This window comes from Ictalurus punctatus, chromosome 24, assembly GCF_001660625.3.
Source record: "Ictalurus punctatus breed USDA103 chromosome 24, Coco_2.0, whole genome shotgun sequence".
Lineage (NCBI taxonomy): Eukaryota > Metazoa > Chordata > Actinopteri > Siluriformes > Ictaluridae > Ictalurus > Ictalurus punctatus.
Window position 1 is genome coordinate 6,341,946 of NC_030439.2, and position 72,089 is coordinate 6,414,034.

Genomic DNA, 72,089 nt, shown 5'->3' on the forward strand with positions numbered 1-72,089 from the left:
AGGGATTTGACCAATTTTACCTGGCAGACTACAGGCTCCTCCTGTGGCCTGCTGGGAAATGGCTTGTATTTGAATGAGCCTGTCCAGGCGTGACCTGCTGTACAGGCCTGCTCTGAATATACACTGCAAGGAAAATGATAGATAGAACGACAAGCCTACTCAATCACAAGCAAAATGAACTGAAGGCTGTCTCCCTCCACCCATTTTGCTCTCCCAGTGCCTCGTTTGTCTATTTAATTCTATACATTTGTTTTTTTTCCTCTAAGAAACAAATGCAAACTCTGCTTTTTCATATTTGACCAGGCAAGATTTTTTTTTTGTCTCATGTATAAATCAAGTTGTAATGAGTCCAGTGATGCCGGCGCTCCCCTGGGTGTTCTGGCTTTTTAAAATTGAGAACCCAGCATCAATCCCTCATCTAAATGGGTTTCTCCGAATCAGTTCTCACCTCACAAGCGCGTGGGTTTCATTGCTGGATTTAAACTAACAATGACTGGGAGATCAGTGATGTGAGTTGGCTTATGGACTGGGCTGCGTGTGTGTGTGTGTGTGGTGTGCGTGTGTGCGCACGTGCAGGTCCGAGGAAAAGGTGGCGCTGTCAGCAAGCTGATGGAGAGCATGGCTGCTGATGAGGACTTCGAGCCTAACCAGGACAGCAGCTTCTCAGAGGACGAGAACCCCCGTCTGAGCACTGAAAGACCCTGTACCCCTGGTGAGCACACACACACACACATGCGCTTAAAGCCCCTGTTCACAGATTAACATCTGTCTCGGGTCACTGGATCACCACTGGGCTTCGCTAAATTCAGGCCTGTAAAGGGGTAAAATCACTCAAACCACATTCGGAGATGATCTGCAGTGCATGTGGCCTCATTACATTTGCAGTGTGTCGCTGACATTCATTAAAAGACCACCCAGTCATCGGTGTGGCCACATTCATGGTTTTCATGCAGAATCGTGCTACCATCCAGACACACTGTTGATGCATGGGTTCATTTATCTGTCGGTGTTTTGCATACATAATACTCATTAAACCTATATTTGAAATGTGCACTACCAGCCAATTGAGATCTCCTCTTTTATATCTGTGCTGCTTCTTACCATTCTCAACATAAGCTCTGCTCATTACTAGATAAATGTATTCTATTTGTGTCACTGCATCGGACTCACAGCTATTCTTTATTTAGGGCAATATACACTACCGGTCCAAAGTTCAGAGACACCTGACTGAAACGTTTCTCACGATCTTAAAGCCCTTTTGATCTGAAGGCGTGTGATTAAATGTGTGAAATCGGTGTTGTAGATGGAAATCTAATCGTGCCGACGTATTCGTTTCCTTCATTAGAAAACGAACATTTTATTCACCAAAACAATGTTTATTTTTGAAACGGACGACTCATTTCGGAGCGGAATATTCCGAAAAGCAGCCGATAAGAGTCCGGCGTCGGTGTGAACTCCTTTAATACTGTTTAAAAAGCATCTCGGTGGGAAATTCCTCAAGAAAACGCCAAGGATACATTTCTGGAAATTCTAGGTCGAAAAGGGCGTCGACTTTGAAGATGATAAAATATTAAATTATTTCGATTTATTTTGGGGGGGGTTTTTTTCCATCACAAAATAATTCCCATAGTTCCATTTGTGTTACTCCACAGTTTTGATGACTTTATTATTATTATTGTTATAAAATGTCGGGGGGGAAAAAAAATAAATATAAAGAATGAGTGTGTCTAAACTTTTGACCGGTAGTGTATATGTAATACATATATACATGTATGCATGTATATAATATAATACGAGACATTTTAAGATCATTCATGCTTTCTAAAGAAATATGGTGTGATTGTTACTTTTGAATACGACCACTGATTGTGCAATAATGGCTTTGATGTCAGGCTTTAAAATAAGGTATAGGGTTCAGAAGGGGTTGATTGAGTTTGGCAGTACACGGCTGCAGTTGAACATCAGACAGAGAACCATTATTGTACATTTGGATAATATTTGCTATGCAAAAGCGGTCAAGCAGAAATGGTCAAAAAAGCATGCGATTAAATCTCGAAGAGTGAGCCTGTCATTTGGACATGTTCTAGAAATACAGTGTGTGTGTGTGAATATACAGTCAAATTTATATTGTATATTTGATATTTCATAATATTTATGCTTTGTGGTGAGGGTACAAGTTTAGAGTTGCATTTCTGAGCTGCTGATATTGATAGTGTGCACTCTGGCACTCATCTAAATCTGTATGCAACTCCTGTTTTCTTTATAAAAGAATAAATAAATAAATTTCCGCCCGTCTGTTTTCATTTGTGTAATTTGTTTAAAAGCGATCGACATCTCGTTAGACGAGCGAAGGCTGCACAAAAACGCCACACGGCAAACTAATATGAGTCCTTTTTTTTTTTTTTTATCCGAGACCGCAATTATTTTACTTAAGAAACGACATCCGGCTTAACGTGAACACTTTGAGTTTTCGTTTGTGGTTTGCGGGTGTTTTTGCTTTTGGCAGCTATTAATGAAGTGCGATCACAAGTGGTCGGTGGCATGCATTCAAGAAAAGGAAAAAAAAAAAATCAAGAGTGCACCGTTATCGTTCTCTGCTGTCCACTTGTGATCGGGTCATCCGAGACGGATGTTAATGCTGAGCTCTTTGACTTACACGTCCTCCTTTTGAGCTGGGATGTTGAGACCTTCTCATCAGCACGCGCCTCTGTTTAATTGCCTTTCACGACTAAATCTCTGTGCGTTTTCTCGATCGCGCACGCTGGGATAAAGCGGACGGTTTTGAGTGACGGGAGGCAGGAGTCATTTCACGCCTTCGCTTGTTTTAATCCAGCGTTCAAATTGTAACACTTGACTTGATTGCATTTGTGGCATAATCGTTCATGGTCATGTGCATCAGTGAATGTTATTGCACCTGGACTTTAACTCGTGGGCTGCACTGGGGTGGGATGAGCGATTAATTCTTTGTACAGAGACACAGCTTTGCTTACTTGTTGTGTTTGTGTGTGTGTGCAGCTCCTCGTAACTGTGTCCTTAATAAGGATGAGCTTCAGGACGGATTGCGTGTCCTTATCCCTATGGATGACAAGCTGCTGTACGCCGGCCACGTCAACACCGTCCACTCACCCGACATGTAAGAGCTCACCTCGCCTCAACTCCTCTTTCCCTGTTTTTTTCTGTCTTTTCATCTCTTGTCCAATTTACTCTCTTTACCATGGTTCTGTCCTACAAGTGTTGGGTCACTGATGAATTAGCTTTGGAGGAAACTGCTTACTGAACCAGTTTGCACCAGCAAAATAAGCCTGAGTATACACAATTTAAGTAGCATATAGCGGTATTCAAACTTTTCCTCCATGGGCTTGCCCTTGTATCCCATGGCTATTTATTTATTTATTTATTTTACTCTTTCAGCCTGTCGTGCATATCGGTAAATAAGCTGCGGTCTATTGAGGAGTAAGACTTGCTCTCAATATCCTCCGTTTCGAGCCGATCATCTATAGAGACAAATACATTCATATGATTTTGGAAAGTCTGGTGGAAGGCGCTTTAATGACAGATGCTCTGTGCATTTTCCTTCTGGCAGTGTTTCCCTTCAAGTTTCATTAAAGCAGATGCTGTAATCATGTGGCAGGCAATCACTTCAGCCGTAAAGTCTATGCCGTTATGTCTCGTTTAATCGCCAATCAATGATTCTATTAATCAATAAGCTACTAGCACCTCGTGCACAGGCTTGGGGAGTGACGGAATACATGTAACGCGCACTGATTGGACTTTTATAAAAGGCTTGCAGCGACCATTGGCCGAATTTCTGCCTCTTAACCATTATCTTACTCTCGGCGAACACGTGAAGGTGAAGCGCTGTTGTGTACGGCGTCAGACGGTTGCTTGACAACATCAGCAAATGAAACCGTTCCGAGTCGAAACAATGCCCAAGGCCATATAAGGTCATTTTTAATTTCACGTTATCACACTGCTTCGTATTACACGGCCTTTCAAATGTCTGAACGATGGCAGAAGGTCCACTCGTGACAGCTTATGTTTTATTTTATTCCACACACGTCCAAAAGAAATTGATCTATATTTATGTGATGCTAATAGTGTGTCGTCTTCAGTGTATTAAAATCTGCATTCCTAGTAACACTGTTTTGAACGCTGTTTAAAAATGATAAATAACGGTGTCCTCTTTTTGGGGAAACCAGAATATGGTCACCCTAACTTTTTTTTTTTGACGTAATGTTACAGGGACAGTGATCATTTATTTATTTATTTATTTATTTTCTTAAGAACAAATCCAAACATCGAACGAGTATTTTAGATCATATTGCTGTTCTCTTGACTTTATTCACATATGTGGCCTTGAAGTAATCCAAAACGCATCAGATTACATTACTTTCATATTGTGATACTTGGATTCCGTTATTACAGTTTTTATGAAGTCATTTTGTAACTGAATACATTTTTTTTAAGTAACCCTCCCTGACCCTGTTTATAAGTAAGCTGTATGTAAGCTAGAGGCTCGGAGGGAGCGGGGTGCAGAGCATGGTGTGATTTAAAGGAGGAGGGCGCGGGTCAGTTTTTGGCTTGCATCGGTGCTTTAAAATCCGACGCAGGCAGCTACAGGAAGCCAGTGGAGGGAGCGTAGCAATGGGAGAAATTGTGTAAGTTGAAAACCAGCCATGCAGCTGCATTCTTGTCGGATGGCGCGTAGGGGCAGACCTGCCCGGAGCGAGTTGAAGTAGTCCAGTCCAGTCTGAGTCCAGTGCCACAGCACTTCTGAATTCTCGAATCTCATTCTAAGGTTATCGTTACTATGGTACTATAGCTAATTCACAGGTACTTCAATTGGTGGACAGAGTGTGCCTACAAAAACATAACAACATGACATATAGTAGTTGTTACGGTGAAGTTTTCGGTAAGGACATTTTTATTTAACATTTATGGAGGAGTCGTGGGTGTCAGCAGTTTGTAATAGTCAGTGTAAAAGCCACAGAAAAGTCTTTAGGTTAACCTTAACGTCAGGGTTTAGGTTTATTGCGCATATAGTACCGTGAGCTCTGTGAGCATTCCTCATTACTTCGGGAACGCGTTTGTAAGTATCTGATTTGTCGCGATGGCTCCCCGTAAATCTTCTCGACACATTAAATATGTCATTCTGTCACGTCAAACAGTTAGAAGTGTTAATGCCAAGTAATTGTTGGAGTGCAGCAAAGCAGCTCTTAAAGATGTGGAGTGATGGGAATGAGGGAGGAATGGGATGTTGGGTTCGAGTCATGTGTCGGAGGAGGCAGTTTATGAACGTATGTTTGGGAAAGGGCTATTCAGCTCGGTTGGTGTGTGCGTGCCACCCCCCCCCCCCCCCCCCCCCCCCCCCCCCCGCTGTCTCTCTCTCTCATCCACTGTCTCTCCCACTGTCTCTCACGGTCTCTCTCACTGTCTCTCTCTCTCTCACGGTCTCTCTCTCTCATCCACTGTCTCTCCCACTGTCTCTCACGGTCTCTCTCACTGTCTCTCTCTCTCTCACGGTCTCTCTCTCTCCCACTGTCTCTCTCTCTCCCACTGTCTCTCTCTCTCCCACTGTCTCTCTCTCTCCCACTGTCTCTCTCTCTCCCACTGTCTCTCACGGTCTCTCTCCCACTGTCTCTCACGGTCTCTCTCACTGTCTCTCTCTCTCTCACTGTCTCTCTCTCTCTCACGGTCTCTCTCTCTCCCACTGTCTCTCACGGTCTCTCTCACTGTCTCTCTCTCTCTCACGGTCTCTCTCTCTCATCCAATGTCTCTCTCTCTCCCACTGTCTCTCACGGTCTCTCTCACGGTCTCTCTCACTGTCTCTCTCTCTCTCACGGTCTCTCTCTCTCTCCCACTGTCTCTCACGGTCTCTCTCACTGTCTCTCTCTCTCACGGTCTCTCTCTCTCATCCACTGTCTCTCTCTCTCCCACTGTCTCTCACGGTCTCTCTCACTGTCTCTCTCTCATGGTCTCTCTCTCTCATCCACTGTCTCTCTCTCTCCCACTGTCTCTCACTGTCTCTCTTTCACGGTCTCTCTCACTGTCTCTCTCTCTCTCTCACGGTCTCTCTCTCCCACTGTCTCTCACGGTCTCTCTCACTGTGTCTCTCTCTCACGGTCTCTCTCTCTCATCCACTGTCTCTCTCTCTCCCACTGTCTCTCATGGTCTCTCTCACTGTCTCGCTCTCTCTCACGGTCTTTCTCACTGTCTCTCTCTCACGGTCTCTCTCTCACTATCTCTCTCGCGCTCTCTCTCTGTCTTTGTATGGTGCTAAATGATTCTCCTCTGTGTTTGAGGGAAAAGAGCTTTTGTGCAAGGCTGTGTTTGATTTTCAGGCTTTTAGCTGCACTCTTCAAGGAGCATGGTTTGTGCTACCATGAGGACTGGTAGTGGAAGATTTAATATCTGTTGAGAGAACGAGAGAGAGAGAGAGAGAGAGAACGAGGTGCTACTAAGAGATGGCTTGTCTGCTGCGCCGTTCCATGTGCTACACCACAACATTAATGCATCCAGAATTGTCACTCCATGCAGGCCCTGGAGGTGTTCGTACGGCTGTTATTTATATTCCTGTGCCCGTATTCGTTAACTCTATTCAATGTCAAGGTGCGAATAATCTGACCGTGTCTTCCCAGCTTCACTCTCTTTCTCAGTTTAGAGGTAGCGTGTGTGCAGACATCGCTATATCCGTAACCACACGCTGTTAAATTGCCGAGTCAGTAATTAATGCGGTCAGTGTTGAATTAGGACTGGAATCCAGGGGGAAGGAAGAAAAAGTAGCCTTGTCTCCCCTGCGTGTTAAGCACAGAAAAGACTGCTGACAGGTCCATTGTCATGCATGTGATGTGATGGCCGTGCTAATGGCTGCAGCCCGTTATTTATGGGTAATGGGAAACTAATTTGACATTTTCTGTCCATCCTTCAGTGACTTTCCATTTCTTTCCTCTTTTTTTTTTTCCCCTTATTTTTTTTCTTTATTTATGTGCTCAGTCTCCATTCTCTGGGCTGATGTGTGAAAAATAAGAATTATCTTAAAGAAAACGGGTTCTGGTTTTAATCAGAGACTCCTGAATTTGTGCAATTTACCAGTGCACATCTGTACTTTCCCTCAAAGGCATTTCCTTTCATTCTTATTCAGATGAATATTTTAATGCATAATCATTATGGTTTGCAGTGACGGCAGTAACGTATTCCGAAAAAAAAATTGGGGGGGGGGGGGGGGGGGGGGTGAACGTGTGAGCGAATAGAAATCCTCAGCAAGCAAACAAACAAACAAAAAAAAACTACTGAAGCTTTTTATTTTGAAACTCAAAAGTTTTCTTTTTTTTATTTTTCCATTTGGAATCATTAGCTTCGTCATCTATAGACAATCTTTCTGTAAATCCACGCCGGTTACCCTCTAAAGCATGAAGGAGTTCGTATTTGACTCTGCTTGTAGGGGCCTGAGCCCAATCATGCACCTTCTCCCGTCAGGGACCAGCTGGTGTGAATTTACCCTAAGCCTCCAGACACGAGCAATCAGTTGTTCCTAGCAGCATGCCTACCCCCTCAAGCTGGCTCTGGGGAGTGTGTGTGGGGAGGAAAGGGGGGCTACATATCCACACAGGCCCATGTCTCAGTAATAGGACTGCCACTCACTGACAGGCAGGTCTGACAGCTGGCTCTGGGTCATGCTGGAACTGCAAGTACCTTTATGCATCCAGATGAGAGTGGGTCTTGATTTGACGGTCAGATTTTTTAAACAGCACAGGCTGCTTCTAATCTAATCTTCTCCCTCGACCCGTCCTCCAAACGGAGCCATGTTCACCAAGTAGACTTTTGATTTATGGAGTGTGTGTACATGATGCATCTTCTATAGTTCATATTCACGCACAACCTTACAGGTTCATAAACTCTAAAATACTTGAAAATGAAAATCGCATGAAGTCCTACAGGTGCAATCAGAATTATTTAACCCCCAGTGCAAATCAGGTTTATTGTCAAAATGTACAGACGTTCAGCTGTTTGCAATGAACAAATCAAACAAAAGCAATTGAAATAGTTCAACACAACGAATGCTTCAAGTGGTTTCGCCAAATTCAACTGACAATGCAACTTATAATGAGTTCTCCAGTTTCAGAATTATTGAACCGACTGAATCGACTCTCTCACAACAGCACAAATATGCAAAACAGGTGTTGTCTCAAGCACACCTGATGCAACTAATCAAGGGCTTCATTAGTTGCACCAGGTGTTACACATGAAATACCTGAACTGGATAGAAAATACCTGGAATACCTGGACGGGGCAGAAAAAGGAATCTATGAACGGCTGCAAGCAGATTTCTGAGAAGGCAGGTTGTGAAAACCCCTCGAGTGACTACAAAAGACCTGCAGCAAGACTTGGTGGAAACAGACACTGAGGTTTCAGTGAGCACAGTAAGGCGTGAACTAAACACAGAAGGTTTTCTTGCCAGAACTGCAAGATGTACACCACTACTGACCCAAAAGCACAAGAAAGTTCGGCTCAAAATCACTTAAACAAGAGATGGAAGTTTTGGGATTCTGTTCTGTGGAGCGATGAAACACAACTGGAACTTTTCAGCACGATGGATCAGCGGTACGTCTGGAAGAAGAAGAATGAAGAAAGAACACTCTGTCCACAGTCGAGCATGGTGGTGTCTCGGTGTTGCTCTGGGGCTGCTTTGCATCCTCTGGCACTGGAAACCTGCAGCCTGTGGAAGGCAAGATGCATTCAGTGAAGAAATTCCAGGAGAAAACGTCATGCCGTCTGTGAGGAAGCTGAAGCTTGGGCATCACTGGACCTTCCAGCAGGACAATGATCCCAAGCATACCTCAAATTCCATCAAGGCTTGGTTGCAGAAGAAGTCCTGGAAGCTAGAAGGTTCTACAGGGCCATCACAGTCACCTGACTTGAACCCCATAGAAAATCTCTGGTGGGATTTGAAGAAGGCGGTTGCAGCACGCAGGCCCAAGAATATTACTGAACTGGAGGCCATTGCTCATGAGGAACGGGAGAAGATTCCTCAGGAACGCTGCCAGAAGCTACACATCTCATTTGCAGCAGGTCATAACATCAAAAGGATGCTCTACTGAGTACTAAAGATGCTTGTCATGAAGGGGCTGAACAATTCTGAAACTGGAGAAATCATCATAAGTTGCATTTTCAGTTGAATTTGGGGAAACCACTTGAAGCATTCGTTGTGTTGAACTATTTCACCTGCTTTTGTTTGATTTGTTCACTGCAAACAGCTGAAAGTCTGTACATTTGACAATAAACCTGATTTGCAATGGCGGTTGAATCATTTTGATTGCAACTGTATACACTGCAGTGAGGTCATCGGAGGACTGTGCACAATACCGATCAGTCATTAGTGCCCTGTAACAAGTAATATATCCCTAAGAGCTTGTATGTTTTGGCAGTAAAAACACAATAATATCTGCAGAACTGTTATGGAACATTGAGGGTTGCAAAATAAGCTCTAGTTTTGGGAAGACTTCTTGGTTTTTAAACCAAAAAATTTTTTTCCAAGGGTTAAAGGCGTTTGTTTGGCTGCAGTAATAATATCCCAGAAGTCTCCACGCAGTCCTCTGACTTTAGATCCATCGCTTCCCACACAGTGACTCAGCCTGGCGCAGCTTTCTGCTTTTTTTTTTTTGAACGGGCAAAATAAAAGGTCTTGGGTTTTTTTTTTTCTTCTTCTTCTTTTTTTTTCCCTCTTTGTAAGCTCCCAGTTTGTTTCCATCAGATGATATGAAAAGAAAATTGTCTGACTTGCCTATTCCATCCGCTCTGACTTCATAACAGCAAAAGAGATTAAATGAGATCATCCTGCCGAGGACTGTCAGCCAGCAAGTTGTAAAAAGCAGGCCTCCTGCAAATGTAGTCCATGAGCTAGCTGTTTAAGGGAATGAAGTGTAGATAACCTGGGATCCATTGATTATTGGTAACAAAGGTCTGCATCGTATCTGTCTAGTCAACTAAGGAGCCCTGCCTTTATTTTGAGACTGTCTCCGCTCCAGCTTTGCGTTAGGTCATGTCTGTCTTTACATTACAGCCCGCCTGAGGGTTTTCTATCTCCATTAAGTGTATGGTTTTATGCACCAAACACATCTTGTCTGTCAACAGCTTTATTTTTGTTCTGGTGTTAATATTTTGCAGACTTGTGGGAAATGTGGCTATTCTCATTTGGGCTGTTTTAAATTATCCTTGTGCCTGTATGTCTGTCTGGTGCTTGCTCAGTATACCTTGAAAAGTTTGTGTGGGATGCCCTGTAGGGGTCATTGTCTTGTGTCTATATGTGTTTGTGAGTGTTGTTTTTTTTTGTTTTTGTTTTGTTTAAACTGGAGCAGGTCACTCAGTAGTGTCTCGGCTGTCAAGCAGAGGCAGACAGGTAGTGTGTTAATGACTATGCCTTATGTCTTGCAGATACAGCGTGGTGGTTGAGGGTGAGCGAGGTAACAGGCCTCATATCTACTGCCTGGAGCAGCTGCTGCAGGAGGCGGTCAGTACAGCACACTGTCCTTACCAGTCACTAATGAGCCCCACGTGTGTCCTTGTACACAGCATGGCCAGGGGCGCACGCACTCTCGAACACTCTCAGGACATAGGACCTCCTTAAAAACCTTGTGTCCTGCTACACACCTGTTTTGCTTCACTAATACTGAGTGTTGGTTTAGGCACTGAGGCTCTCAGCTACCACCGTTCGTTTTTAATTGACCGTAGTAAGCAGAAGCTTAGCCAAAAGCAACTCCGGTTATAGAGCTCTTTTCAGATTGATTGTATATGTGAGAAACGATCCGTCGTTAGAAAGTGACGCACGAGTCATTCTGCATGTATTAGTATAGACCGTATAGACCAGTGGCCCCTGTGCACTGCGTACAGGTTAAAATGCAGTGTGTCTTGTAGAATGCAAAAAAAAACTGGATTGTTTTACTTTTCCTTTTCTCCCGCTGCCCACGTTGTACAGATTATCGATGTTAAGCCCCCCTCTGTGAGGTACCTTCCTCAGGGAACAAGAATCGCAGCCTACTGGAGCCAACAGTACCGCTGCCTGTACCCTGGCACCGTGGTCAGAGGTAAGATCAATAAAGTGCTTTACACTAACTGAAATGGCACACAGACAGCGTGTCTTTTATAAAACACGGTGGTCAAGCTTCTCTAAACTTTCTATGCTGCAAAAAAAAAAAAAAAAAAGCACAAGTATTTTCTGTCTTCTGTACACATAACCTTTCAGGGCAGCGTCTTGTTTAATTTCCTTTAATCTGAAGCTTTTAGCCAAGGCTAGCAGGCCTGCCAGAGGAGGTGGGAGAGTACAGAGGCCAAGAATGAATGATGATGTGGTTAGCTTCATGCGGCTTTCTGCTTCAATTATTATTTATTTTCCCTCCCACTAAGTCAAGAGAGAAAAGGGAGGCTTGTCCAAAAAAACTTGAAGGGAGGTTGTAACTACTGCTCCTGTCAGCAGATGAGAATAACAAGGGTCCTCAAGAAGCGCCTGAGAAATATGGAGATTTATGTTGCCGTGTATTAATCTTTCTCACTTTTCCATGTCTGCAGGGAGTCCGGACATGGACGAGGTGGACGACTTGATAACTGTGGAGTTTGACGACGGAGACACCGGCCGCATTCCGCTGTCTCACATTAGACTGCTCCCTCCTGACTACAAGATCCAGTGTGAGTGTCCTCTCAGAAAGTGGGACAATCCTTGATTTATGCTAACTGCCCAAATGAAAACACTGTTTGGTTTGGAGCCTCTGCAGCCACTGATTTTGTTTGCTTTTGCTCTTGAGGTGTAAAGAGCTGGGTTTTTTTTCTTTCTTTTTTCTAGGTTGTGACTTGTCAGTGCACGTATTCATGTAGTGTTTTAAGAGGTCGCGTTAAATAAATATTGAGACGATGTGTGTTCTGTTGAAAAATGAAAAACTTTTTTTGTTTGCTGTGTTTTTCTTTGCAGGTGCTGAGCCATCCCCTGCTCTCTTGGTGGCTAGCACTAAAAAGCGAGCTCGGAAGAGTAGTAAGGATGTTCCTGAGAGCAAAGACACGAGCCCCAAAACCGCAGATGATTCTGCTCCAAAGAATAAGGGGAGAGGGAGAAAACCAAAACCCAAACCTGGTAATTTATCTCACTTACTTTAGACATCATGAAATCTTGAAGTTTCTGATAACTGAATTGTTTCCAGTTGAAAGAGCCAGCAGTCTTGGAATGAATGAAATGAATGTCTGTAGTTCAAGAGGGGATATTATGGGTGGTTTCATGGATATTAAGTAATTTGTTTGTGGTTGGGAAGAAAAAGGCTTCCTGGCAGAATAGGGACAATTTTAGCTTCGCTGCATTCCATGTAGGTCATGTGTTGAAGCATATTAAACTCCTCCTCTCTGTTCTACTTTCCAGAGCCTGAACTAGCTCAAAAGGAGCATGAAAAACCTGACCAATCAGCCCCTGGACCAGTGCAGGAGAGACCCCTTACTACCCAGAAAAATGGCCCACTGCTAGGCAGGAAGAGTCAGCCTGCCAACACAACCAACCCCTCCATCCCCATACCTGCTGAAGGCCAGAAGAAAACTGCTGTAGCCAAACCCCCAGCCAAAGTACACTCGCAGCCCAAGTCTGTCTACTCATCTGCGCTTTATGGAAAAGTTCTCTCGGTGGATCTCTACAATGACCCGTCTGCTTCATTAGCTTCCTTTATGTCCAACAATGAGAGCGGGAAGGCAAAGGCTGTCAAAAGAGTCCGGAAGAGTGAAGATGAAGGAGCAGCGTTTGGAGTGAAAACCCAACGCAAGCAGCCTCAGACGGAGATCCTGATCAAGTTGGACCATGAGGGTGTGATGTCCCCCAAGACCAAGAAGACCAAAGCTCTGATGATGATGGAGGGTCAGAACCGCACAAAGAGAGACAGTAAAGCCGTGATGGGTGTTAATTACACTACTGTCACCTCCACTACCCCTACAGACAAAACACTGAAGCCCAAGACCGAGCCTGAGACAGTTAATACAGACAGCGTCGCGAACTACAATATCCGTAAGCTGGGAAGCAGCACAGACGGCCGCGTTAGTGTGAAGGGCTCAGGAGAGAAGGAGGCTCAATCGGAAAACTGCAGTAGCAGCAGTAGCAGCAGCTCGGAGTCTGATGGAGAGGAGGAAAGGAGGACCTCGCCGGAAACAAAGACCAAGCAGGACAGCAGCTCTACCAGCTCCCGTGCCTCTAGCCCCACCTCTTCCAGCTCGTCCAGCAGTAGCTCCTCTTCTACTGCTGGATTTAATTCATCATCTTCATCGTCCTCCTCGTCCTCGACCACCAGTGACGAGGAGTCTTCGTGTAGCTCGGATGAGGAGGCTCCTGCAGTTCCGCAGCCCCTGTCTCCTCAAGAGCAACCTCCGACAGAGAACGATGAAGAGGATGTAGAAGAGAAAGCTGAGGTGAAGACCGAGCTCCCTTTGACCACAACCAAGGTCCAGAAACAGCAAGATCCTCCCAAACAGCAGGCAAAGCAACAGAAGCAGCAGAAGGTGAAGAAGAGCGTTGGTCGGCCTAAGAGGAGAGAGGGCATCCACCTGCCCACTACAAAGGAGCTGGCTAAGAGACAGAGACTGCCCTCTGTGGAGAACAGACCCAAGATTTCTGCTTTCCTGCCAGCCAGACAGCTGTGGAAGTGGTTTGGGAAACCTACTCAGGTTAGTCATGACATTTCTAAAAAAGTGTAGTTAATACATTGGATGTTCTGATTTATTCTGTTATTTAAGAAAAAAAAATGATCTTGCTTGTCTACACACTGCTTTGGTATTTGCTCTTGAATGAACTAAAAAAAAAAAAAGTGTAAAGGGTTTTTTAAAAATTTTTTATTGCAGAGACGGGGAATGAAGGGCAAAGCAAAGAAACTCTTCTATAAGGCCATTATGCGAGGCAAAGAAATGATTCGTATTGGAGACTGTGCTGTCTTCTTGTCCGCTGGACGGCCTAATCTTCCATTTATTGGTCACATCCAGAGCATGTGGGAGTCTTGGGGAAACAATATGGTGGTTCGTGTCAAATGGTTCTACCATCCCGAGGAAACCAACCCAGGAAAGAAACTTCACGACAAAAAGGTTACATTTCGTACAGATTCGAAAAAATTCCAGTTAGGATATTTAGTATTTATTCTACAGTATAGCAATGTTTTTAAACATCCAAAATGGCCTGGAGGACCGAAAACACAGACGTAATTTTTTTCTCCTTTCGCAAACGTATCTCGACAGAACTGGGATCAGATGTCTGGAAGGAATCTCGCTGCTGTTCTGCAGGCATCCAACCAGAGGAAGGATTTCATGGAGGTGAGTATATTCATTCAGTAACATAACACACATATCCCCCTAAAATAATGTAGTTCTTTTTGTAAGAAGAGCGAGAAGTTTGAATGAGAAAAATGTTCCTGTGTGCAGCGGGCCCTGTACCAGTCCTCTCACGTTGACGAGAACGATGTTCAGACCATCTCCCACAAGTGCTTGGTGGTTAGCCTGGAGCAGTATGAACAGATGACTAAAACTAAGAAGTACCAGGACAGTGAGGACCTCTACTACCTGGCCGGCACTTACGAACCCACTACTGGTATGATTTTCAACACTGACGGTGTTCCTGTCATCTGCTGAGGAGTGTTCTTATCAGCCAGCTACGTCACAGGAATGAGCTGTAGAAGATTGTAGAAGATGACTGAGAGCTCCCGACGTTGTTCCCGAATGACTGAACTCATGGTAATGTTCCCGAACGAGACCACTGTTTGTCTTCGCCGAATGACACATGGGGACTGAGATTGGTGATAAGCACAAACATGGACGTGGAATGTATTCCGGATGACGGCGGTATACAGTCTGTCATCATTGTTAAAGTATGTGTGGAGAAGGCAAATGTGGAGCACGTGTCTAACCTGTTAACAGAGGGCGGCCCGTCCCAGCTCTGATATAACGACATAAGCGTGGTGAACAAATCAAGCGCCGTTTTGGAGAAAGAAACGAGTGCGCACGTCAAGATCATCTTTAAGGTCATACATGTCTGCACAGCTGAGCTCTTGTGTCTCTAGCTGTTAGCATCAAGAATGCGCACTGATGCAACACAACTTGGTGGAACTGAATCTGCTGGAGAGAAGGCTGCAACGAACCAACTTCGTGGGCCCAGCTTGTGGTGGATGTGATTTAAACTGACAGGACATGTCACACTTACTACTCCAATCCACCTAGAGAAGCTATCCGTACCAGCACTCTGCTGTCCAGCGACCTCCTGGTAAAACCGTGCTGGAACTTAACACAACGACAGCCGGGTAATGAACTTGGACAGCTGATACAACCCTGGGCTCCTAAAGCTACAACCGTACTGACACTGGCACTCTTCCTGCGCTACAGAGTGTTTATTCGCAGGAAAGTGAGTCACCTTTCTAGCCCAAAAGATCTATTGGGGTATTTATACGGGCCTGTTTTCTAGCCAGCAAGGCAGAAAGGGCTCTCTGTACGAGTCACACGCTAACGTCGTGGTCTAAACCGTTGTACAGATAACTACAATTGTACATACACTATATATACATGATATACCCACATTTTATTTTCATGTACAATAGATTTATGTGAAAGTAATTTTTTTAAAGTGGTAAAAGGAGAAAAAAAGAGAGCTTTATTATACTGTGAATCAAAGATCAAAATTAGGTGAAAATCAGGAACTCGATTATGAGGATCTCGGAAATTGTTAATGGAACTCGATCTCAAACCCACTACGTTGACGATGCGGTATAATTTGCAATGTAATATCAAGGATACTATTACCGGACATCATGGTTTTCAGACCAGTTGTCCATTTTTGCATTTTTTTCAACAGAAAGCACTTAAATCTACCCTTCCCGTCTCTTGTAAGATGAATTTTCTTTGACAATCCCCAGTGCAGGCGAACTTGATACATCCACGAAGAGAATATATCGCATCTCTCATGGCTGCCAGCTGTCCTGACTGGTCACCACCTGGTCAGCCTCATGCTATTTCAGCCCGTCAGCATGTACGTGTTTTTGTTTTCGTTATATATATATATATATATATATATATATAAAGCATTCCTCTTATCCCTTAACCAATCTACTCTTTCTAGAAGCAATTCCATCTCATGCATAAAAGCACTTTGTCCGAATGTACTAATAGCAGAGCAGCACAGCAAAGTGACATTAGAGAGAGTCATCAGATAGATAGACGGAGGGAGGGGGAGAGAGAGAGAGAGTGTGTCAATAGATAGATGGAGGGAGAGAGATAGGAAGTTCTTATGCTGAAAGTATGCCTCCTTTTCTCTACCCACCCCACCCCCCTTCTCGTCCCTGCACACGGCTGTTGTTTGTCGATGCCTAAAATACTTTAAGGGAATGTCCAAGAAGTTTTGTTTTTCCCCAAAATGTCACCGTAGCAGCTTGATGAGTTGCAAACAGTCGATCTGATTGGTTTGATGACACATGCACATTTCTGAAGAAGCTTTCTGAGTCAGAGGTGTTTACGGTGGCAGTGATGGGAAACAGGGGTCTCTAAAAAACATTACCTGGGTTATTACATAGAATAGTTACAAATTCATTCCCTGTTCTCTCACATTATAGGCTTCTCTCTCTCTCTCTCTCTCTCTCTCTCTCTCTCTCTCTCTCTCTCTCTCTCTCTCTCTCTCTCTCTCTCTCTCTCTCTCTCTCTCTCTGTCTTTCGAGTACTCTGTGGTACCTCTTTATTTCATCCTCACTCTTAGTCATGCATGCAAGCACAAACCCAAACCATATAGCCTCTTCTGGAGGGCAAAAAATGTCTGATGTTTCAAGGAAAAAAGGTACTATAAACTAATCAACGTTTTAGTGTTATTATTATATGTTACATATAAAACATTACATATAAAAATCCAGTGATTTTAGTCGTCACGTAATGCCATTGTGAACGTGAAGGACTTCTGGTTTCTATAACCAACACAATCCTGACTGAACCATTTCTCATCTAAACACGCTGCATGACTGTTTACTTCTCATCGAGTGAATTATACGAAAAGTTTGACAAATCCGACTTTCCCTTTAAGCCCAGTCCCTCAGAGGCTGAATCATTTTTGGCCCAATTACATAGATTGAATGTTGCTTTTTGTAAATAAGTTTTGTTGATCTTGTATTCCAAAGAAAGAGCCAGACTTCACCGGAGGCTCTCAAATCCGCCAGTACAGAACCAGGCTGTTGATTCTCTGCTCCTCTAATCAAGACCAATCAAATATATTTGATTCATGTCTAGCAAACACTCATTTAAAAAAAAAAAAAAAAAGATATTTTTGTTTATTTGTGCCTTTTGTCATGGTCTAAAAATTGAATGTAGTCTAACGTCTAAATATCGGACATGTTTTTATGTCCAGAATGATGGATGTATTTGGGAAAGTGTTCCTTGTGAGACTGTCGGGCCTTTCGGTTACAGTCACTGTAGTCGATTAGTTTGCCAATATCAGCGGCTGAAGGTTGTACACACCTCCAGTGTATGCAAATCAGAAGTTGTCATTATGGGATAAATTCATTGTGTGTACAAGTGGAATTCTTGGAGAATTTTACTTCCCAACTTCCTGTCTCGGATCTCTTCATCGCCATATTTCTTTTACCTCGTTTGTTTTCCAGAATATCATGGTCTGTCTGTCTTTTTTTTTTTTTTTTTTTTTTTAAATACCCAATGGTAATCATTGCCGTTCTCGACTTACTAAGTCGCCACGAAGCCGAGAGGGTGTAGTCAGTTACCACGTCTTTTCAAGCTGACGCCCACTCAGTGTCATAGGGCAGCTGAATGTGCTTTGAAGATAGTGATAACCACCCACTCCTGTACACGTGACTATCCTTTCTCTGAGTTGCTAGGAGGAAAGGATTCAGGCCTGCCGCTCTTATGGCCAGTTGTGTTTTACTGCAAACTCTAACTATTACACTTTTGGGCAAAATCCAATTCAACATTTCTTCCATCATCTTCCGTTTTGCTTTCAGAAGAAGGGAGAGAGAGAGAAATAGGAAGGGAATGGACACTAGAAAACGTCTGGGATTGATGTACCCCAGCACAATTTAGGCCTACTCAGTATTTCAGAACTTCTTTCTGTTTTGACACTATTGCATATGTAGAGAGAGACTATATTGGTAAATTTGTCTGAAAATGTTCTCTTTTTTTTTCTTTTCTTTTTTTTTTTTTTCATATGTAACATTGGCCAATCTCTCTTAAAGAGATGATATCTTGTTGATATTCAATAGGTTATTTCTTAACATGTTAATCATCATATGTGGTCTTGAGGTAAATTGTATATTCTGTCTTTGTATCAGGTTCTGACTTTTTAAGAGTTTTCTGATTATTTTGGTTTGAGGATTTGTAACAGACCCAAAGCCGACTAAAATGGTGCCAAATAATCGTTAAGTCGCCTGAAATCTGAAACAACACTGAGCACGCAATCATGGTCCAAAAACTCGGTCAAATACACATTTATTTTTGTGTGCGTGTGTGTTTGTGTAAGATATTTGTCTTTAGAAAGTTGTACAATTTAAGTGCCCCTCAAAACAAACGTTTACTTGGAGCTTGGAGTCAAGCTGTAAAGCACTTTTTAGAATATTTTTGTCTGCATGTTGTAGAAACAGAGTTTATGCATCTTAGAATAATATTAGAGCAGAGCACTCGACTCTTATTTTGCTTGCTGAGTGTAGCACAGTGTGAGACGTCCTTCCTTTTGGCCCGTGCTCGGGTCATTAAAAGAGACAGTGGCCTCTGCTGGTAGAAGTTATGTAGGTCGAGCTAGTTGCTAAGTGTCTTCTGCTCTGTGTTCAGGGTCGTGTATATGGCCATCTCTTTATAATGGATTAACTGGCTCATTAGAAAAAGCTCTTGTATAGCAGAGACAGATCTTGCTGTTTGCATCAGGTCTTGCTATTTGCATGATTCTGTTGGCCTTTTTGCATTTTGTCTCTCTAATCTTGTCAGGGTTTTTTTGCTATTTACCTTGCCCCCCTCTCAGAACAATCGTCCTCCGTGCTTAATGTGCAATACTGCTGAATGTGGTTTCTCTGAGGTAGCTGCTAGAGAGGGATGAAGATTGTTAGAGAGAGTAAGTGTGTGGACTGGAGGCTGGTCCTTCACTGGTCTTGGTCTGCTGGTCCGTCAGCGTTGGTAGAGTCCTGTTACACACGAGGAAAAAAACAAAAAAGCTATAGTTTTAAAATGATTTTTTTTTTTCTTGAAAATGTAAAAGCATCAAAGTTTTGTAAATTGTCCTTATGAGAGGGGGACATATTTGTACACACATTTAATCCTGTAAAGAAAAATATAAAAGCAAACACTTTTGAAAGATTACGATCCAGTCACTAAAGATTACTGTTGACTTGTGTGTAAACTTCACTTTTTTTTTTTTTTTAACCGAAAAAAAAAAAAAAAAGCTTAATCAGTGTTCTTTCCAGTTCTTTTAGAAATCAGAATTTTGTAGTCCATCAATAAACATGATGAAAATGACTCTGGTCTTCAGTATTTTTGTTGTGTAATCCTACTTTAAACAGAATTCTGCCCTGAACATCATGCATATTCATCATTATTATAATTAATGTGCACTCTTCAGTATGGTCCAGGAGTTAGGGTTTTTTTTTGTTGTTGTTGTTTGTTTTTTAAATAAAGTTGATTTATTCGGTTTAAACTTCTTTCATTGATATGTTGGTCAATTTTCACATTGGTTAATGGTTTCATATATTACCCACAATGCTCTTCAGCTTCCCGCTGATAGTAGTGATAATGGGAATTCATCTCCACTTAGAGACCGATGCAGCAGTGCTTAATCATTCAGTCTGTCCAGCTTGCTCACCTCCTCTCAAACACAAGCTTCAGCTTACGTACTGATACCAATGCCACTGTGCTCATCATCTTCCTAGCCGAGCCCAGTCTCTGCTGTGATGTGATCTATAGCTGCGAGCTTACAACGTCTCTGAAGGTTCTCATGACCAGCCCTGTTATGATGAACATTCCTGTTATTTTCCTTTAAGTAGGAAAACAAGACTTTCAATTTTCAGTAACAACATAGATATGATATAAGGGCGTCCCAAAGGTCTCCGTACATAGAGGGAAATTAACACTTTTTAGCAAAATGTCTTCCAAAATTTTTCAGACTTGGTTTGAGATATATATATATATATATATAAAATATTTTTTACAGTGCCTTTACGAATGCCTTTGATAAAAGAAGAACGTGTTGAATTCATTCTCATGGCTGGATCGGGAAGCTGTCGCGATGGACTTAAACAGGAAACATTGCGAGCACATCACACACGATACTGCTGCCAAACTTATTAACGAATTCAAAAAGACTGGACGTGTCGTGGACCAACCAAGAAGTGGACGTCCATGAAGGTGGAACCCACACACAACCCATACACAACCCACATAGTGCTGACATACGGTACGTAGTCCCCTATGTAATGAGACTTGGTACACCCTGTATATATTTTTAAATAATCCCTTTCATTACTCATGCAATGACCTTAAATGAATGTCATGTAAAGTAAACAAATTGCATTGTATTTTTTCATAAATATTAAAATACACCAAGCATTTAGCTCCACCTCATCAATTTTTCATAGATTACTTGTGATAGACATACTACATGACCAAAGGCTTTACCTGTTTCACATTGTACAGATGATGTGTTTAAAATCAATTGCCTGTACATTGCTGACATCTAGCAGATTATATTGTAAAAGTCAAATGAATTTGTATAATTTCACTTCAGCTTCCAGGTTTGTGAATAACTATCCAGCTGTTACTGCAGGTGCCGTTTAATGCATTTCTGCCCTCGGGGGTAGTAAAGTTTAGCTAACTGCGATGATACTCTTTTTGTACACTATTGTGTACACGCCCATATGTGGTTCTTCCCTAAACCACAAAGTCGCCACAAAGTTGGAAGCACACGATTGTATAGAACTGGTATAAAGAGGTTCAAACCTGTTCCAGTATGACGATGCCCCTGTGCACAAAGCGAGCTCCATGAAGACATGCTTTGACTGGAAGAACTCGATCATCCTGCACCTCAACCCCACTGAACACCTTTGGGATGAACTGGAACACCGACTGCACCCCAGACCTCCTCACCTGACGTCACTAACGCTGTTGTAGCTGAATGAACACAAATCCCCACAGCCACGCCCCAAAATCTAGAGGAAAGCCTTCCTAGAATTATTCCTACTAGCTTATTATAATAGCAAACAGGGATTAAATCTGGAATGAAATGTTCAACAAGCTCATGGGGGTGTGATAGTCAGGTGTCTGTGTATTTAACATGTAGACAAAAGGTTGCTCTGGGCTTCAACCATGTCATTCAATGAAGAGTAAATGAGGATACAATATGGTGTAAAAATGACTTTCAATAAGTTTCCACAGGGCATGTGGAAACCAAACCACTAATTCAGCAGAATTCTGCTTCGTTCATGCCAACATCTTGATGCATATCAAAATGCAAAGAACATTTTGCTGACTCACGTTTGTGTTTAACATTTACCCCAAACCTGTTTTGGTTGTGTGCTTTTCAATCTGATTATGAAAAACAATTCGATTACCGCTCCTTCCTTTCATGAATAGAAAAACAGGGAAGTTCACGGCTAGAAAACCTATCAACAACTATCACACTATCCATCCATCCATCTTCTATACCTCTTTATCCTTTTCAGGGTCACGGGGAAACCTGGAGTCTATCCCAGGGAGCATGGGGCACAAGGCGGGGTACACCCTGGACAGGGTGCCAATCCATTGCAAGGCACAATCACATACACACCTATTCATGCACTATGGACACTTTGGACATGCCAATCAGCCTACCATGCATGTGTTTGGACTGGGGGAGGAAACCGGAGTACCCGGAGGAACATGCAAACTCCGTGCACACAGGGCCACGGTGGGAACCACTAACCACTTAGCTAACCACTAAGCCACCTACTATCACACTAATAGCTAAATAATATTTCTTTTTTTAAAAATGTTCTTTCTCTTCAGAACAGTTTGGAGTTTGTGTCATAATATTTTTTTTCTTCAAAGTCCTTAGAATATATATTTTAAAAATGAACCACTGGGCTAACTGCAGTGTTGAACTCTGGCCAACATTCACGTCTGCTCATATGAAAAGCTTTGAAATGGCAATGACTTGAAACAGGGTTTAATCTAACAAACCCTGAGACTCTTCAAAAACACCACACACTCTAATGTAAACCTATTCCTGTGAGATTAATCCTTCCTCTTTTCTTTCTTGTTTCCTCTTTCCATGTTAAAGCACAAAGTACAAAATCCCATAATTACTCTTGCAGCTGATATGAAAATGTGCGTGAGTGTTTCAGCTCGAAATTATCTCTTAAAAACTGTAAGAACAGAGAAGCTGCAGGGCAAAACGCAGCTCTGCTTCAGTAATGTGCCCACAGAGTGTGGAAATGACAGCAGCCAAAAAGATGAGTTTGCTCAGGGGAAGTACATATTTATCCTCTCGTTCTAAATATGTTACAAAGTAAAACAGCAAAATGTTTAAGGGGGAGCTTTGAGTTTGTAGAGCTTAAATCGTAAGGCAAAGATGCCCACTGCTGTCTGAGTTTATAAAATCAATGAATCTCACCAGAAGGCAAAATTTGATGCCATGTTCCTGCACAGTATGTGATGCCTTATATGGACTGGAGTAAAGGTGGCTCAGCGTATGACATTTGCAAGACATACTTTACTCTGCGGTGGACGGTGGCTTAGAGGTTAGCAGGGACGTTAGCTGGACTGTTAATCATCCGAGGCTGAACCCTGATTCTTTTCCATGCGTTTTTTTTTTTTTCCAGTACAGCTAGTAGCCTACGTTTTGTTTTATGGAAGCTGAGGTAACTTAGCTGTCAGTGTATGACTGTCTGATTGGTCTCGCCTCCGTTCACTGAGGATATAAAATGACAACACTGCCTTCTTCTTTTACTGATGTTCAGTTGTGTAGTGACAAAACGCTCCAAGTGGAGAATTATTCGGGGATAAAGAGAAAATCTTTGGGGCTACAGCAGCCAATACCCAGGCCAGGTTACGCCTGTGGGTTTGGGGGTTTGAATCTTGCCTTTGCCTGTGTGGGAGGAGTTTGCATTTTCTCCCTGTGCTTCGGGGGTTTCCTCCAGCTACACTGGTTTCCTCCCCAGTCCAAAGACGTGTTGTAGGCTGACTGGTGTTTCAGTGTGTCCGTAGTGTGTGAATGTGTGTACGATCGTGCGATGGGTTTGCACCCCATCCAGGGTGTCCCCGGCCTTATGTCCCGAGTTCCCTGCTATAGACAGCAGGGGGCGTATTACAGAAACGTTCTATCTTAAGTCTTAAATTAAGATTTGAGAAGTTAAATTAGGATTTTTCACATATTCGTATTACAGAAGCAAATCTTAACTTGATTTAGGATTCTTATCTTATCTTACAAAATCGTATCTTATCTCGAGTTAAGAAATCTTAAACTGCACCATCGAGTTTGATAATCAGCTCTCAGGTCTTTTGATTAAAATGGAGTATGTTGAATATTAAATCACTTGCACAATGCTCCGTGACAGTTCGTTGGCTTCTGTCATGTCGGTTGCAATTCTAATAATAACTGCACTATCATATTTCATGGAAGTCTGTAATTATTTAGCAGTGTTTTGTTGTGAAAGCACAGAACATCATCTGGGTACTCCAAAAGTCTTTCCACCATCAAACATCACAGTTCTTCATCTTGTATCATTAATAAATGTAACGCCATTCTGGGACATGGCTATTGTAATGTGACTGTTATCGCTGGCTTTCAAATACGTTTTAAGTTAGGACACCAGTGGGGTTAGCCTAAAGTTAAGACACTTCTTAGGATTTTTTGTGTTTATGTTAGGATGCTTCTGTAATATCCTTTTCCTATTTGATAAGATAAGATAAGATAATACACTTAGGAAAGGTTATTCTCTAATAGCTTTTGTCCTAAATGAAATTGCCATGGTTACCAAACAGATAAGATAGGATTCTAAAGTTAGCATCTTTCTGTAATACACTCCCAGACTCCCCCGCAACCCCAGGTAGGATAAGAGGTATGGAAAATGGATGGACACTTTACTCTGGCTCGTGTGTCAAATAATACCAACATTCAGATTTTAATCTAGAATACAATGTAGATATAGTGCTGAAATGGGACTTGGATTTATTTGCAGCTATGTGTGTTCTATATTGGTTGGGGTGGGGATTTTTTATTTTGGTGTTTGGCCACACCAACCAACATTTTAGCAATTTGAATCAAAAATGGCTTGGACCATCAGGTCTTGGACTATGTATAAAAATATTGAGCAAGCCTAGCTAACTTGAATTTGGATCAAGATGGCAAGAGAAAAAGATCTTAATAACTTTGGGAAAGGGTTTCATATTGATGGTGAATGGCAGGAGCTTCAGTCACAAAGATTGCTTGCCTGGCTGACATGATGTGAGTAAATTCACTTGGAAACGGTGGTTGATATTCAGTGAGAATGATGCTAGCGCTAGTGCGTTATGTAAAGAAGAACAGATGTGAGACTGTATATAAGGTGACTGTACAAGACAGGCTTGCCCCCTTAAACTGAAAATCATAATATATACTTATTTTGACTGATCACTATTATCCTATGATGAAATAGTTCTATGCTGATGGGCGTGGTCTCTTCCAGGATGACTCCGCCCACATCCACAATGCACGAGGGCTCAATGAATAGTTTAATGAGTATGAAAATGCTGTCAATCATATGCTGTGGCCTTAACATTCACCACCTCCCAACTCAGCTGAACATTTCTGGGAGATTTTCGACTCATCATCATCATCATCATCATCATTATCAAAATACCAACTAACAGAATATCTTATGAAAAATCGTCCTCGTTCCTCCAGTACATTTCCAGAGACTTTTAGAATCTTTGCAAAGACGCACTGAAGCTCTTTTGTCCCAACACCTTACTAAGACACTTTATGTTGGATTTTCCTTTAATTTTGTTGCCTTTCATTTGTCTATATGTAACAAAACATAGACATGCTTCTTCCTTTTTAACTGAAACTGTTTGTGACAGCTGGCCAAATTGTTAAACTGAGTTAAATTCTATGCTTTCTGATCCTTATTATTCATTCATTTATTTATTTATTTACCTGAGGCACATATCTGTGTGTTTTCTGGTTAGACCACCACAATATTTTTAAAGGTTATTATTATGTAACTCAGACCAGTTGAGTATGTTGCTTAAATCGTGTTATTTGGCAATAATTGAAATTCAATACATTTTTAAACAGCTGTCATGGAGCACGTATTAAGTAAATGTTGAAATACCAGATTAGTCTTTGTGTGTGTTTGTATGCGTTTGTATTTTATTGCTTTTCAACTGTCATTTTAAATCGTAAATTGTTAAACTACTCAGGCTAAGTATCAGTTAAGCTGTAGATCAGCCTACTTCTAAGCGTATCAGAGATAAACATGTTACATCATTTGTGTTGGGTTTTTCTGGGAAGTGAAGCATTATTTCTACGCATTATATATAAAAAAATACTGTAATGGCTTCCACACAATGCAATGCCTACTAGTAAAGATCATATGATGACTCATGAAAGTTAAAATAACATCAAATTACCTTCCTTAACAATCATCATGAGGAAATCATGTTGACATCACAGGAAAGACATCTTAAAAAAAAAAAAAAAATACCCAAGTCAACCACTATTTCACCACCAAATGATGTCAGAAAATGACATCTCGCCAGCATTTTTTCAACTGACGTGCCCACTGGGACTTTAAATAATTCAGGAGTCATTTAGCTGGAAAGCCCATTTAGTGAACTGAGGCAGAGGACAATTAAATCGTGCTCTGAGTAGAAACTGGGGTTTGAAGACAACATCCTGTGGTCTGAGTCACACCATGCTCTCAGAAGGGGCACCATGTGACTCACTCGCTACACCCCAATGGATGATTTCATTCTGTGCATTTCTCCTCCATACATTTTGAACCATTTTGTGTTTCATTATGACTACCCATTCATGAAATGGCCTCCATGTGGAAGTGGGGAGTTTCTGTCACAACACATATTTAGAGTGAGAGATGACTTGGCTGTATTTATTGACTGAGCATTGTGGTCCTTGAAAAGAGGAACTTCTGGATAGGGTCCTTTATGGATGTGGAAACCATTAACTGTGTGAAAGCCTCATTTCATTAGATAGAAATGGGAAATGATTGCTGGGTTGAAAACACAGCCAAATTTTTACTGATCCTTTAGACCAAATGTTCTCAACCTTTTGCAACTAAAGCCCCCCCAAGCCTTCCCCATCATGTGGCACCCTCCCACCCCACCCCCCATATTGGAGGAGACCAGGTATAATGATTGCCTCTTCTATATAAAATCTATCTATCTATCTATCTATCTATATATATATATATATATATATATATATATATATATATATATAGAGAGAGAGAGAGAGAGAGAGATAGAGATAGATAGATAGATAGATAGATATTTTTTTGCTTTTGTGTTTTTGTATTTTTTTCTATATTATTTTTCATAACTTTTATGATTTTTCAAAATAACTATTATGACTTTTATAAACTATATAACGGACAGGTATTGAACATGAATTATTAAAAATGTTTCTGAACACTATAGTTACTTTGAACAAAAGAACTAGGCTGTAATAACATGGACTATTTTACATGTAAAACATGTTGCATTATTTGCGTTCTAAAAACATTCACATAAGAATGATGTAAATTTGGACGAAGGGCGTGTCTCGTTATCCATGACATTCAGTACGTTTACATGGACAACAATAATAGAATATTAACCCGATAAAGACGATACTCTGATTAAGAAACTAGCATGTAAACAGCAATTTAAAACCTTAATCCGGCTAAAGTCATACTCGAAGTAAACACAAATGGAATTAAGACGTGTGGAGTATTCCTGTTTTAGTTACATTATCGACATGTATTAAAGACATGTACACACCTTAATCACACTATTAACGTCGTGTGGGAGTTTTCACCGCGTTTTGTGAAAGGACACGCACACACACGGCAGCGCTCAACCGTTTGACGGCAAACAAGAGAGCATGGCTGTGTCCGAATCGGCGTACTTACCTACTATATGGTAGGAGAAATACATACATCTCAGCTACTGTATAATAGGTAAGTACGTGGTTTCCACGGCTGCAAGCAGTATTTGCACGTATAGCATGACAAATAACTAACCGCACTTTGCGAAGCTTTCGTAAAATTAAAAATAAAATTCTGGAGGCGACCATGTGGCCTGGAGACGTAATGAGGTGTGCCGTTAATGTTCTGTAACATGTTAAACAGGAACGTGAAAGGAATATTCTGAAAGCGACTCATGTAAACACCTTAATCAGAATATTGTCTTATTCAGAATAAGGTCAATAATCAGATTATTGCTGTCCATGTAAATGTAGTCATTGTTAAATCTCCGGCTCTGAACAGAGCGGACGCAGAGAGGGGTGAAAGTGCAGCGGGAAAGCAAGACCTCACACTTGCAGGACAGTACTGGTGACATTTGGAAAGTCGCTAAAGTTTGTCCAAAAAGTCGCTAGGCGCATTTTTTTTTTTTTTTCAAAAAAGCCACTAAAGGGGTCTGAAAAGTCGCTAAGTTGGCAACACTGGTCTGCACTGACAGCTAGATAAAAGGCAGGCTAAGCTCCGCCTTCCCTCAGCAAAAAGAAAATACAGAAGGAGAGAGAATGTGGAGTTTTTCCATTTCTGCACATTCTATTTGAAAAGCAACAAAATACACCGAGGACCTAAATGATGCACTGTCTGTGAATTCTAAAAAAAAAAATTTGCGCCCCTCTTCCGATCTCTCCACGCCCCCCTTGGTTGAGAACCACTGCTGTAGACCTTTGCTGTGTTTGAGATTAGAGATTTAAGAATTGCCTTCACTTTCTCTTTCCTGTCTTCCTCCTTATCCTTTTTCTTTTTCCCTCTCTCAGTTCAAGGCCTCTTTGTCTTATATATTGCTGACAGCACTGACAGTGTTTGAGTGACCAAGCTCTTCTTAGGACTAGAAGGCCTCTGTTGAGCCCAGGGCTCATATCTCTCAGCCTGCCCACCCACCAGTCTCCTGCAGGAGCCAAAATATATGGCAATGCAAAAAAGTCGACACCACCAGATGGATGTCTCTGACCACCGTCTTCCAACTGCAGTGCTCACCACAGGACAAAAAGCCTCAGGGAGGGCTATGTTCAAATTGTAACCTCACTTGAGGGAATTGCAGCTACTAGCTGTCATTAAGGCAATTGTGGGCAATGAAGCTCGATGAGAGTATGAGTGGGAGTTGGCTGGTGGATGGGTGTATGGCAGAGCACAAAACTGAAGACAGAATGTGTGCAACGCTTGCCGTCTCCTCTCCAGAGGGCCATTTGCATTGTTGTTCCAATACCCTGCCGTGTAGATACATTAGTGCCCTACCTCCTCACTCTGGCCATCACTGAGTCTCTAGGCTTCCATTCAGGAAAGACAAAGACACACAGAACATTTGTAATATTGCAGCTGTGTGAAAAATGCTAGAATGGCTCAGAAAGCCAAGATGACCAGTTGTGATATTTTTCTCTTCCCCTTCCCCAGAGATTACGGGAGTGGTTTGAAATGGAAGTGCAGATGGTTCACACTTTCGAATCACAAAGCATGATTGGAATAAAGCATAACAGATTTGGCTGACGTGGTAGGTGTGCATTATTCACCCCTCAAAGCACTGCCCTTATCAGCAGACTTCATAATGAAATCTGCAGTCAAGCGCTTCCAATTTATTCCTCAGCATTTCTTTGTAGAAGGGCATTTATTCAGCTGTACCCAGATACATGCAAAGATGTGTTGACCATGACAGTATGTATGTGAACTTGCATAGGCTATTAGCAGCATATGTTCCAACAGCAATTTAGGAGAAATATGTTACATGGTGAAATGATTTGGGAATTGGCTTTGGGTTCCCCTTGGTTTCCCATTAAGTGACGAGTGCAGTCAGCTTTCATTGCATCGCATCTGTATGGCGATAGCTGCATACTGAGTGCTTAATGTGGCATGCTGCCCAACACAGCGCGTCTGCTGAAATGCTGAACATGTAGCCTTGCCTCATGCGCCCTCCTATTTCACCATCAGCAACAATACTAAAACAGCAAGGCCAGCTTGTCATAGTTGACTTATGGAGGGGAATACACAAAACCCAAAAGCTCAGCCCTGGCTCACCATTTTCTTTAAAAAGGAATACGTCTGTTGAGCCTAGTACCAAATGGCAGCATATTCTTGCAGTTTTCTGATCAAGAGCCATTATTCTCTCCAAAATAACCACCTTTAAATCCTGTAGAGCACTTTACATGGACATTGCTAGGAGTACACAGGAGTGAAGGGAAGCTGGCTGGGGAGAAAATAGAGCTATCAGTGGGGAGGATGCTGTTTCATCAGCCCACTCAAATTACTGTTGATCTAGTATGTGGAATTATCAACCAGGCCAGCAATTTTAGGGTAACTGAGAGAGGCTTAAATATCAGCTCTTTACTCTTTATGGGAGCAAAGGCAATGAGTGCAAGATGGATACTTCACTGAGCCAGTGCCAGCAGCACTAATTCTGGACCTGTAGGGTTTCTAGCACACCACATACACCAGTGATGCCAGGGTATGTTTTGATGTAATTTATTTTCCTGGGCTGAAAATAATGGTTTAACAGCAGAAGGGTTGATAGTCTAAAGGTTCCACAGTTTTCTACGATTGAGCTTAAGGAAGAGAAACTGCTGGAAGCAAAAGGCTGACCTGTACTCCTGCATATCAGTTTGAGGCTTTTGAATGAAACAAAGACAAATGTTGATGTTGAGACCTTCTCATTTAAAGGGCTCAATTTCTGAAGGAACACTGCATGTGTTCCATGCTTGGATGATCTCCAGTCAGTTTTAATTTGCATCTTGACTGAGAATTGGCCTTGGTTCAGAGAATGGTGGCACATTACGCTTGAGATACTGTACAACCATCTGTCAACTGAAAAAGAAGCCGCATACATGCATTTAGAATGAAAATCCTAAGGCTTTATTATATCTAGCCAACTTGCACGGCAGGAGGTGGATGCTGTGATTCCATTTTCCACATTTGAATATTTTGCTCACACTTTTTTTGTTCCCTTTCATTTTTATGACTCCTCCCCTGAAATGTTTAGATTGCAAAAAAAAAAAAAAAAAAAAAAAAAATGCTTGTTTTTAACGACTGACAATAAAGAACTGGCTAAAAATGTGCACCATTTGCCTCACCCTCGCTAATTATTTAATCTGACAAATGTATCTCAAAAAAAAAAAAGATTAAATGAATTTAGAATGCATGTGCAACCAAAACACGACTTCTCCGCCACTAACGATTCAGCGCATGTTCCTAATGGTTCCCTATGTGCAGATTAATATGCAGATATAATGGCATGCTGAAAGCCCATACCCAGGAAAGCTGTTGGAAAAGATTTTGAGTTTGAATGAGCAGTACTCCCCTAACATGAAGAGAGGGCTGTGAAGTGGGAGAATATTTCAACAAGGCTTGACTGAGCGATTGAATCAATATGCCACCGAAAGCAGAGGCTCACATGCAACTGTTTGAAGGAACCTGCTTTCTGATGTCCTCCTGTGCAAGACAGCACATGATGCGTCCTTCCACTCAAAGAGAGGCAGGTAAGGCCTCTTGTGCAGAACAACCTAAAGGCCTACTTCAGTGAGGTACCTCTGAGTGTCTAAACCAACGGTCACCAACCCAGTTCCTGGAGATCTACCTTCCTGAAGACTTCAGCTCCAACCATAATCGTGCCCATCTGAACATAAAAAGTTCTTGATCAACTAAAACATGTGTGTTAGATTTTGCTTGGAGATGAAGCCTCCAGGAAGGTAGATCTCAAGGAAGAGGGTAGGTGACCACTGCTCTAAACAGATGCCCCCTTCACAGCTTTGCATTACAGTCTCAGTGAGCTCAGCAGGACTTCTAGCTCTTTCCATCAAGATGCACCTTTATTAAAGAGACAAGGACACTTTTGTTTTCTCCAGCACATGGTAACTTAGTGGGTAAGTTTTAGCTTCTATGCCAGGAGTGTCAAATCTTTTCCGGAAAGGGCCGGTGTGGGTTTCATTCCAACCAAGCAGAAGCCACACTTGAGTCTATTGAAAACCAAGCTCAACTGATCAAACAGGTGGAATCAGGTGTGGCTCCTGCTTGATTGGAATGAAACCCTGCACCCACACCGGCCCTTTTTGGATAAGATTAGACACCACTGTTCTATGCATGCAGTTGGGGGGGAAAAAAGAAATCGCATTTCTTTCTTCTGCCAAGCTGAAGCAGATCTATGAACGAAGGGGTGGAACCATCTCCCTGTTCCCTGCTGCTAGATGACCATTGTGTTCAATCAAGTCTTTTACAGCAGTGCACTTTTCCACACAAAAAAAAGGCCAATCCATCACTGGAACTATTGATTTTTAATCGTTCTCCATTGTTGTAAAGAATATAATGCTACCAACTGTGGTAATAGCAAAGCACTTTAGTGCATGGTGAGAAATTTCACAGCACCTCTGCCCCGATTCAGGTTTGTCCAGATCAATTGCTGGTGACTGAATGAACAGAATGTGGTAGAGCTGGAAAGATATACTGGTCTCTCAGAAGTGCACTGGATTTTCAAAAAATATATTATTATTAATCCTGCTTCCAGCACTGTTTTACCTCCATCAAAAGTGACTGATGAATGTGGAGTGTCACATCTGGAGAGCAGCAGGATAACCACAATACCACTGTAGCGCAACACCCATTAAGGTAGATGCCCGACTGTTCTGTATCTGCAGGGCTAGAGATTACGATATTCAGAGGCCGCAGGGGTATGCAGATCAACTTTAAAGGCTGGAATGATTTTTGACAGTTTGACTTAGAAAGTCAAATAAGGCAGTGATCTGTTTCAGAGGCTTCCATCTGCTGCTGAAATGGCGCTCCAGGAAGAAATATGTTTCTCATCATTTATAGAACCTGCATGCATTTGTAGGCATGGGTACACACCCACACTCGCGCTCTCGTTCTCTAGCTTGTCTCCTATCAATTATCTCAGGGGGACTGCCTATTCAATTCCACAGGTGACACTGATAGTGTGGTGTGGTGTGGTGTGCTACGCTTGGCTAAGCCCATCTCCTCACAAGCCTAACCTGTGATCCTGTGATGTGATAGTTAGCTGCAATGTTTACTGGCTCAACAAAGAGCCTATTATCTGCCTGATAGTTTCTGTCTTGTCATTTCCTCTGCAAATGTCAAACGTTGAGGGAGTCACAAAAAGGCTGACTGCTGTGCAGAGAGCTGAATATGAAAGTTGCCAGTAGAGACAGGTGTCAGCAATTTGCTCTGCTTCTCTGGCTTAAAGGTTTTAGCATTTAGCAAGAACAGATCAAATGTACAGTATGTCCATACATCCATTTTCTGTATCATTTATCCTACACAGGGCTGCAGGGAGCCTGTCCCAAGGAACTCGGGGCACAAGGCAGGGGATACCCTGGACGGGATGCTAACCCCTTGCAGGGCACAACTCCACACACGCTCATTCACACACTACAGACAATTTAGAGATGCCAATCAGCCTACCACATGTCTTTGGAGTAGGGGAGGAAACAGGATTTCCCAGGGAAACCCCCCAAAGCACAGGGAGAACATGCAAAATCTGTGCACACAGGACGGAGGTGGGATTTGAACCCCCAAACATGCTAAGCCAACGTTTGCTAACCACTAAGCAACTTTAGCACTGGCTATGGTCTAAGAGGAATGAAACAATTTTTTTGTGCACACACGATGTGCTTTTATTGTAAAATAATCAACTTCAGGGTGTTGACAGTAATATCGCTTCACATCCTGGTCATGTTTCATACAACTTGTTCAGTGCTTGATACATTTTGCGTAATCTCAGCTGAGTGAGTGTACAATGCTGGCTTTTACCTCTAGACCATGGGATGATCCAGTGAGACTGCAAAAACGAGGTTCCTGTTATAGCAGTGTCGCACAGATACGTTTGACAGCCATCCCAATCATCAAAATTTCATCTTTCTACAGCATGCTGTCCACCGACTGACTCAGTGCCTCTTAGTAATGGTTTATGTGTTTTTTGGAGCTGGAACATGAAGCAGAGCTCCTTCCTGACAGTGTGTTGGAGAGTTGGAGAGGTGCAGTTACTTCACATCACCTGCTTAGCACAACACGGGACTGCAATGGAAAGGAAATGGGTCAGTGGGCTGTGATGAGACAACCCACATACTGTGAGTGTCAAAAAGTCAAATGGGTTTAGTAAAATTGCAATTTAATTCACCGAACCAGTGGTACATTGTTACAACGTGACGTAATACAGAGATCTCCTGTGATGTCCAGGTCAAGCATCACCATGTCTACAGTACACTGAGGACATATTCAGCTTCAGAAGAGGAATTCAGCTGTAAGCATTTCATCATATTGTCTGCAGTGGAAGATAATGACATAAGTATTCTTGTTCTTAGTGATCTTCTAAACCTCCGGTGTTATTTGCAAAACATGCCACGCAGCAAGCATCTTTGCAGAAGGACTGTTTTGGAGCCATCATGGCCCGGAGATACAACCAATCAACACCAACCAGCATCTGTAATGTTCCAACTGAAAAAAAAAAAAAAACGTGAACTCACTGTGCATTTTTTTTTTCCTCTCCAAAACACATCAGTGCTTGTTGATATCATCTTAATTGCTGCACTAATAGTGAAAGCTTTATTGTGTACTCCATTTCTATAGCCTTGCTTTATTTATAGGGGCCTTTACACAGAATTTTACTTGAATGTTACATATTTATACCTTAACGACCAATTTTTCTCGGAAATAGATGTGCACATACTGGCCCCTTTGCCAGGTAAACCTACCACATACAGTATTTGTACTTTTGTACAAATGTATACAGTTACTGCCTGGAGCACAAATTGTGTGTGCTACGCACAATTGTCAACCAGGTTGTGTATTCATTCCAGCATGACACGCACACTAACATGGATCCTTTTCATGGTTGAAAGGTGGGGAGAGTGGGGTCGTTATTGGGTAACCCTTCTATGAATGTAAATGAGCTTCAGTAGTGTGTGAGATGTTAGTATAGAATACAATACCTTTAGTGTCATCGTACAAGTACAGTTGGATTAGGTTTGAAACTCCAGCTGTTACATGACTAGAGAATAATGTATGTAATAGACATAATAGAATACTGCACATACTGGGAGGAAATGTGCAATATACATACATATATATATATATATATATATACACATATATATACATATATATATATATATATATATATATATATATATATATATATATATATATGTATATATATATATATATATATATATATATATATATGTATATATATATATATATGTATATATATGTATATATACACATATATATATATATATATATATATATATATATATATATATATATATATATATATATATATATATATATATATATAATTGGATGTGCAAATTATAATAACACAGGTTAATAGTACTGTAGTGAATCTGAACTCAGAGATATATTAGTGCAACAGAACAGTAGATAGGCTGTAGTCAGGGCATGGTACTGTGTAAAGTGGCGGTTGCAGATCAGGTACAAAAATGAAGTATTTAGCATGTAGTACTATCACAGTGATGGAACAGAATGTAGTGGAATGATGTTTATGGAGGAAGTAATACTACAACTAATAATAATAATAACAATTGTCACTATCGTATAATGACAAGCAGGGGTTTAATGGTCAGCACGTTTGCCTTACAGCGCCATGGTTGGAGGTTCGAGTCCTGCCTCCGCCCTGCATGCGTAGAGTTTGCATGTTCTCCCTGTGCTTCAGGAGTTTCCTCTGGGTACTCCGGTTTCCTCCCCCAGTCCAAAGACGTGCGTAGTAGGCTGATTGGCATTTCCATATTGTCTTGAGTGAATGTGTGTGTGATTGTGCCCTACGATTGGTTGGCATCCAAGGTGTCCCCCTGCCTTGTGCCCCGAGTTCCCTGGGATAGGCTCCAGGCTCCCGCACGACCCTGTGTAGGATAAGCAGGACAGAAAATGGATGGATGGATATAATGATAATGAGTCTTTATTTGTCACATATACATTACAGCACAGTGAAATACTTTTTCTACCCCAGCATGTGAGGAAGTTGGGGTCAGAGTGCGGGGTCAGAGCGCAGGGTCATCCATGATACAGCGCCCCTGGAGCAGAAAGGGTTAAGCGTCTTGTTCAAGGGCCCAACAGTGGCACAAGGCAGCTTGGCAGTGCTGGGGCTTGAACCCCCGACCTTGTCATATAATGACAAGAGCAGCACATCATCACCGAAACAGTATTGATGTCCCATCATGTGTATCGCTTTTCATTCATTCATTCTATCATTTATTATCAGTAGCCTCTTAGAGTCCAATATGAATATAAAACCACTCATTTTAAAAAAACAACAACAACAAAAAACAATTTTATGAGTTTAACATGATGGTGCACAGATGTTGTACTCGCTGTGTAAAAGTTTTGCAACTTCCTTGGAACTCATTGTACATCATTTATTTATCTATAATCACAGACATTTATTTGAGTTTTATGTTTGAACACAGCTGGGCATTGAGCGAAAGAGAGAAAACCATGCGAAGTGCTCAGTGATCATCACCAGAACATATGACATGATTGCAGTCCCTCTGGCTACACTCCAAGAATGTGTGTTTCAGGGGAAACAGGCAAGTAATCCAATAGCGCAATACCATAACCTGTGTACTATTCAATCTTCTACTGTCTTTTCCACATGAATAATAAAATCAAACGAATGTAATAATAATAATAACGTAACTGTGTACATGATCGAAAGAACCATAATTACTGCTGTATTGAACGTGATGTGAAAAGAACAGCAATACTGAATAGATTTCCTGTAACGACTGACAAAGTATTCTATTATAAACCCCAAGTGTGCTGGAATTTGAATCCATATGTATGATTTATTATTCTCAAAGTCAATGAGCTGTAGTTTCAGAGTTTTTAGATATGTGAATTCCATCAGAGTCAGTATCCAGGTCTATTCAGTTTCATATTTCAAGCTGTAAGGAACCAAGTCAGGAAGGTCCGTCCATAACACCAGGCGAAATGTATCAGGGTGCGTCTCAATCAGCTCACTAGTTCAGTAGTCAGGGCAATGATCAGGGAGTCGGTTATTATAAGGACTGTCTCATTCGCAAAATCATTCCGGTACACTGGAACTTTCGCTACCTAAAAAATTCCCACAATGCACCGATGGGAGCATCGATGCTCACTATGTTCCCTTATTGGAAATGACGTCATGTTTTCTGAAGCCTCTCAGCTTGAGAAAAAAAAAAAACGGCAGACGAACTCTCAGCCAACTTCGTCTGCAAATATAAGCAGCTTGTTATCGTTTTTTTGTAGCTCTCAAATGATTACTTACGTTAGCTTTATTTGATGTTCTATACCCATCCAATCTCTATACCGCTTTTCCTTTTCAGGGTCACGGGGAAACCTGGAACCTATCCCAGGAAGCATCGGGCACAAGGCGGGGTACACCCTGGACAGGGTGCCAATCCATCGCAAGGCACAATCACATACACACTCACACACCCATTCATACACTACGGACACTTTAGAAATGCCAATCAGCCTACCATGCATGGGGGAGGAAACCGGAGTACCCGGAGGAAACCCCCGCAGCACGGGGAGTGTTGTTCTATATATGGTTTGTAATGACTTAAGTGTGAGTCAGGGTCCCTATCAGTGCCTGAACTCGTGTACACCATATACTGATTCACGACCTACAGAGCTAGGGAACCGATTGAGACGCACCCTTAGTTTTCTCCACCGCTGCACTCTATCAGTGCTTTAAATCAAATGATTGATACTGAAACTGGAAACAGAGGTAATTATTTTTAGTGAAATTCTTCATTTCTGCAGGGCTTCTTATAAAGACGAACACGAGCAGTTGTTTGACAGTAAACACTACAAATGTTTCCCATCTGTCAACTAGCCTTCAAGTTAAATATGTAAATAATGAAGGGCAAATAAATTTAGAAGCATGTCAATACTGTCTTATCAGCTTGTCATCCTGAAGTGTGTGCAATTATTTCAGTCCCTCAGGCAAGAAAACAAGATGGCAGCAAAAAAGAAAATGTCAAAAATGTAATTTTACACTTGTATTATCTTTCCCAACTAAGGAACAGCTTAACTTAGTGCACTTATTGAAAGCGGATTGAGAATCACAGGGCTATGTAATCATCCTTTCTATTGAATAAGGGTCATGTGCTGCAGTGCAGGAGCACTTCCTCCTCTATGTGGTAGAGAGAGAGACAGACAGACAGACAGACAGATGGACAGACAGACCCACACCCTGCACTTCATGTTCTGAGTAGGCAACAATATACATACCTCATGGGACACTTTGCTGAAAACAGACTCTGATAACCTTGTCTTGGGCATAATTCAATATTTTTTCTTTCTTTTTGAGTAAAAGCTTATATAAAATCTAACATCAATGTGTTTTACACTGTCCATCTAATATATGGAGCCATTTTTGGAATATTTAAACCAACTCGAGTGCAAATTTTTAAATAATACACAATATACACACTGATCAGCCATAACATTAAAACCTCTGCCAGGTTGAAATGAATAACATTGATTATCTCATTACAATTGCACCTGTCAAGGGGTTAGATGACTGGGTTAGAGTATTTCCAAAACAGCAGGTCTTGTGGGGTGTTCCAGTGCAGTGGTTAATACCTATAAAAGTGGTCCAAGGAAGGACAACCAGTGAACCCGGTGACAGGATCATGGGCACGCAAGACTCATTGATGCACGTGGGGAGAGAAGACTAGCCCGTCTGGTCCTATCACTGATTTAAAAATCAGTAAATATATGTACAAACACTAAGTAAGAATACTAAATAAGTATGCATGTTAAAAAAAGTAGTAAGTAGGGACTCCAAAAAAATGTATATGCATGCTTAAAAAACAAGTATGCATCCCCTAGCACAATGAAAATTAAGGTGAGCTTGGTTTATCCATCACGGGTGGCTGATGAATGAAAAGGCAGGTGAATGCTTTAATGTGAGGCTAATGCTGGTCTTGTCTTTGCAGATCATTGCCCCACCTGAGCGCAAATACTCTGTCTGGATCGGAGGCTCCATCCTGGCCTCCCTGTCCACCTTCCAGCAGATGTGGATCAGCAAGCAGGAGTACGATGAGTCTGGACCCTCCATCGTCCACCGCAAATGCTTCTAAACAGACTGTTACCACTTCACGCCGACTCAATCTGCGCAGAGAAAACCCTGAAACGACAACATTGGCATGGCTTTTGTTATTTTTGGCGCTTGACTCAGGATCTAAAAACTGGAACGGTGAAGGTGACGGCAATGTTTTTTGGCAAATAAGCATCCCCGAAGTTCTACAATGCATCTGAGGACTCAAAGTACTTTTTTTGTTTTGTTTCTTTTTAGTCATTCCAAATGTTCATTAAATGCATTGTTCAGAAACTTATTTGCCTCTATGAAGGCTGCCCAATGATTGGGAGCATACTTAACATTGTAGTATTGCTTGTATGTAAGTTATGTAACAGAAAACAATGTCTGGGTTTTTGTACTTTCAGCCTTAATCTTGGTCCTTTTTGTTTTCTTTGTGTTACAAAATGGAAATACAAAGCTTTACCTTTTCAAAATGTAAAGGTTCATTCCCCCTTGGGCAAACATAAAAGCTGTATGGAACATGGTGGTGCCAGACACTTGGTGGGGCCAACCTGTACACTGACTTAATTCAATTCCAATAAAAGTGCACATGTGTAAGACGACAAAGCCTTTGTCTAGAGTCTTTTATGAGTTTTTAAAAAGGTGAACAAGAAGCAAGTGCTGATGAAAGGCAGTGGTTCAGTTGATCACAGTGGTGATGCTGTAGCTCTAGTGTTCAGACTGAAATGAACTGCTATAAAACCTCGTTGTGTCCACATCACAGACTCTGTATTGTATACAATTACTGCACTCAGTCTAATCTCTCATAAGCTTAAAAAAGGGAATGATTTAATTCATAAATTAGTTTGTCACCATTTTCCATGGAAAATGCAGGTGCATCAATCCCAGGAACAATTAAAGTGTCCAGATGAAGTCTTAATATTTTGTACAGTCTGTACATTAATGCTTTATTCAAACTGTTGCTGCCAAAGTATTTTACTTTAGAATCCTTCTATTCTTTCAATCACAAATACTTTGCAGAGAAGCCCTTGTGTTGAACGTTTACTGAATAAGTGTTTCAAAAAGGAGGTTTCATTGGCTGATAAATTAGTTGGTTTACTCGTATTGATTAACAGATTAGCGGTGTTGGGTTCACGAAAAGGATTTTAAGTATAGGAAACCATGTGCTGTAAGGGAGAGAGCAGTTTGCGGTTCTATTTCAGACCGTACAGCAGATGGCACTGTGTTCATTCAGCAGATATACAGTACCTGCAGTATCCGCCTTCAGAGTACTGCAGATGTATAACAGCCAACACGCTGCAGAGTACCAGTGTTTCCTCCTGGGAGAGAATGAATGATGTTGCTCTGCAGTGAAAGTGGCAGCAAATAGAATAACAAAATGTGGTGCATATCATTTTGGAGCTCTGCTAACAAGGCACACTAATATAAGAGAGATGTTTTAGGCAGCTTTCAGTGAGCTGATGTTACTTTGGTTACCAGCGGGTTAGATGAGGTGAAGATGGGTGCCCTAGTTGCATGTTATTTACCCCAAGCTGTGTTCTGACAGCACTTGAAATATGATGAAGAGACAGTTTCCTACGGAGTCTGTGTGTCTGTGTTTAGGAGAGAGCAATTACAGAGTCATCATAGTTGTATGCTTCTAACCAAATGTGATGGATTATGGGTTTTTAAAATGCTTTGTGCTGTATGGCATTTACATTGAAGCACAGTATAACAGGTGTGTTCCTTTGTCTGTTTATCTTGAATCCTTTAATCCAATTTTGAATTGCATGCACAGTGAAACAAGGTCATGTCTATTCTCTCTCTCTCTCTCTCTCTCTCTCTCTCTCTCTCTCTCTCTCTCTCTCTGGTACATCTTTTGCACTTTTAACGTTTATCCTTTGCATGGTAATGTGAACGTACTGTACCTTTAATGATTTAAGCTACATTTAAGCAATTTGACCTTAAAGAAACCACTCTTCTACCTTTAATTAGCTTTTAGAGTAATTCTTTAAAGGTACATTATATCCACCTTACCAGGTAAAAGATAAAACGCTATTAAAGACTGTTCTCTTGAAGGTATGACCCCACCGCCAAGGAAAGGCATTTTAGTAGCCTTTTATATTCATTCATTCTTGAATTCATCTTCAGTACCCACCTTATCCTGACCTTTTCCAGGAACACACTCATTCACACCTAGGGACAATTTACCCTCGACAATCCACCTACTGGCATGTTTTATGAAAGTGGGATTAAACTGGAGAACCCGAAGGAAATCCACACAAACAGAAACACACACACACACACCCCTATCTGAATCCAGAGCATGTCGTACCAGAATACACACGGAATAAGACAGCCCTATAGCAGTCTGAGATGAAAGACAATAGCGCCATCAAGTGTTGTCATAGTTTCAATATGAAACCTTACACTGGGGAGTTTTGAGTATATAATTTTGAAACCCATTTTGGTCAGAGAGCACATGAGAAAGCCCATGAGAAAGTGAAATTTAGTGGCCACAGCACTATTAAAGCCATTGTGCTGCAGGGGCTCTTCTGGTCTCAGAGCAATTTTGCTGGGTTAAGGTCATAGCTTACCGGAGTGTGTGTGAAAGCTCTGAGTGGGTCTGACAGACTACTGACATACACTGTGACTCCGTCACGATTCCTGGTCAGCCGGAGACTTTTATCAATGTTGTGGATTAGAGGTTTCTCCTGTATCTCCACACCCAGTCTGTAGAACAGAAGTAGATCAGACTCAACACCCTGTGAGTGTCCCAGTCAACATACTGGCGTAATTACTACAGCACAGATTTAACAAGTTCAGTGTTTTATTCAAATTGAATTTTATCCAAGTTTACAGGCCACGTAACGTAAAGGATGCTCTAATAAGTACTAACGATGCTTGCCATGAAGGGGTTGAATAATTCTGAAACTGGAGAACTCATTATAAGTTGCATTTTCAGTTGAATTTGGCGAAACCACTTGAAGCATTCGTTGTGTTGAAGTATTTCAATTGCTTTTGTTTGATTTGTTCATTGCAAACAGCTGAAAGTCTGTACATTTTGACAATAAACCTGATTTGCAATGGGGGTTGAATCATTTTGATTGCAACTGTAATGTGAGGCTGTGCTTAAAGTTAATCACCCTAACAAGAAATTACTGTCAGAATCCACTAGAGGTCAGAGTTGCCATAGCTATAACATAAAGGCCCTGGAGATATGGGGACAGATGGAACCATCCACAACTGAGAGAATAAAACATATATAATTCAACATATTCTAAAGTAAATATTGGTTATTTACATGATATAACTTCTGATAAATTCATTAGTAAACTATGTAGCATTAGTCAGGCATATGACGGTAAACCTAGTTCGTGCGCATGCGCAGTAGGGGGCTTTAACTTTAACATAACAAAAGGTCAAGGTCATGCTTAGAGGGCTCTCAAAATGTGATTCTTTAAAAAAATATATAAGCAAAACTACTTTAAATTGAAACACTATCTGAGATAAGTTAACCTTTCTCTTTTTTTTGTAATTTAAACAAGTTCATATTTTTTGAGTATTTTGTTAAATAGTAAAATGTCATTGGTATAATATGGCAACATGTGATAATGAGACTGTGGTATGTGCATTCATGAATTGAAAGTTCGTGCGCATGTAAAAAGACACTAGGCTATGCATCTTCAAATGTTAGGCATGATGTAAATGAAATGGTAAAAAAAAAAAAAAAAAAATCCCAGTTAAATTTAAATTCCAGGTTCTAACACTATAATGTGAGACAGTTTTTAGACCACGAGAGGTCAATATTTATGAAAGGCACTGTACACACTAGTGATTTTTTTTCATTCACATAATGGCTTTCGTTTACACTATTATAAGTGTAAAGTTCCTTTATAACTATTAAATTATTCACTCTTTTTTTTGTTGACTTTTTTCTGTAGTTCCGCCCAGATCGGGATGTAGCCTGTTTTGCATAGTTCTCTGGAAGGAAAATCTGTCAACGACGTTCTACCACGTCACGTGACTGAGGGACGTCCTACGCGGTGACGTCAGTACAGGGGCCGGTTCTCTAGGTCTGAGTCGCTGTAGTTCTTCACTTCCGCGTTTCTTCGGCTTTTAAAGGCTGAGGAAGCGGTAAAATGTGTCATCAGACCGGCATCCAAAGTAAACTCTTTCATCAGTTGTTGTGAAAAAAGTTTCTATTGGAGCCGCTTCAAGCGACTTAATTCACAATGCAGTCATTCTGGGTTGCTGAGCACGCGCTGTGCACGCGCTGTGCACGCGCGTCTCAGTTAACGTTTCATTGATAGAGAGTGTTTACACTAATCAGGACCAGATTCGTGGAGAGAGCAATCTCTGCCAAGTGTGATCCAAGTTTTATTGCTCATATATAGCCATGCAAATGAAAGATTGTTTGGTCGTCAGTGCTGCTGCATCAACAGCTCGTTTCTCCGAGTGGTCAAAGTTATTTTATTAATAATAATAATAATAATAATAATAATAATAATAATAATGCACGTCAGTCAGGACTCCTTTAGCTACCTGGCATCCTTTTTAGGGAATTCATATAATTGTTTATTTCTAGAAAGGTCGCAGTCTTTTAGATAAGAGGATATTACATTTGAACTTTTTCTTTTTTTATTTCATGAGGCACATTGACTGCAAAATATAAAATCATTTGTTTTTGGATGTTATGAAACACTAGAATGCAAAATCTGGGATTCAAATGTATAAACAGTGGCCCTTCAGAGGTTTCTACTTTACTTCTTAACTTTTTATGTGTGTGAGAGAATTATCTAGAGGTGGACCGATAGTGGATTTTACCCATACCGATAACTAAGATGGGCAGTACCTGGCGATAACCGATTAGTCAATTGATATTTTAAAAAATTGACACTGAATGAAAACATAACACTCAAAGTAAAATATTGTTGAACTTTATTTCAAAACAAGAAAATGTACTGTAGTTTTTAAAATTAAATAAATGTATAAATAGTTATATATATATAACACTCAAAATAACTAAAAATAGAGACATTCAAAATTAAGTTAAAAAAAAAAGACACTTCAAATAACACAACAAAATTTGCCGGTTTTAATTTGGCCTCTAGAGGCCACTCTCATAATGTATAATGACAGCAGACCCTTCTCCACCACTCCCACAGCAGACACAACCGGGAAAAACTGTGTGGATTTTGAAATTGGTTATTGGTGCTGATTAATCGCCAAAAACTATCAATCAGTCGACTTATCAATCTGATTAATACTTTCTTACATACAAGTGGTCAGATTGTTTTGTTGTTTTTGCTCCGTATCTACAGCCATGGCAGAGATGAAGGAGATCTTCACCAAGGCATGGAATGGAGAGTACAGACTCATTAAGGTGGTCATTGAAAACGGTAGGTTTGAAGGCTGACACTAAGCTCTGTGATTTGGTTTGTGAATCCATACAAGGTGAAGAGAGATCTCCGTGCTGAGCCTACAGTTCTGCTGTGTTCTTCAAAACAGCTTGTGTTGGGAGGAACCAGATCTGCAGCACAAAAATGGCAGCTAGATTTACATCCTGCCCCTCTTGGAGGATGACATGCCTTCGTACGTCCTATACAGGCTGGACAGCACCAACAATCAGGGCTATGAGTGGATCTTCCTAGCATGGTCCCCGGATCATTCTGCCGTGAGTATAACATAGTGTAAATATAGTGTCCACAGGAAGATACAGGACAAGATTTTAAATGTTTAGTTAAACTTAACAAGCTGAAACACATTCATTTTTTAATTGAGTCCTCTCGTAGAAAAAACGGTTACGGTACACTTACCAGTACATAAGATACTGTTTTGGTTTCCTAAAACAGTGGTTTTCAAACTGGGGGCCGCCAGGGGGTGCCCAGGGGGCCTCAACAATTTGGTGTGCCCATCCCTCCCACTAGTATGTTTTCTCTTTCTCACTCTCAGACAACCACACACACACACACAATCAATTCCTAATGTGATGTAAGATGTAATTATTAATAAAAAAAGGGGGGGGGGGGTATATTCAGAAGTCTGTATTTTTAATGTGTTTTAAAGACATTTTGCAAAAGGGGGGCCTCAGTCAAATGTTGATGCCATTTGGGAGGCCTTGCCCTGGAAAAGTTTGGGAACCCCTGCCCTAAGGTACAGGTTAAATGTGTCCTCAAGGATTCACTATTGTGAAACAGGGCAAAATAGCTGCCTTTATATTTATTTATTTATTTATTTATTTATTTATTAAACGCCCTGTACATCCAAAACCTGTGCCATAAAAGAGTTAAAAAAAACTATACTTTGAAAGGCCCATGTTGAATGTAAAATATACACATGGAAAAAAACAATATAGTGTGTGATAGTGAGTTTAGGGGTCACTACAGATTCACTAGAACAGCTACAATACACATTTACCAGAGATCTACAAGTCTCTCTGACTATACTAACCATTCTTTCAAAATATATTCCTTCAACTGGTGTTTTGATGTTGATGATGATGATGATGATGATGGTGGTGAAGATCATTGTCTAGCATTGTCAACATCTCCCGTAGTTGTTCAACTGGATTGACATCTCATGAGACATTTGGTTTTCAGGTTGTTCATTTATCCATTTGTCGTGTTAATATAATGTCTCAAGAATAAACTTGAATGTGTGTATGATTCATATGTATTTATAATTGTAACCAGAGGATGAGCTGATTAGATTTTATTAGACATATAATTACAAATGTATACGTATACAGATGCAGCAGGCTCCATGGTTTTTGTTGTGGGCAGTGTTCAGGGCTGGAAAAGGTTTCTCCTAAGAGTAGCCATTAAAGACCACACATAGTGCTCTGTGAAACGATCTGGAAAGAGGAAAAGATCAGAATGCAGAATGAGATCACACTTCTTAAAACTAACAATAGCATGCTTAGATCATCCGTTGAAACGCTGTCCCGTGAGTTGGATGAAGCACAGGCTGCTTGTCAGTTTATGATAAAAAAAAAATAGTACAGTTGAGAAAAACACCAGTGGGAGATCTGTGGGTACCATGCTTTGTAACCGAGTTTCAGATTTTCAGGAAGTTGGTGATGAGGGTTGAGAGAGAGATTCTCTATCATTTAGCAGTAGTCAACACTCTGACCGTACAGTTAGATTTCCCATGCACCAGTTCACTCCAATACTACCATGTGTATTAGCGAAGAAGGGGAGGGGCCAATGACTTCTACGATGGTCAGAGGGTTTAATCCAAACGAACTAGAAGCTGTGATTAAGAATATTGGAAAATTTGACCCCACCAAACAGAATCCATTTGATTTTTTGACAAAACTGGAGCAATATTCAGACATGTACCAGTTTACAGATGGTGATGAATGCGTGGTGCTAACTATGTGTCTGCCCGATACTCTGTCCGGAGCCTTGAATGAAAAAGCGAAGGTCAGAACTGCAAATACATTGGAAAGGAAACAGGCATTGCTTGCAGTTTTAGGAATGATGTCAGTTGATTGGGATAAAATAGCTGAGTTGACCATGAGGTAAGGGGAACACCCAGTGGCATTTTCGGAACGGTTATTGGAGGCGTTTAAAACGTTCAGTAGCAATCCTGATATTACTCAGGATGATGTCAGCTTCAAATCTGCCCTACTTAGCAAGTGTGATCCTCTCACCCGTTCTGCTGTGGCAATGCATGTGACGCATCTCTTCGAGTATAATGACATTATTGGCAAAATGGCACAGTTTTACAACAGTAATGCTAATTCAAAAAAATCTCATCCTGTGTCAGCACTGGGTGTTAAAAAGCCCTATCAGAATGGCCATGCTACTGGAGATAAAAAGGAGAGACCACCTCTTTATAACCCTGCTAACCCAAGAGTGTGTTATTCATGTGGCAAAGAGGGACATATTTCTATGGAATGCAAAGTTTTGTCTAGGAGAACAGCTCCTAAAATTTATCTTAACCAGTTACAGGCTACGGTAAACAGACTGAGCAAGAAGAATGAGGAACTGTGTGCTCACATGGAGAAGCAGAGCTTTAAAGTCATGGCTTCTTCAGCATAGGGATCACAGGCCTCCATTTTACATGTAGCACCCCTGTCACGAGATAATCATGGTAGACCAATCGTAAATGTCGCTGATGGAGGCCGATACGATGATTGGTTAGTTGATTCTGGTGCTTCATTAACAATTCTTCATTCCGACAGTCCTGCACAGAATGGTAAAGATAAAGGTTTGACGGAACAATTTCTCTTGCATCCCAGACAGAAAATATGCCATTCCAAATTGGCAGAGCCTGGCTTAGTAGAACGGATGATGGTCGCAGTATATTAGGTTCAGACATTATGACTCAACTCTATATCATTGACTATGGCAACAATTGCATTTGGCGTAATCCTGAGAGTACAGATAAGGTCGTGGAGATTTCCGATGTACATACTGTACATACGATCAAAAAGGCAGAGGATTATGACTTAGATGCCTTCTTATCGGTGGAAGATTCTGAGTTATCAGAACTATTAGATCAGAACAGAGGTGTTTTTGTTCATTCAAAGCAGGATTGTGGTTGTGTTAATACTAGTGTGATGGAAGTGAAGGTTCACGGAGGTGATCCACCCTCTCTCAGACAGTACAATTATCCCGACACGGCAAAGCCCTACATACAGTGTACTGTGGATTCTACCTTAAAACAGAGCATTAATAGGCCTTGCCTTTCTCCATAATTAGCCCCAATTGGGCATGTCCGCAAACCAGACGAACATGATGATAGCCAAGAAAGCTGCTGTGGACAGAATAACATCAATCTATTGTAGGCGGTCTGTTTGCCAAGCATGATGCACGGATAATCGTACATGACAACATGTTACTGTACAGATGTGGTGACACTCCAGTGTGGGTTCCACCTATAAGATTGCGGCATGATATTTTGTATCGTATCCACTATCAGGGGGGACACTTAGGTGTAACAAAAGTGAAGGTCAGGATAGAAAACATGTTCTTGTGGCCAGGCATAGATAAAGATGTGAGCAAGTGAGTGTATGTGTTTGTAATGTTTTACTGATTATTTTATTTATTGTGTGCGTTTAGAAGGTGCTGTGTGACGTGTTGTGTGGGACAAAAGGGGGGCAATTCTTTCTGTTTGCATGTGTTTTTCAGTATCTCCTAACCAAAGGAAGTAAAGATGTGGCGATGATTTTGATGGCGGCCCTCCTGACAGCAGTAAAGATGCAAGAGTGCCGGACCAATCAGTTCCTTCATCAGGTGTGGTGACGAGACCCTATCCCAGTGTGCTAATCAACAACGTCCAATGGATCCATGCTCCAGTCCTAGTGAATATGACGGTGTGTGTGGTCTCCAGATTTGGATGAACGGTGCCAGGGAGATGTGTGACAGGAAGGTACAAAGACCTCTCGCCAACAGCATTCTTGAGGTTTCATGGTGCTGTAGCGACCAGCTCATCCACGGACCACCTAACAGAAGATCTACAAGTAAACCACACCCAGGGAAACCACCTTCAGGCAGAAGTTATTGGAGTTTGTGGAGAGGGTACTTGGAATCATCTGGAAGAAGCTGGGAATATCCTGTAGGATTAGTGCACAAAAGCTCTGCAAGAAAGAAGCTTAAGGCCCTAGTGGGGCTGCAGGTTTTGCAAACAGATGATTATCTCCATGAGGAACCACAATGAAGAAGAAGAGACTTACAGGACGTTCACACCATCACATCTGCCCTATCTTTCATCTCTCATAACAAAAAAGGCTTGCAACAATATGCAACTATGACCCTTCTTGATCACTTCTTCTCTGTCACTTCTTTATCCTTGTCAACTGTAGCCAGACGCTTTGCCTGTTAAATTTCACCTCATTTTATAGGAGACTAGAGTCAACATGGTCTATAGGAAATTATTACTTTCCATATGTAAATTACTTTCCATATGTAAATGGATGCATGACCGAGACTTATCTATTGCTTATTCAGGTTTAATTCAGGATGTAACCTTCAAAACTGTTGTTTGCATATGTATAATCCTCATTGTTTGCCAATGCATTCTGTTATGCTGTATGTGTTCTTTATTAAGACATCAAATTGCAGATAACTCGATGATCACGTCAGGATGTTCCCGCTGACTGTGATGGTTCTTGAATGCCTCTCTTCCTAACCCAAGAAACATTTTATATAGTACCAAATTATAAAAGAAACCTTATGATGAAGTTTTGCCTAATTTGAGGGATCAGGAACCAGTGTCCATGAGGTGATGACCTAGTGACGTTTAAGATTCTCCAGTGGTCAGAGGAGGACAACTTAAGGCAGGGCTTCACCACCACTGGTGGTGCCCAATGTGGGAGGTGTAATCTGTATAAAGGGGGTGGATGTGATGCCTCTTTTGGGCCAAAAGCATTAAAGGGAACTGCCTCTCAGCAGATTCCACCCCGAACTGTGTTAGGATAAGCTTGTTCCCCAAAAAGGCAGAACTATCAATGGAACAATTTATCTGAGTCTCAGCAATATGTGTATAATACCACCTAAAGTGACATTCACACAGTTATAGCATGGGAGCGGCATTGGGACATCAAGAACCATCTCTGAACAGAGGGCTACGTGACCGTGATTAGCATTCAGAAAGACATCTGTCTCGATAATCCTATCTCATCACCATTTGAGGTCACACCTGTAACAACATCTGTACTGTGAGAATGGAAAGTGATCACATCAAATGCTATCCTTAATTTATTAATTAATAAAAATACTTATTTTTAAAAAATAAAAATACATATTGTGTGTATATGTGAGGGAGAGAGATTAAGGAATAATGCCACAAAGAACTGAGGCTGAATTGAGAGCAAGGGGAGGCCCTACTCAGAACAACTATAGTGTTCGTAATAAAGTGCTTGCTGAGTGTGTGTATGTATATAATGTCAGAACTTTGTGACTTTTATTTTATTCAGATTTTTATCCTCTAAGACTCTGGCATAATAAACAAGTTGTTATTGTTGCGTTTGTAGTTTGTTGTTGTTGATGATAATAATAAGAAGAGGAAAAAGAATACTAACAGTCCTGTCTCTGTGCAGGACGATGTATCACTAAACGGCTATAAAAGGTACTTGGTGTCCCAGGCTGCTCCACTCCCACTGACTGCTGCTGAGGAGGAACTGAGGCAAATCAAACTCAATGAGGTACTGCTGCATGACATCTATTAAGATGCACACCTAGATGCACATGACTTCATTTTGTTGGCCTAAAATAAATAAAGCCATCGCTTACACTATACTAATAGGTTCAAGTAAAATAAGAGCAGGCTTTACTGAGTAAACGTCCATCAAAATGATGGCTGGGAGTGATATATATACAGATATCGTAGTGTATAACGATACATGTTCGTGTGACCATTGATTTTGCACTGCATGGATGGTCCCATCTGTCTCCGTATCTCCAGGGCCTGCATGTTATAGCTATGGCGTTTCAGTGTCATGTTTCGCATGTCTAAAAATACATGCAGGCAGCTGTGGAATTATTGGCACCCCTGGTAAAGATGTGAAGGATTATGAAAAGGTTTAGGGGACAAAAAAAAAAAACTAGATATAAATGTATTTTTTAACAAAACCATCTTATCAATTATTTTCACCAGTAGAAATATTATCAACAAATGTTTAAAAAAAAAAAAAAAAAAGTGTTTAGGAACTCTTACAAGGTCATCCATGACTTCTGGTTTCAGCAGGGTGTAAATCTGAGGTGACTATGGCCAAAATTCCTTAGTCACTTATTAACATGGGGAAGATTAGACAATGCACATATGACATGAGATAAGAGTGTGTCGGCCTTCATAAATCAGGCAATGGCTATATACCGTACAATCCCCTCAGAGAGTATTCGGACGGCAAGGCCAGTGCTTTTGTCTCTGCTTTTCACTGAAGACGTTTGGGTTTGAGATCAAAAGATGAATATGAGACAATAGGAGTTTCAGCTTTCATTTCTTGATATATATAACTAGTTGTGTTAAAGACTTAGAACATGGCAACGTTTTGTTTGAACCCATCCATTTTTCAAGTGATCAAAAATACTGGAGCATGTGACTGACATGTTGCCAAGGTGTGCGCTTAATCAATTGTTTAAACAGTCAATAACACTGAATGTCTATTGATGGTTTGAGCCATGGACATGCACATGCATTGTACATAGCGAATACAACAATTTGGAATGTCCTGAAAAAGAAATAAAACCCCTGGTGTACTAACAACCAGACATCGAACAGGTTGACCAAGGAAAACAGCAGTTGACAGAAACATTGTTTACTATGGATGTCAGTAATTCTGGAACTGACTGTAGATGCTCTCTTGTTTGTACCAACTCCTGGAGCCAAATTCGGAGCATGCAGCACATAATGTACATGCTGACAAATAAAAATACAGCTTGTCTTCATTAAGTGACCATGTTACATGGACAGCCTTAACAGGCAGCCATTTTCAAAACATCTCACTGAGATCAGCAGGGCAGATTACAGTGCAGTAAGCTATATTTGGGGCAGAGTAAGGCCACTTTTATTAAGCAGATGGACATAAAACCATCTCCTGCAGCCTCTGTAAAATATATGTCGTGTGTATGGTAGAGATGAATACATTATTCAGGATGAATAGATAATGTATTCTAAACAAATACAGATGGCAGCATTGTGTAGTGAATGGAGGAATAAGTGGAAGCACTTGTCATTATATAAACTGTTCCCTACATGTGTGCTTGAAATAGGAGCAGATTTTGATGTTGAAATTGTACTCAAAATGTATACCAGCACGCATGTGTGCGTATGTGTGTGTTGTACGCTCTTACAGGTGCAGACAGACATCCACCTGGACACAAAGCAGCAGACTTTGAAGGGGCGTAGCTTTCCCCATGCAAAGAGATGCCACTGAGGCCTTAGAGCAATTCAGAGACAAAATGATTAACTATGTTCAGCTTGTAAGCAACTCCTACTTATTACACAAATGCACCACTGTCATATATCCACCTATATAATGACTTTCGCCTTAAATGAGCATTTGAGCATGTAATTTGATCATTTGCTCTGAGATGCTGACAAACTCAAGACTTGAACATATCAATGTTGTCAGCTGTGTTTTCTGTTGCATGCTGATGTCTCCAGGTGTCATCTATGCCCAACTCTGACCTCTAGTGGATTCTGACAGTAATTTCTTGTTAGGGTGATTAAGCACAGCCTCACATTACAGTTGCAATCAAAATGATTCAACCCCCATTGCAAATCAGGTTTATTGTCAAAATGTACAGACTTTCAGCTATTTGCAGTGAACAAATCAAACAAAAGCAATTGAAATACTTCAACACAACGAATGCTTCAAGTGGTTTCGCCAAATTCAACTGGAAATGCAACTTATAATGAGTTCTCCAGTTTCAAAATTATTCAACCCCTTCATGGCAAGCATCTTTAGTACTTATTAGAGCATCCTTTATGTTACATGGCCTGTAAACTTGGATAAAATTCAATTTGAATAGAATACTGAACTTGTTAAATCTGTGCTGTAGTAATTACGCCAGTATGTTGACTGGGACACTCACAGGGTGTTGAGTCTGATCTACTTCTGTTCTACAGACTGGGTGTAGAAACCTCTAATCCACAACATTGATAAAAGTCTCCGGCTGAGCCAGGAATCGTGACGGAGTCACAGTGTGGTGTCAGTAGTCTGTCAGACCCACTCAGAGCTTTCACACACACTCCGGTAAGCTATGACCTTAACCCAGCAAAATTGCTCTGAGACCAGAAGAGCCCCTGCAGCACAATGGCTTTAATAGTGCTGTGGCCACTAAATTTCACTTTCTCATGGGCTTTCTCATGTGCTCTCTGACCAAAATGGGTTTCAAAATTATATACTCAAAACTCCCCAGTGTAAGGTTTCATAGTGAAACTATGACAACACTTGATGGCGCTATTGTCTTTCATCTCAGACTGCTATAGGGCTGTCTTATTCCGTGTGTATTCTGGTACGACATGCTCTGGATTCAGATAGGGGTGTGTGTGTGTGTTTCTGTTTGTGTGGATTTCCTTCGGGTTCTCCAGTTTAATCCCACTTTCATAAAACATGCCAGTAGGTGGATTGTCGAGGGTAAATTGTCCCTAGGTGTGAATGAGTGTGTTCCTGGAAAAGGTCAGGATAAGGTGGGTACTGAAGATGAATTCATGAATGAATGAATGAATATAAAAGGCTACTAAAATGTCTTTCCTTGGCAGTGGGGTCATACCTTCAAGAGAACAGTCTTTAATAGCGTTTTATCTTTTACCTGGTAAGGTGGATATAATGTACCTTTAAAGAATTACTCTAAAAGCTAATTAAAGGTAGAAGAGTGGTTTCTTTAAGGTCAAATTGCTTAAATGTAGCTTAAATCATTAAAGGTACAGTACGTTCACATTACCATGCAAAGGATAAACGTTAAAAGTGCAAAAGATGTACCAGAGAGAGAGAGAGAGAATAGACATGACCTTGTTTCACTGTGCATGCAATTCAAAATTGGATTAAAGGATTCAAGATAAACAGACAACCAAAGTGACATCAGCTCACTGAAAGCTGCCTAAAACATCTCTTATATTAAGTGTGCCTTGTTAGCAGAGCTCCAAAATGATATGCACCACATTTTATTCTATTTGCTGCCACTTTCACTGCAGAGCAACATCATTCATTCTCTCCCAGGAGGAAACACTGGTACTCTGCAGCGTGTTGGCTGTTATACATCTGCAGTACTCTGAAGGCGGATACTGCAGGTACTGTATATCTGCTGAATGAACACAGTGCCATCTGCTGTACGGTCTGAAATAGAACCGCAAACTGCTCTCTCCCTTACAGCACATGGTTTCCTATACTTAAAATCCTGAACCCAACACCGCTAATCTGTTAATCAATACGAGTAAACCAACTAATTTATCAGCCAATGAAACCTCCTTTTTGAAACACTTATTCAGTAATCGTTCAACACAAGGGCTTCTCTGCAAAGTATTTGTGATTGAAAGAATAGAAGGATTCTAAAGTAAAATACTTTGGCAGCAACAGTTTGAATAAAGCATTAATGTACACACTGTACAAAAATATTAAGACTTCATCTGGACACTTTAATTGTTCCTGGGATTGATGCACCTGCATTTTCCATGGAAAATGGTGACAAACTAATTTATGAATTAATCATTCCCTTTTTTAAGCTTATGAGAGATTAGACTGAGTGCAGTAATTGTATACAATACAGAGTCTGTGATGTGGACACAATGAGGTTTTATAGCAGTTCATTTCAGTCTGAACACTAGAGCTACAGCATCACCACTGTGATCAACTGAACCACTGCCTTTCATCAGCACTTGCTTCTTGTTCACCTTTTTAAAAACTCATAAAAGACTCTAGACAAAGGCTTTGTCGTCTTACACATGTGCACTTTTATTGGAATTGAATTAAGTCAGTGTACAGGTTGGCCCCACCAAGTGTCTGGCACCACCATGTTCCATACAGCTTTTATGTTTGCCCAAGGGGGAATGAACCTTTACATTTTGAAAAGGTAAAGCTTTGTATTTCCATTTTGTAACACAAAGAAAACAAAAAGGACCAAGATTAAGGCTGAAAGTACAAAAACCCAGACATTGTTTTCTGTTACATAACTTACATACAAGCAATACTACAATGTTAAGTATGCTCCCAATCATTGGGCAGCCTTCATAGAGGCAAATAAGTTTCTGAACAATGCATTTAATGAACATTTGGAATGACTAAAAAGAAACAAAACAAAAAAAGTACTTTGAGTCCTCAGATGCATTGTAGAACTTCGGGGATGCTTATTTGCCAAAAAACATTGCCGTCACCTTCACCGTTCCAGTTTTTAGATCCTGAGTCAAGCGCCAAAAATAACAAAAGCCATGCCAATGTTGTCGTTTCAGGGTTTTCTCTGCGCAGATTGAGTCGGCGTGAAGTGGTAACAGTCTGTTTAGAAGCATTTGCGGTGGACGATGGAGGGTCCAGACTCATCGTACTCCTGCTTGCTGATCCACATCTGCTGGAAGGTGGACAGGGAGGCCAGGATGGAGCCTCCGATCCAGACAGAGTATTTGCGCTCAGGTGGGGCAATGATCTGCAAAGACAAGACCAGCATTAGCCTCACATTAAAGCATTCACTTGCCTTTTCATTCATCAGCCACCCGTGATGGATAAACCAAGCTCACCTTAATTTTCATTGTGCTAGGGGCCAGGGATGTGATTTCCTTCTGCATCCTGTCTGCAATGCCAGGGTACATGGTGGTACCGCCAGACAGTACAGTGTTGGCATACAGATCCTTACGGATATCCACATCACACTTCATGATGGAGTTGAAGGTGGTCTCATGGATTCCACAGGACTCCATACCTGAAGATCAAGACAGTATTAGACAAGGTCTCCAGAAGCAAAACAGTACAAGTGCACTAACTACAGCACTTGTTAACTTCTTACCCAGGAAAGATGGCTGGAAGAGAGCCTCAGGGCACCTGAACCTCTCATTGCCAATGGTGATGACCTGTCCGTCAGGCAGCTCATAGCTCTTCTCCAGAGAGGAGGAAGAGGCAGCAGTGCCCATCTCCTGCTCGAAGTCAAGGGCAACATAGCAGAGCTTCTCCTTGATGTCACGGACAATTTCTCTCTCAGCTGTGGTAGTGAAGCTGTAGCCTCTCTCGGTCAGGATCTTCATGAGGTAGTCAGTCAGGTCACGGCCAGCCAGGTCCAGACGGAGGATGGCATGGGGCAGGGCATAACCTTCATAGATGGGCACAGTGTGGGTCACACCATCACCAGAGTCCATCACGATACCAGTGGTACGACCAGAGGCATACAGGGACAGCACAGCCTGGATAGCAACGTACATGGCTGGGGTGTTGAAGGTCTCGAACATGATCTGAAATGAGAAAAATGAAGGTTTAATCCCCCCCATTTTGTTTTAGTAGGTTGTCACCACAGGCCATGCAGTTAGTTAGAATAAAGACAAGTCGGAATTAAAGAGAGAAGCATGTGTAAACAAAGATTGCACACAAAACAAAGTGCAGAAAGACCAGGCAGGGAAAGAAATAACCTGCTGGTTCCAATAGATGAGAAACTCAGGAGTTCAGAGGAGATGAAGCCTGGAGAAAGTGAATGAATTGGATGAACTCAAGGAGAAGAGTAATAGGTTTAAGAAGGTCAAGGGAAAGGCAGAGTCACATCACTTCAAATGTTACTAAACCAACCTGGGTCATCTTTTCTCTGTTGGCTTTGGGGTTCAGGGGAGCCTCAGTAAGCAGGACAGGGTGCTCCTCGGGGGCAACACGCAGCTCATTGTAGAAGGTATGATGCCAGATCTTCTCCATGTCATCCCAGTTGGTGACAATACCGTGCTCAATGGGGTACTTCAGGGTCAGGATACCCCTTTTGCTCTGAGCCTCATCACCAACGTAGCTGTCCTTCTGTCCCATACCAACCATCACACCCTGTAAGAAGCAAGACAATCAGGTTAAAGAAAGTTCACCGTACCAAGTGAAAAATAATGCAAGTTAGCAGTGTAAATTTTTTTTTTTTTTAATTAAGAACAAAAACTATACCTGGTGTCTTGGGCGACCCACAATGGATGGGAAGACAGCACGGGGAGCATCATCTCCAGCGAATCCGGCCTTACACATACCGGATCCGTTGTCAACAACCAGTGCGGCAATTTCATCATCCATGGCTGAACTACACAGGAGAGGAGAATAATTAATTGACAGCAAAGCAGCAGGGCTTCCAGTAAACACGTGACCACCCTGTAGCACGCACACTTCCGGTTTCCTGTTAGTCCTGCATTTCATTCTGTCGCCACTAGAGGGAGCTAAAGCGAAACAATACGCGCGCCAGACAAAGGAAGTACCTCCACTTGCTCACTATTACCATATAAGGCAATGGTTTGAGAGCCGCTTTGCTACTGCCGGTGGTATGGCATTCAGCCAGAGGAAGAAAGGTAATTTCAATAAAAGGGAACGGACTGCTAAGTTCATATCCATGGCCACTCCCTGAATAAAAAGTTACACATCAGAGCCTCATTGTCTTAAACAGATATCCGCATGCATCTTCCGTGGTAACGATACTGCGTCACGACTCCGCAATCAGTCGTGACGTTGAGCTTCAAAACGGCTAGTCAAGTCTCAAACCCGACCTGCTTTTATTTCATTAAAATCTCTCAAAAGGACACGTTGCTAGCATAAACTAGAAACTGGTGCTATTACACAGCCTCGCACGCAAACTAAGCCGTTACATTCTAACAGCCGGTTAAATGAAGTGTGCCACACCTTGAGTTCAGCCAACTGTCGGATTCAATGGAGGAAAGAAAAAAACCGGCCAGACAAGGTATGAACTAACACTGGCGTGGTTGGTACAGAGATCAAATCTCTACCCTATTTTCAAAAGGACAAAAAAAGTTTAAAAATCGATGGCTAACCGAAACCCCAACCAATTTTAGAGTTACTGCGGAGACATTTGTGCTTTAATGTGTGAAGGGCGGCCAGCTATGGCGCCTAGTGAATATAAGCTAGCATGCTAGCTAGTAGCCATGGAGTAACGTTAACCAAGTAGGTCACACCCTACTGCAGCGAGGACATTAGAGAACGAGGAGAAAACACGCCAAGTAACGCCAAAATATGAGTTTCAACACAACCACAGACAATAATAAACACTTTCAAGTATTTAATAAACAAGACAACGATTTTTTTTTAAAAATTGTTTTATAATCGCGCGTGCACAAGCCAACTGTTTAATAGTTGGTTATGCGACCAAATTACAAGGTTCGGGGAGTTTACGGTCAAATTAAGTAGTATTTTTTTTTTTTACTACTGCAGTGATATTACAGTAAATCAAAATGGATGAAGGGAAACTTCATAATTTTAGGATTCAAGTTTAAATTAAACCTACACAAAGGAATCATTTATTTGCATGCATTAATAATAATAATAATAATAATAATAATAATAATAATAATAATAATAATAATAATAAAACAATGAAAACCTTACCTTAAGGTTTGGGGTTTGTCGGCTTAAGAAAAAAAAATTAGTTGGGTAGATGATATCCCGCACTAGCTGCGTGTGGAGGAGCTCAAAGTGAAGTGGGAGAGCTGGGCGCGTGTTTTTATACTGCTGCACATGCCCGGCTCGAGCCATAAAAGGTAAACTTTCGGATCTCTACCTTTTGATTGGTCCAGCGTCACACACCCGGCTGTCGCGTGCACATTGCTACACTGGCTTCTTGCAACTTGAGAGTGAAAAAGAAGGGGAAGCTAGGCTTGTAGAGGAAAAGAGGCCTGGTTAACCCATGATGAAAAAGTGTCCAGTTATTTATTTTATTTATTTATTTATTTATTCTTGTTGAAAAATCTATATCTAAACACATTCTTTAGTACCTTTGATTGGGTAAAAATAACACGGTTTTGTGTGAAAATGAACAGTGTGTGAAATGAATGAACCAAGCTTTGGTAATGTACAACAGGCTAAATGGCTGCATGATGTGTTCACATTCCAATTAATGCAAAATGATTAACAAGTCATTTATTCTCCTTCTTATAGACTAAAATGAATTGTGCAAGAAGGCTATGATTACAAGAATTAGAAATGGTACTCTGTAGTGCCACTTGCTAATAAGCATTAGGCTGGATGAATAGCCTAGCTGCTACAGAGAGAATCTGTGTATTGTCTTTGGTCTCTGTATGTAGCACCTTCAAATGCTTATAAATTATAAAACTTGTCTTTGATTACAGTAACTTTGCATAGTAAATCTTGCTATGTGATTCACTTACTGTTGAGAGACAACAGGTGAGTTAATATGGAGTGCAAAGTTGTATGTAATGTATTATGAAGGGAGGCATGGCATTAATTTTATGGCTTTATATCAGCCTGAAAGTGCTGATATCCCAGACTCGATTGCTTTAGTGTCCTCTCGTAAGATGTTGTAAACATGTGGAGCTTGGGTTTTTCTTATCATTTGCATCTTGATCATCATATGAAAATTGTTGTATTGAAAGGGCACAGGGTCCACATATACCTTAAGTACACGTTTTAGATGAAAAAAAAAACAAGTGTTGTAATGGTGAAATAAAGTCAGATGCTTACAGTCCTGTACAATGGACTCTGACTCGTGCATGTGACTTTTAATATGTAACCAATGAGTAATGCTTATGTACCTGTGTCAAGACATTTGTAAATGGTAGTTATAAACAAAAACAGCTGATTATGTCAAACCCTATCTGATGTCACTCTGTATGGTAAGCGAAGGAACCGTACTTCCATAAATCCCAACAGATCACTCGTCCTATCAGCGAAGTCTGTTTTCCACCTTACAAGTCTCAGGAGCATTTAGTTTACCCCCCCACCCCCCACCCCCGCCATCTTGTCTTATATTTAAGTAAATGTTATATAATATATTGAATATTATAAATATTAAGTGTATTTTGTTCACACTATTGGTTCTACTATAATAGCATACAAACTAATGACAATTACTGTTTTGTGCTGTGATCTGTATCAAATCAAATCAAACCAAATTGGGGACACTGGGGTGTGTTGGGAGATTCATTTCTGCACAGGGTAGTTGGAGGAATGAGTTCTACCTCAGCATTTAAGATTAAGGTTTGAAGAATTTAGTCTCAAATGATATACATGCTGCAGGAAAAACTTTGGCAGCCCTCCCCCACAAAGAACCGTACATGTCCATCCCCCTTTCATGCAAAGTAGCTTTAAATGACTGAACTATAAAGTAATGTTTTACCTACCAACAATAAGTGTTTAAAAAAACAACAACAACAACCTCATGTTCAGTCAGTGTTGTGGTTTTTAATAGTGGAGTGGGATGTTTACATTTCAGATAGTACATTTCTCTGGGTTTTGACTTGATTTTTCCAAGAAAGTCTATCTGGGGTTGTGTTTCATCAGAGATGCAGCTCCTTTGAGGACCACAACCCTTTTGCATTGATCACTATTCAGCTTTATTTCAATTCCTAACCACATTCTGATTAATTTATTTAATGAAAGATCAAATATCCAGCTGGTTTTAGAATCATATACTTGTTATGATAATGTTGATGTTCTTGAAGATGATTTTTTTCAGACTTCCCTTGGAGGCATTTAGAAAACTTGAATTGGTATTGCCTGTGTATCTGTATACATCTAAGCTCCTATAAATACTTGTAAAACAGAGGCCTACGTCCGTGCTACTATAAAGAGGCCTGTGTTGGTCTATTGTCATAATCACAGAAAGTAGCCTATCCTTCTGCATTAGCATTTGTAAGGATTACAGAGAAGCACACGCCACCCTACCCCCTTTCTCTTGGAACACTCTTCTTACACGCCCTCTAAGCATCCCAGGCGGCCAGTGGCTTCCCCAGTGATGGTAAATGGAGCATTGATTGGCACCACTGCTGTGATACATTGATTTCTGAAACACTTAAATGTGCATCTCGACTTACAACATAGAGCCTGTGAATCAAGTCAGGAACAAGGAAGTCACCGTTTCACTCTTTCAGCTGGCCTCTAAGTCTGCAGATTGGATTAGGCTCCAATTTATGGCCCAGATGGATTCATATACTCTTCCATCATATACACACCCATTAAAGAGTCACTGTTTTCACTGACATGATGAAATTTGGCTTACGGGATAACCATGTTAAGCAGGATGTGTGAGAAGATGGAATGCTATAAATTCTTACAGAGCATGCCTTATTTAAGTGCAAACAACATAGAAAGGTGGTATATAACGACGTGTACCTTTAAACTGTTCAGCCGCCCCCTGAATAGGATATGATAATGACCACACTTTATTTTTTCTAAAAAGGAAAAACCCAGCTTCCTCCTTTGCTTTCTTCTATGCATCAATAGTGCCTATGTCCTCTGTTTCGACATATCACTGCTTCACTTCCTCTTCTAAGTGATAGCTGTCAGGGTATCAAATGTGCCTCTTATGGCTGTAAGGATTTACAAGGTGTTGAGAGACTCTTGTCACCACGCCATGTGCTTGACAAGATCGGCCTTCTCACTTGGACTCTGGCATGCCAATGGTTCAGAGTTTTGACTTGTCGCCCTCTATGATTTATTTGGGGGCCATGTGGTGCCATTTTACTCTTATTTTAGAGTGATAGCCACTGCCTACTGCATGATGAGGCAGGTTATGCATGATGGCTTATTAACGTCCTAAGACACCAACAAACTGGGGTTCACATGGAGCGCAGTCTGTATTGTGGTAATATTCCTGTAATACAGTACAAAACACTTAACTAGGCGCACGGTGGCTTAGTGGTTAGCACGTTCGCCTCACACCTCCAGGGTTGGGGGTTCAATTCCCACTGTGGCCCTGTGTGTGCGGAAGTTTGCATGTTCTCCCTGGGGTTTCCTCCTGGTACTCTGGTTTCCTCCCCAGTCCAAAGACATACATGGTAGGCATGAATGAGTGTGTATGTTATTGTCTGTGATGGATTGGCACCCTGTCCTGTACCTTGGCTTGTGCCCGATGTTCCATGGGATAGGCTCCAGGTTCCCTGTGACCCTGAAAAGGATAACGTGGTAGAGGATGGATGGATCGAACACTTAATAATTAACTTAACTTAGTAATGTGTGAAATGGAGCAGTTTGGTTTCTAGCAATGTATAGTTTTCAATCATAAATATGATTCCTCTAAGCTTTCTGTCATCAGCCGTCCACTGGTGAGGGGAGGGCCTAACAGGGGACGGTCTTCCATGTCCTGGCCTGATATCTGCTCTCGCTTAAAATGAATAAGTAGATTAACATATCAAGAAGTATTCTTCTTCCCCAGATGAAGAATGGCTCATCGTGTGCAATGCCATTAGGTAGTTTACTGGTAGCAATACTATAGCAGGCATACTGTCAACAAATCTGTATCAGTAGCAATCCTGCCACTTTCAGCAAACCCTGACCAATGATTTGAAGCTTCTGGCAGGATGTTGGGTAATGTCTGCAAAAGAAAAATGAGGCCATTATTGTTTAACTCTGTTAACAATTATTTCGACATGCTGAGATCTTTGCTTAGCTGTGGTCTGTGGTTTTGACATTTTTTGATAGATGTGTTGAGTCTATCACTAAAAGAGCTTCTGCAAATATTAACATTCACTGCATAATTAGTGTAACAATACTTTACCTTTAAAGCAGTTTCACCGACGTCACTTACAAGAGACATACGATGACAACCCAGTGACTACAATGATACTAAGGTTAATATAACAACTGGCTGCATAATAAAGCTTCTTATATATTGATTGTAAACCCTGGGTGTTATCGATGATGTCATTGCATGGGAGAGCCCTGAGGTGTGGCTTCCCCAAAACTTCTCTCCCTGATTAAGTCCTGCTCTGGTGCTGCTTCACGCCAAGGCCAGGTTCCAACAATAAATATCTGGCAGAGAACTCTATTTGGGTTATGCGCACATATCATTCATTCCTCCATTCGAACCGCTGTTATAAGCACTCAACAAGCACTGTGTGCTTATTGTTATTATTAAAGGCTTCTTTCTCCTCCTAGCCACGCTTTACTGTTCAAACAAATTCAGATTCCTTAGCTAAACCGGCACAAGTAAATACCAACATTCAATCAAACCTGCCTCTAAAATTAACATCAGGTATCGTAGCATGGCACACACACAGCCCCCAGGCACATGGTAGCTTGAGTTGCCAAATAAGGGAATGACTGAAACATTCTGAACAGGAAGTGAATTTCTCAGGGATACCTTTCCCTGCAAGTTTGTACAGGAAATCACATTTAAGCATGTAAAGCTACAAGATGGCCTGGCCAGTGCTGGAATGCAAAGAGCTGCTCTTAATTCTGCCCTGCCTCAACCTGCTGCTTGCACAGCCGTGAGAAAAGACAACACGACACTATATAAACACATTGCTTCAATTATCACAATTTAAACAGCTACCTCATCTGTGTATTCTGCTGTGTTTAACTTGTACACAGTTATTGATGACCTCTGATATGACAAGGAAAAAACAAAAAAACCCAAACATAAACATTTTTGCTGCCTGTTGTTAGCCTTTTTAAGTCTTTGAATGAGATGCCAAACCCCAATTGAGTGAAACGGAACACCTTGTAACCACTGAGCTCTGTTTACCAAAAGTGCCGAAACAGGAAGGTAGAGGAACGAGCAGTCGTGCGCATTTAAAGTAGTTTATATTAGCATTTGAACTAAAATCATATATGGTAGTTTTTATTGTACTGTTGTGTACACCCACAGATGTGTCGTATTTATTTCCTCAAAGGCTAAGGTTTAGACCGTTTGTGCACTTTGGCAGCGCTGAGGCCTCGCCCTCGAGCCCATGTAACAGCAACCACCATAAAAGGAAATCTTTAAGTGTGTCACATGGTAACAATGTCAAGAATTCAAGGCTCGTGTCACATGGATCGTTCTCAAGGAAATCAAATTGCCATGGCTGGCCTAAATTAAAGAAGTTGTGCTTGCTAAGCAATGCTAGGCAGTTTAAAAGTATTTTCACTTCTGTTTTGATGCAGCTGTCAATTCGTATACGAGTGTGCCTTTAAAGAATAGAGCTTTCCCTTCACTCTCTTCTTAATTGTTTTGTTCACAGTGTGGAATGACTTTGTCTACGTAGATTTCTCTATTTTCTGCTTCTAGTAAAGTTACTGATGCTGTTAGTGGTGTTGCTGGCACTGAGAGGTAGTTAAATGGTGTGCTACATCACAGCAAGCAAGGAGGAAGTGGCCTGAAATGACAGTAAAGTCTTAACCTTATATAGTCAGCCTTGGCAGAGGAAATGATGACTGAGGCTTTGTGTTCATTTAGCTGGCTGACTAGGGTTTGTACGTTCTACAATTTCTACATGTTGTCGAGCGCCTATATTCGCCATTTATCATTTGTCGTTCCAATAGCTTTGAATTGATTTTTAGCTCTCTTTCTCTCACACCCATGTGCATGCGTACTCTCACAGTAACACTTATTCTCTCTCTCAACCTTCAACACTCTCATGCTCTCTCATCTGTGCACTGTTTATATGACAAACAATTGTCCGCTCGAGGTCTTCTGGGTTGAGCTTCTCTCCTTTTCTCATGTCTCACGTTCCATATATGGACAGGAGCAGCAGGTAGTTATTGCCAAACTTAGTCATCAAAGCGTGGAGGCTCATACAGTTAGTCTGCTGTGTTGTGTTGGAACTCAGAGGGCGTGCTTCTTCTTTCCTCTCCAGGGACCTGTGCGATCTGGGACACACACCCACACTCACCATTCCCAAACCTTTTTACTATTTAGGCGTGTTTCCTACATAAAGCTCCATGAAAAGTTTAGCAAAAATAGTCTCTTCAGGTGCAGTTGATGAGAGACAGCTGGGCTTCTTGCCAAGTTCAGTAGCAATATCTATAAGAGGAAATATCAACGTTGAAAAAAATCTGTAAGTTTCATGTTTTTTTTAACCAGCACGTTTTTTTTTTGTGTGCCTGGGTTAAAGGAGCCCATTTGTTCAACTGGTATCGTGTGTTGTTGGGCCTCAGTTTCATGTTACTGACTGCAAAAAAAAAAAAAAACATTAAAAACATTAAAAATATGAAGTGACCTATTTCAAATGACTTCCCTTTTCTTGCACTTCTTGCACAATATTCTAAATATCAATTTTACCAGAATATTACAAATGGAACTCAGTCTTTTTAACTGATTTGTTAAAGAAACAGCTTGCGCAAATATGAACGCCACAATGAGAGACAATCTGCACACCATGCTAATTTCTAACGATTCTGCTTACAAAAACAGAAAATACCAGCTTACTTAATTCAAATGAGCAGTACTTAAGTGAATGTTTCACAGTTTCCTCTGTCACCTCCCCACAAGCTTTGCACCTTATAAATTATACATTATTCGCTCAGAGGAGTTTCACTGCAGCCACCACTGACTCTATTTCTGGGTTTTAATGTCACCCGGTGTTAAAAGAAGAAAGAGAAGAATTTAGTGAGCGGCCGTTTTCCATGTGCGTCTGTGAAACATGCAAGATTTCTCTCTTTCTCCAGTGTATGGAAACTCAGCGCAGAGAGGGCATCAAGTCTGAGTTTAAAAGCTTCTGTGGTTTGCAGAGTATTGAATCACAGACGCTTGGTATTCTGGCCGTCTTTCTGTCTGAGCTGCTTCTCCTGTCACTCCTCCTCTGCAGTAAGAAACCTGCCCTCGTATTTTATTTTATTTTTTGCCTTTTTCTCACCCATCAGTCATATATTCCTTCCATCTAAACCCAGCCAGTACACATGCCAAGATGATGCAGCGTCAGTCAAAGGCCTTTAAAGGGAACAAGGGTTACTGTGTTGCTTGTGTAAAGTGGTAGGAATTAAGCATCTGCTTTGATTCATCCATAGTTCCTGACTGTATGATCAATCTATCTCATCTTTCCCAGCACATTAAGCCTTTGTGGTTGAGCATTACACAGCAAGAGGCTGTACATCACCACCTAAGTCTCTGTGACATTGTTTGTATAATTATTAATTTATTATTATGTTTAAATATTTATTTATATTTTGAGTCATATGCCAATAGAACAGGGACACGGTGGCTTAGCACGTTTAGCACCGTTAGCACGTTTGCCTCGCACCTCCGGGGTTGAGGGTTCGATTCTTCCGCTCTGTGTGTGCAGAGTTTGTATGTCGTCCCCGTGCTATGGGGGCTTCCTCTGGTACTCCGGTTTCCTCCCCCAGACCAGGGGCACGTGTTATAGGCTTATTGGCATCACTAAATTGTCTGTAGTGTGTGATTGTGCCCTGCGATGGGTTGGCACCCCGTCCAGGGTCACACCTGCCTTGTGCCTGAGTCCTCTGGGATAGGCTCCAGGTTCCCTGTGAGACTGTGTAGAACAAGCATTAAACAACTATATACATTTCTAAGGTTAAAAAAAAAGCATCATATTGGAAGACAATGCTTTGGGCAGATCACATACCACTGCAGATCACCACCTATTTAAAGGAGTCAGGTCTCCATTACATCCACACATGTTATATTATCAGTTTCATTTTTTATTGAACATTTCTGCTAAACTAAACATTTCTGCTGAACATTTCTGTTAAACACGTCTACCAAACATGTCTGCTGAACATCACCTTTTTTCTTCTCTCCTCCGCTCCCTTTCCCAAATATTCCATTGAGAAGAGAAAAAAAAAACAAATTGAGCAACAGACAGCAGTAAACATTCACAGTTTTTTTTTCTTTTTATACTAACAAAGGAAAACAAAATTAAAAGTTAATGTTAACATGTTATATTATATTAGCTTTTGTAATATTAAATCTGAATAATACTTGTCAAGTTCTGTTTTGTGTTTGGCTCTGTTAACTTAATCTGAAGCGTAGTCAAGGGGTTTGTGTGGTTTTTGTTTGATTGTTTTGGGGGGTTTTTTTATACAGTGGGGGAAATCACAACCCATTATTAAAGTTATATGGAAAGTTATATATATATATATATATTATGCACATATATATATATATATATATATATATATATATATATATATATATATATATATATATATTTATATATTTATATAATTGAGTACTTACAGTTCATTTAATATTTTTATGGTCACTTGAATTGAGTGGGTTTAATCCAAAATGTAATAACTAAAAATAAGTAGTGTATAGCCTGTAAATAATGTCAAATAATGAGTTCAGGAATCAAAAACATTATGGCAGTGATAAAATAGGCAAAATATTATGGTACACATTTTTAAAAAACAAGCCTAAAATTTGAACAGTTCGATTATGTTCATAGGGCATCCATGAAATGTATTTTACAGTGAAAGCCTTCGAGAACCCCTGCTATAAGCCGTGTTCTTTCAGATGAATGTGTTGGCTCAAACCACAATTTCTCTTTAGGGGCCTAAACCTGTTCCCCACTGAGCACCTTTGAAATGAACTGGAACCCCAGGCCTCCTTGACCGACATCTCTAGACTCACCTGACCTCACTAATGTTTCTGAATGAACACAAATCTCCACAGCAACACGCCAAATTCTACTGGAAAGCCTTCCCATAAGAGTGGAGGTTATTATAACAGCAAAGGGGGAATCAATCTGTAATGGGATGTTCAGAATGCACTAATGGGTGTGATAGTCAGGTGTCCACGAACTTTTGGCCATATAGTGTATCTCGTAATTTTATACTCGTAAGAAAAAGTACTTTTTTTTCTGATACTCTTAGGAAAGCATTGCCTCTATCTCATTTCTAGGCAAAAACTCTGCAGCTAGGGATTTTGTAATCCTGTGCAGGAATGCATTAATATAAAATGATGATTTTAGTGTTTAGTAATGAATACTTCTCTGCTGTGCCAGTGAGCTGCCTCTGGGCAGTGCGGAGGCTCTGCTTGAACAGCGACGAGGAAGAGGAGGAGGAAGAGGAGGAGAGGCTGGGATTGATCTTTAGGCCACAGGGGGGAGAAACAATACAGAGGAAGGGGACTCGGTTGCCATTCACAGCAAGTCTACAGCAGCCATTCCCTTAAAAGGCAATCCAATCTGTCGGCATGAGTGATGGGAGGAGCAGCAGTGGGAGTGGGAGAGGAGGGTGAGGAAAGGCCGGAGCCTGGGCCAGGTGTCAAGCCAGGTAACAGCATGTCTCGCTGTCTGGGCCTGATCTTGTGATCTTGATTTGATCAATTACATGGCTGATTGTGTTATTGGCTGATTGCTCATGTTATTGGGCAAAGAAGCTGCAAACCCACCTTTTGTCAGCATGGTGTGTGTTCTGCAGGTAAATGAAAGAACTCACTCCTCCCCTCACCTTAGTGCACACTGACTGCCTAAATAAGGCAAAGTTGAAGGTTGTTACTGAGGGTTGGCAACACTCCCATACTTGAAATTCTTTATCTTATCTCTCTCTCACACACACACACACACTGTCTCAATTACAAACAGCAATTACAGTATTGATAAACATTGAAATGAGAGAAATTTTTATATAAAAGTAGAAATAAAAAGTGAAAAAAAAGAGAAAAGAAATGAGGCCTAAATGTCAAACAGGGTTCTCTCTCTGTGTGTGTGTGTGTGTGTGTGTGTGTGTGTGTGTTTTCCTGTATCACTCATTGGCCCTCAGACTGTTTCGGGTTGGCGATACTGTATGTACCAGCGATACTGTATGTACCGGCGATACTGTATGTGCCGTCAAGCAGTTTATCAGTGTTGATGAGTGTAGAATTGGATGAATGAACATTTTGCAATATTTGCCGCAAATGGCTGCCGTAAATGATTCCTTCTATCAGCCCATCTCGGGCCATATTTAATCTCAGTCACTGTGCTCAGGTAATCTGCCACAGTGTGCTGTCGCTTTTGGGCCAGACAGCACCGCGTTTCACTCTGTGTTTACTCTCGGGTTTGGCTTTTCCAACGGATCATACACTTTTGATTTTGCAGATTTATAATTTGATTGACTTTGATTCAGTTCAGTGTTAGAGTGGTGTCAGTATGTGTTGCACAGTTGGTTTGTGTTAGTGTGTGTTTCTCTCTACAGGAAGTGATATCAGGCTTAGATAAGAGAGATACTGAAGAGTGTGTGTAACCAACCAAAAGGCAGTACCCACTGGTCAGGATGTGTAAGCTGATAACTCAGTGATGTGCTGTTGCATAACTCAGACTCTGTAGTTTCTCACATGTAGCTTGACGGCAAAACATATCAATTCATGGATTTATGATTCTAATGGATTTTGGTCACTTCTGGGGGTGAAAATGACCATTTACACACTGTATGAAGAAGTTATTTAGTTGCAGTGACAGCCATCTAATTGACAATACAAGGAAGTGTTATTGCTTATATATTAGCCATATTGTCTATGGGAAAAACAAGGACTAGCTAACAGTTAGGTTAGGGATTAAAAGAGTACACCAGGTTTATTTTTTGAACCTAATCTATTTCTACAACATTTGTAGTCGATGTATGATTGCCGTAGACAAAACTTTCGCTTTACTCAAAACAGAAACCTATTTCACAGAAAAACCGAAACTCATTTAACTCCAAGGGCATTTGGATTTTGTCAATTAACATGAAAAATATGTTGTAATACTATTTAATATATTCAAACTACTACCCATACTCTCTAACAATACAGGATTTATGATGAGACAGACATGAAACGTCCTATGAAATTTGTTCATTACGTAGTTTTACCAACTTTATGAGATGTTACATAAGTAAACATTAGGCTTTCCCGACGTGTTTGTAGCAGCTGAGCACAATCAGGCCGAAACTGAGACATTTCTAAGTTTACGTTACGTTGAAAACACCTAACCACAACATATAGTCCCATTTCTGAAGGAACAGAATATGCAAATGTAAAGCTTACTTCACAAAAAAAAAAAACACCGGGAGTGATGAAATCACAAAAGCATTCTACAAAAATAACCTTTGCATAATCATTTCTCCAATCCCCCTAATTTTCTCAGTAAAGAAATGTTTTTTTTTGTTGTTTTTTTTTGCACTAAGTAGGGAAATGCAACTTTTTCTAGTACAGTTCTGTGGTCAGACTCTTATACTCTTGAACTACAAACCACAAACATTAATAGCTTGGAGAAAATAAAAGAATGTCACAACTTATAATACTTCCTGCACTTTTATCATATATTGTGGACCCTTTCCTTTGAGAAAAAGACAGGCCTTTGCTTGGACCGTCGCATGAGATACAGTAGGTGGCAGAGTTCAGTTTAATGCCTTGTTAGAAATGCCAGTTATACTGCACTGTGCAAACGCCCTCCTTATCTTGAATAACCTGTCGGTTTGAGAGAAAGCCCTTATATTTTGCACTGAGGCGATTATTTGACCAGATACTTTCTCTCAGATAAAAAAAAAAAGATAAGAATCCAGATGAACTGAGCCAGGTAGGGGGACGTGTGTCAGCATGGGGAGTGCCTGGGGGAGCAGATTGTTGTTTGACTAATGAATGGGAGAATGTGTGTCAGTGCAGAATGGACAGATGGGGACTGGTGAGCTTCTGTCTTGTATCACAATGGTCTGGCTCAGCTGGAGCAGTTAGGGTGGAGCTTAAAGGCCCCTCTCCACTACAAAACACCAGCCTGGGCCACAAATCCACCCAGCTACATCTCCCCCATGGTCCCTCTCCAATGGCCAGCACACTGCTCTTCTACTGGAGCCTGTGATGAGCCACAGAAAGTGGAGATACAGTCTGATGTGAAGTGAGGAAGCATAGATCAGACTTCTGAAGGGCTTGTCTAAAGATGTTTGTAGCCTGTGTTTGGGTAAAATTTATGGGACTCATAGGATGCTATAAATGAACTGGCACTCTGCCAGTGAGACTGCGGACACTTCTGCCCCGGGGTATCAGCTGAATGTCCATAGTGCGGTGTGTGTGTGTGTCTGTTTGGCCATCTGTGCCAGATGTTAATAAGGCATCACATTGAACAGATGGTAGGAGTTAAACGAAGAGACTCCAGATCAGTATCATTGTTGGCTGTTGAGATGTTTTTCATTGATAATATTCAACTACTTCGTGACACTTGGGGAAAATCTTCAATTACTAAACGACACTGGGAGAATATCTTAAATAATTCAGGCGCAGTTTTGAAAACTCTTCCTCAAAATATCTCACCTCGGATCCCGATCTGCTCGGTAACTGCTGCTGAACAGCTGGATTTTTGAACAACAGGATTAATAAGCAGTAAAGCAGAGACGCTGCCGGTGCTGTGAGTTTTTCTCTGAATGGCTGAGGGCTGGAAAATGGGGCCTTCCAGAAGAGCTGCAGCGCTTTGTTGGCCAAGTGCATATCATTAGCATCTAAATTGCCTCACTGACCACAAGGAACCAAAAAAAAAGTGTGTGTGTGTGTGAGAGAGAGAGGAAAAGGGGGAGAAATGGCAGCAGACAGACAGGTTATTAGAGGAAGGCCTCAGTTGGACTACAGCCAGAAGTGGACAGAGAGCACACTGAAAACACTTGCGATGCCATACCTTATTATAGTTTTTATTTGCTCCTGATCCTGATTTGAGTCAGTTATGCTTTAGACTCTAATGATAAGTTGTGTCTCGTGTGTTTTTTGGTTTTTTTTTTTAGATAATAAAGCTGCACAGCACAGATTGTAAGAACACAACATCAGTACCGTCGGTCTAGTACAGGGCATGCTGGACGATTGTTCAGAATTGTTCTGCATCAAGAAAAGATAAGGCAACAATAGCTTTTCTTTCATGATTGTATGTGTTTTAACAAAATTCCATTGTAGACAGCTAGTAAATGATTTAATACCCAACAACACTCACTTACAATGGTCTTAAAAGTTTTTTAAAAAAATCAGCACAAACGTCTGCCTCTCAGCTAACTCTAAACAACATTTTTAGCATAGTTATAGCACTGTGTTATGCTGTGTTTTAATCAAACCAATCTCACGGTACTTATTATAATGTCATCTTCTGAAAGTTGTGTATGATTAATGAAGTTAAGTAAATGTGAAAGTGGCATAGCTCAATCAATGGAGTTTGTGCACACGGTAATCTACAGGGTGTCCCAAAAGTCTCCATACATAGGGGGAAATTAACACTTTTATAGTAAAATGTCTTCCAAAAATGTTCATACTTAGTATATATTATATATATTTTTTCAGACAACCTTTAAGAACGCCTTGAACGTATTGAAATCGTTCTCATGGCCGGATCGGGAAGCTGTCGCAAGGTTGTAATGGACTTTAACAGGAAACACGGTGAGCACATCACACACACACACTGTTGCCAAACTTATTAACAAATTCAAAAAGACTGGAAGTGTTGCAGACCGACCGAGAAGAAGTGGACGTCCAGGAACATCCGCTGACGAAGACACAACCGACATGGTGCTGACCAACATAGTCCCCTGTGTATGGAGACTTCTTATACATCTTAAATGATGTATAAAAGAACTACAGAACATATTAAGGCCTATCATTTTTAAACCCTTAAAAAATCTTTTAAAGTAGCAAACTTCAAATCTGGCCAAATGGCAAATCTTAATTTTGCTAATGCCGACGAAGGCTATGGATTTCATCAAGCAGGTGCAGTTGACAGGGATTTCCTACCTGATATGCCTGATATGCCTGCCTCATATGTATTTTTTGTTGTTGTTGTGCTTAAGAAGAACCCAATTACAATATGCTTTGTTTGCCTCTGGTAATGATCTTTCAGATGATATCTGGACATCCCTATCTACACATGTATGACTGTATGACCTTGGTACAAAACAAAAAAACATATCAGGACACAACCTTATGCATACACAGGAAGTATAAAATGTTCCCTGAGCGAAAGGTGTCCCGAAAAATTAATATTAAGTATAAGTGAATGCAATCTCCCTGGAAACACGTTGCTATAGTAATGTGACTGGAGAATGTTTAGTAAGGATGCAGGAACTCAATATGTCCAGTAGGTGGAGTGGCAGTGCTCAGACAAAACTGCTTTTCAACACTCCCTACCACCAGTGAGAGTTTTGCTGACACACCCATTAAAAAACGTGTCAGATTCTGTTCATTAAAATGACTGCACAGCCAACTGTAATTTAATATGAATAAAAGAAGGCATTATATCCGGAGATCAAGACTAATAACTCAAGTGGCTGAAAAAAAAAAAAAAAACAACGATATAAAATATTAGGTCAGACAATAGACTCTAACAAAGAATTTTTTTTCGGTTAAAGATAAAAGGCCTAGAAAGATCATTTGTAGCCACTGATGGTTGGATATGACCTTCAGGGCTGAGTGGATCTGTACTCTCACTTCAGAAGTTTTATCCCCAGATCCTGTTCCTCGATCCATCACAATGCTACTCTCCCCATACAGATCAATGGAGCAGTGGGCTCAGTGTAAGGTGAGACATGACTGTCAACCATCCGGAAAAAGTGCTGACTGAATAAGAAATCG

General features: G+C 41.0%; 2 protein-coding genes and 1 pseudogene across 5 annotated transcripts in view; 2 read left to right on the plus strand and 1 right to left on the minus strand.

Annotated features, from left to right (window-relative positions):
* The window catches only part of tnrc18 (trinucleotide repeat containing 18), a 74,985-nt gene extending 55,500 nt beyond the window's left edge, over positions 1–19,485 (plus strand). For all 4 annotated transcript variants that reach the window (XM_017454400.3, XM_017454401.3, XM_017454402.3 and 1 more), the window contains 10 exons: positions 577–712; positions 3,016–3,133; positions 10,432–10,507; positions 10,973–11,081; positions 11,563–11,679; positions 11,960–12,118; positions 12,398–13,680; positions 13,855–14,091; positions 14,242–14,316; positions 14,425–19,485. In XM_017454400.3, the coding sequence (XP_017309889.1) occupies positions 577–712; positions 3,016–3,133; positions 10,432–10,507; positions 10,973–11,081; positions 11,563–11,679; positions 11,960–12,118; positions 12,398–13,680; positions 13,855–14,091; positions 14,242–14,316; positions 14,425–14,631 (2,517 nt within the window). In that variant the 3' untranslated portion in view covers positions 14,632–19,485. The remainder of the gene's footprint in view (positions 1–576; positions 713–3,015; positions 3,134–10,431; positions 10,508–10,972; positions 11,082–11,562; positions 11,680–11,959; positions 12,119–12,397; positions 13,681–13,854; positions 14,092–14,241; positions 14,317–14,424) is intronic.
* Positions 19,486–42,320: 22,835 nt separating this feature from the next.
* LOC108256820 (twinfilin-1-like) lies at positions 42,321–51,384 on the plus strand (annotated as a pseudogene).
* Positions 51,385–53,619: 2,235 nt separating this feature from the next.
* Positions 53,620–57,400, minus strand: actb2 (actin, beta 2). Its single transcript, XM_017454668.3, has 6 exons — positions 57,245–57,400; positions 55,805–55,934; positions 55,454–55,693; positions 54,687–55,125; positions 54,421–54,602; positions 53,620–54,329 (listed from the first exon to the last, which is right to left on the minus strand). Exons 2-6 carry the CDS (start codon positions 55,925–55,927, stop codon positions 54,186–54,188), a joined length of 1,128 nt encoding a protein of 375 aa, XP_017310157.1. The 5' UTR covers positions 55,928–55,934; positions 57,245–57,400; the 3' UTR covers positions 53,620–54,185.
* Between the last annotated feature and the right edge of the window lie 14,689 nt (positions 57,401–72,089).

What these genes read in the sequence shown, in the direction of transcription:
- actb2 (XM_017454668.3), bottom strand. Translation starts at nt 55,927, where the DNA reads ATGGATGATGAAATTGCCGCACTGGTTGTTGACAACGGATCCGGTATG. An exon ending in CTTCCAGCCATCTTTCCTGG is followed by an intron (nt 54,603 to 54,686) that starts GTAAGAAGTTAA and finishes CTTGATCTTCAG; the next exon opens with GTATGGAGTCCTGTGGAATC. An exon ending in CTAGCACAATGAAAATTAAG is followed by an intron (nt 54,330 to 54,420) that starts GTGAGCTTGGTT and finishes TTGTCTTTGCAG; the next exon opens with ATCATTGCCCCACCTGAGCG.